The sequence below is a fragment of the Molossus molossus genome, unplaced genomic scaffold (assembly GCF_014108415.1).
Source record: "Molossus molossus isolate mMolMol1 unplaced genomic scaffold, mMolMol1.p scaffold_m16_p_15, whole genome shotgun sequence".
Classification (NCBI taxonomy): Eukaryota; Metazoa; Chordata; class Mammalia; order Chiroptera; family Molossidae; genus Molossus; species Molossus molossus.
In genome coordinates, this window is record NW_023425350.1 from 26,177,555 (window position 1) to 26,249,643 (window position 72,089).

General features: G+C 44.9%; 1 protein-coding gene across 1 annotated transcript; it reads left to right on the forward strand.

Annotated features, from left to right (window-relative positions):
- Positions 1-14,854: 14,854 nt before the first annotated feature.
- TMEM178A (transmembrane protein 178A) lies at positions 14,855-59,627 on the forward strand. The gene is made up of 4 exons (XM_036263191.1): positions 14,855-15,303; positions 45,157-45,270; positions 48,290-48,427; positions 58,658-59,627. The coding sequence occupies exons 1-4, from the start codon at positions 14,904-14,906 to the stop codon at positions 58,897-58,899; spliced, it is 894 nt and encodes a 297-aa protein (XP_036119084.1). The 5' UTR covers positions 14,855-14,903; the 3' UTR covers positions 58,900-59,627.
- The last annotated feature ends 12,462 nt before the right edge of the window (positions 59,628-72,089 follow it).

Here is a 72,089-nt window from a genome sequence, read left to right on the forward strand (position 1 = left end):
AAACCTCAATGGTGTCCTTGACACCTTTCACTTTTATGATGCTAAGAATATAAACATCCTTCAGTTTCTCCTTTTTTTTTTATTTTTCTTCTTGTTTTTGGCTGTTTCTCCATTAAGCATTCATGACCTCTCCACATTCCCCTACATTTATTAACTTAGCTCCTTTTATTTCGACTTGTTAACCCTGATGTCTTTTCTCCCTGCTGTACAGTAAATTGCTCCTCTGATCAATACTGCTCACTCAGTATGTACCTGCTTTATCAATAGCTCAGAAAACTTGTTTTTGTGTTGTTTTGTTTTATTGTCAGAGCCCATCTTCAGAGTCCAAAGACAATCTCTAGGGCCTTGATAACTTGGGTCCTGGCAATTAGGGCTACAGCTGCATATGCTTAATTCTGTTAAACATCAGGTGGAAATTCATCCGGACTGAATTCAAAGTGAAGTACAAAGGAAAAAAAAAATCATCTCAGCTCTTCGTTATAGGAAACAGCTCATGGTTCTGCGCAAATCTGAAGAGCTCACTGAAGGCATCTTTCCCGTGACTGTAACAGGCACAGTCATTTGCACTCAGGCTTCTCTGTGGCTTCCTGGAGCATCCACCACAATCGTTTCTATTCCTGGATGGCAGGTACGGCGCAGAGTAGCACCTGGGGCGCGGGAATGAGTGCTCAGCTGAAATAAATGCCCGAAGGGAAAGGAGCCTGGAGCTCAGGAGGATTGGCGCCACATTCGCGCGCCAGCTGTTAGGAATTTTAATTGTCATATCTTTTGGAATTCAGTAGACCCTTGGAACGTGATTAAAGAGGGAGCAGGGTGAGGGAGGAGGGGAAGTAGTGGTGAGCTGTGGGCTACCTGTCTGGGGAAGGAAGCAGTTTAACCACTGTATTTGTTTCCGATTGCTGTTGTAACAAATTACTACCACCTTAGGGACTTAAAACGAGACAGTTTATTATCTTACAGTTCAGGTCAGAAGTTCAAAATCAGTCTTCCCGGACTAAAGCCAAGGCATTGGCAGGGCTAAATTCCTTCCTAAAAGCTGTAGGGCAGAATCTGTTTCCTTGCCTTTTCCAGTTTCTAGAAGCTTCCTGTATTCCTTGGCTTACTTCATCCCACTTCAAAGCTAGCAACAATGCGTCTCTACTCACTTTTCCATTGTATAGCTCTTTCTGACTGTAGACAGGAAAGGTTCTCTGGTTTTAAGAATGCATGGGATTAGAGTGGACCCACTGGATAAACTAGACTACTCTCCTCATTTCAAAATTGTTAATTACGCCCTGGCCAGTTTGGCTCAGCGTCGGCCTGCGGTCCGGAGAGACCCGGGTTCGGTTCCCGCTAAGGGCACGTACTTCAGTTGCAGTTTGTCCCCGGCCCTGGTTGGTCGTGCGGGTGGCAGCCGCTCGATGTGTCCCTTCACGTCGATGTTTCTCTCTCTCTCTCCCTTCCTCTCTCTCCATCCCACTCTATCTGTACAAAAAATGGAAAAATATCCTCGGGTGAGGATAAAAAAAAAAAAATTGTTAATCACATCTGCAAAGTTCCTTTTGCCATGAAGGTAACATTTTTATCAGTCGAGGGAGGGGAGAGGGGAATTATTCAATCCTACCACAACCACAAATTTGATGTCCTCACTGTGATAGAAAATAGAAACTTCTACCTTTACATCTATCTTTTTTGTCTCTTTCAGATCTAATGGGTTAGACATAGATTTTTAAAAAATTCTTCTATTTGACATCAAATCAGTCTGTGACAAATGAAATTTTATTATAGGCTAACAATAATAACATTAATTCTTCGAATTATTAATTTGTTTTAGGGGTCACTTTGGTCTTTCCTTATCCATATCTCTTCTTCAAACATACATGACCTTTCTCTGCCTTCGAAAATGGATCTTTCTGACCTCTCTAGCTATAGAATGAGTCCCCTCTCTCCTTTGATTGCCAAACTTTTCAAAAAAATCAATCAACATGTTTTACCTCCCCACCCCCCACCCTGACTTTCTACTTATCCCTCAGGATGGAAGTTGGATGTGCTCTAATCTCTCTATTGACAGTGACCTGCTGAAGGCCTCAGGGCTCATGTCACTGAGGCCGCTTCTCTCTTCCGCTGGCAGTTGGATGTTCCTGCAATTCTCAACACATTGGCCTGGCCCGTCTCGAAACTCCCCATCTCTGGCTTGTGCGCTTTACTGATTCACTCACGACACGCTGCCAGACCAGGGGTCCAGCCTTGGCCTCTGCTCTTCTCTTCTATACCAGTTCTCGGACTTCTCAACATAGTCACCAAATCTACTTCCCAACCTATCTGGTGGACATTTTTTTTTTTTTTTTATCCTCTCTGAGGATATTGTTTCCATTTTTTTTGTTCAGGTAAAGTGGGAGGGAGAGAGAGAGAGAGAGAGAGAAACATCGACGTGAAAGGGACACATCGAGTGGCTGCCACCCGCATGACCAACCAGGGCCGGGGACAAACTGCAACCGAAGTACTTGCCCTTAGCAGGAACCGAACCCGGGCCTCTCCGGACCGCAGGCCGACACTCTAACCGCTGAGCCAAACCGGCCAGGGCTTTTTTTTTTTTTTTTCTGGTGGACATTTTTATACAGATATCCTTCTGTCCTCTCAAACTCAAATGTCCAGGGTTTAAATTTCCAAATTTGTTCTTCTGATTTATTTACCTTCTTGCTTATATACATTATTTATGCATTTTTGTCAAGCGATCCATCATTGTCTTAGTTATCTTGGCTTGAATCTCCAGCATCTGTGTCTGCCTCTTTTTTTTCCCCTTTAGTTGACCTACTCACTATTTTTATTCATATTGTTTCTGGCACCTCTTCCTTTGCTCCCAGTGACTCTTGTCAACTAGGCTTGGGTGATCTGAAGTTCTTCTCACCAATTACCTTATTACCACTGCTAGATTAATTCCTGATATCTCTTCTTCTATTATGTCATTCTTCTTTTCTTCATTGCTTAAGACACGTGTTGTTTAAGCTCTCTACAGTCTGAATCTAATCAATATTTCCAAATTTATCTTGAACTTTTCAATTTTTCAGAGAAATCCTCCACGTGAACATACCTTGTTCACTACTGTCTCTGGGTTCAGATGGTTTTCCATTCCTGAAATACTTACTTCCTCTCTACCAGTTTCCTCTCACAGATCTCTCAAAGCTCAAGTTCCAATTTCCCCATCAGTACTTTTTTTGTCATCTCTATTTATAAGATTTCTCCTTTCTTTGAACACATTAACATTTGCTGAACACATTATAGACCAGCAGAGAGTTTCTATAAGGTCCAATCATCCACCCACTATCTTCCTGAAATTGTCACAATGTCCTCAATTCTTTCCAGTTACTACAGAAACTGCATGCATCTACCTAAGACAACTTCTCCACCTGTCTACCAAAGCCCTCCCTCTTGCCCATTCACCAAAGACCTTCACCTTGCTAAATCCAATGCTTAAATTTTAATTTCTTGTCTTGCTTGACCAATCAGAAACTTTGAGACCTTAATGACTCTCTCTCCTATTTGAAACATGTTCTTCATTTGACTTCCAGGACTCTATACTCTCCTGTCTCTCTGGCCACTCCCCCTCAGTTTCTTTGGCTGGTTCCTACTCATCTCCTAGACCTCAACTTGTAGCAGTTTTCCAGGTTTCAGTCCTTGGCCCTTTTTTCTGTTAACACTTACTCCCTGAGTGACATCATCCAATCTCATGGATTAGAGTACCATCTATATGTGGATCCTGTTTGCTCTCATATTTATATCTTTAGTCTGAACCTCTCCCTTGCTCACTCAGTATCTCCACTCATGTAACCAAAACTCCAGTTCAGTTGCCTGCTGCCACAAAAATCAAACTCCTGAGACAGATGCTGGTGAAAAAGGAAAGTGGTTTATTCAAGTGCTGGTTACCTGAGGAGATGGGGACTCTTGTTACAAAGTCCATCTCAAAATCTCAGTACAGGAAGAGGTGTTTTTTTTTTGTTGTTGTTTGTTTGTTTTTATCCTCACCTGAGGACAGTTTTTGCCTTTATCTTTAGATAGAGCAGGAGGGAGAGGCAGGGGAGATTGAGAAACATCAATGTGAGAGAGACACATCGAATGGCTGCCACCCACACAACCCCAACTGGGGCCAGGGACAAACTGCAACTGAGGTATGTGCCTTTAGTGGGAACCAAACCTGGGACTCTCTGGTCCACAGGCTGACACTCTAACCACTGAGCCAAACTGGCCAGGGCAGGAAGAGGTTTTAATAAGGAGGGGGAGGCAAAGCAGAACAAAGAAATTAAGGGAAAGGGGTTAAAAAGTTCTCTACAGGCAGTCCAGCACAGTCTATTCCAATAAGAATCTTGAAACTGGTCAAGTGATGGTCTGGTTTGCATCATTCTGGTTCTACGTCATCCTGATTTTACAATTGAAGGTTAGCAAATCTTCTGGAATTGGAATGACTGAAGGTCAGAGTCTGTGCCTTCTGAAGTTAGTTCCTAGGATTCTTACACAAATATACTGTTTATAAGGTACATATTAGTTGCAGTCAGCATTTATAGAAACAATGTCAAAAGAATGGTGGGGTGAGTTACAATTTCCCACTGTTATTCTTAGATATCTAATAGGCATCTCAAACCAAGTGCACCACAAATTGAGCTCCTGTACTTTCATAGCCTTCCCCATGTCCACTGATGACACCTTCACCATATATTGTACACATCAGAAAATCTTGTTGGCTCTACTTTCAATATCTATCCAGAATCCAAACCACTCTTGTCACTCTACTGTTAACACCTGATCTCTGTCATCTCTCTATAAATTATGCAAATAACAGTAAGAGTGCATGTCCTGGAGTTCATACCTAGCAGGCTTCAATCCTGGCTCTGCTACTTCTTAAGAATGTAGCCTTGGCCCAGCCAGTGTGGCTCAGTGGATTGAGCATCATCCCATGGACTGAGAGGTCCCAGTTTGATTCCTGATCAGGGCACATGCCCAGGTTGTGGGCTCAATCCCTAGTAGGGAGCATGTAGGAGGTGATCAATCGATGTACTGATCTCACATCAATGTTTCTCTCTCTCTCTCTCTCTCTCTCTCTCTCTCTCTCTCCCTCTTCCTCCTTCTCTTTCTAAAATCAATACAAATATATTTTTAAAAAAGAGTATAGCCTTGTACAAGTTATTTACCCTCTCTGTGCCTCAGTTTCCTTATTCATAAAATAATAATAACAATACTACCACTACAATTGTTACAAGGATTACATGAGAAAAACATAATGTGTTTAGCAGAGTGCTTGGGAAATAGTATGTGATCAACAAATGTTAGCTACGTGCTATTATTCTATACAGCTATAAAAACTCCATGACAATAGGTGGAAAGTAGTAGGCAAGAAGATCAAGGAAATGTGGAAATGGCCATTCTCCTAAGCATAAGCCATCCATATCTTTCAATACCCAACCCCACACTGAACAAGGTTGCAGAATTATTGTTCTAACCCTCTCTGATCTGTGCCTACTGCTTAGCATGCTGCAATTTTGCACGGCTTTTATCTATAGATTTATAGAATAACACAGTTGATCCTTGAAGAACCTGGGGATTAAGAGCACCAACTTCTGTGCAGTAAAAAATTCACATATAACTTTTGACTCCTCCAAAAGTTAACTGAAGTCCCTGGTATCCACCAGGGATTGGTTCCAGGACCCCCCATGAATACCAAAATCCACAGATGCTCAAGTCTCTTATATAAAATAGCATAGAACAATGCATACAGTTGGCCCTCTTCATAAACAGACTCCTAACCATGGGTGGAAAATACAATTTTCAATCTGCACTTGATTGAATCTACAGATGCAAGAACCAGGGATACAGAGGGCCAACTGTATATTAATAGAAAGAATCCATGTATAAGTGGACCATGCAGTTCAAACTTGTATTGTTCAAGGGTCAACTGTAGTACAGCTAGTATTTCTTGGTCATGTATTACTTGCTATTATGACCTCTTTTTCCTTTGTCTTAGGAATAATTTATATAGCTCCTCTTCTCCAAACTTTCTTTCAAGTCCCAGAAAGCTCAGACAGTCTTTGTCTTGATCATGGCTAAATTCTGGGTTGGCCTCCCCACTTTAGGAGTCCATTTTGAGTTTGCTGTCATTGCTACAAATATATTTAAATGGGTGCTCTATAAACCCAGTTAAGCTCTTATTTTATTGACACAAAGAAACTGGGTTTCTTGGCAAAAGTGGTTGATATGAAATGGCAAAGGGTAAACTGCTGAGTGAGAATGGGAAAAGCTAGTAATGAAAACCATGCCCATAAAATTCAGGACAGAGAGACGCAAAGAGCTTTCAGAAAAGGAAATTGAGAAACTAAAGAATTCCCCTAAATATCCAGAAAGTAAACCCCTTGAAATGAGGATTAAACATCAATGTTTAAAACTTTGGGGATTTCTTTTGGCTAAATGCAAGGATTCTTAGGAGAAAATCCCCTTTTGTTTTGGCAGGATTCATAAGGGCACATGGTGACCTGGTTGGAAAACACTAAGAGACATCTCCCCCACTGCCAACCCCCTCCCTGACTTGCCACTCACAGAGTTTAAGGCTCTTGATCACATACAGATTGCAGACACCAGATAAATTAGGCAGATGGAACTCATACATCAAAGCTACCTACTTGGATTTCTATTTGGCCATTGATGCATTTCCTCTCTCTCTCTCTCTCTCTCTCTCTCTCTCTCTCTCTCATTTAATTAGCCTCATAAATCTGACCCTGACAAGGTCCTACCTCTCCATACCAATAATAGGAGGTGAGATGGTAATTTGTCCTCAGGCTTTCATTTACTTCTCCACTTGAGTGACCATCAATGCCACATGGCACCCATTCATTACAGGGGATCAGGTGCGGCTGTGGAGAGGTGTATGCCAAGTCCTGCCAAACTGGATACTCCTTCCAAAAGAACAGGATGGTTCTCTAAGCACCGTGCACATCAGATGATCACACTTCATAGTGCCTGCTGAAATCCTGGCATGCTGAAAGTTGTAAAGAACACAACACATTGCTATGTATTCTTCCTAGTGTCTGATTCATAGTAGCAGCTCTTCAGGTACTGGCGAATGATTACCTGGACTCAACTATTTTTCAAAAGGTTTATTCAAATCAAGAATCGAAGATAAAAACAGAGTTGTCCAAGGTGGAGTCCTTTCTCTCTGAGGTGGGGGACCTGTGTTGAATTCATCATTTCCAGGGACATCTGACTCAATCTTTGTCTCCTGGTCTTGACAATGGGAATCTGAAATGTTGACCCAGCCCATATTGAGCTGACTTCTGACTTCTAATAGCTGCATCTTGGATGAGTCTTTGGTCCTTTCTGGGTTTTTACCCTTTTCGCTCTGCCCTCCTAAGAGAGAGGCTATTTTTCTTCCCTCATGCAGATGCTATTCACACTTGTCTTAACCTCTCCTGTCCTCTCTCAGCTTCCCCCCTGCACGGGGAGGGGAAGGTCGAGGCACTCCTGATATTTCCCTAACATGATTTATACCCCACAAAAACGCAGTAGCTATGAGCAGGCATTTTCTGCAGAGGCTTTTCTATCTGGTCCACTTAAAGTCCTTGAGAAATGGAGATACCTTATCGTATGCTGACAGCTTATTTCAGCTATTCACAAAGCAGTGTTAAATCCCTTTTATGGGCTCATAACAGAATAGCCTATTGAGAGAGCATAATGGTTTCTCATACTTTTGAATGCCCACCATTCCACCAATGCTATAGATATTTTATGTTCTTAAGGGCCTTATGGTAGGCCTCCATGCTTTCGTTAGGGAACAGTTCTTGGGAGAATAATGTTCTGTACTGCACCTCAGATCATGGCTTGCAAATGTGAGCAGTCACCAGATATTGTTGGCAATGATAAATAACAATGACAACAGCTGCCATTTATATATGGAGCACTTATATGTCAGCCTTTACATTCACTATGTTGCTAAGTGCTCTATAGTCATGATGTTTGATTCTCACAGCAACCCTAAGAAGGATATTATTACTCTTATCCCCATTTCACAGATGAGGAAACAGAGGCTTGGAGAGGCTAAGTAAATCCCTTTCCCCCACAGTAAAGTTTGAACCAAACTCTATGACTCCATATCCCAGACTCTATGTTGTCCTGTCACTGTCATCATAGCATATCATTAGACTCCTCTGTCCTGGCTTTGCGTACATGAATTTTCTTGGTTTTCTTCTTAATTTCCTTCACAGTCTCCTCTGTGGCACCTCATCTTACGATTGAGTTCTATGCACTCAAATGCCTTACAGCCTGCCTTGACCTGAACCTCTTAGTTTTTCTAGCTACACTTTCCCCTAAGTAATCTCATGTAGTCCCATGAATTTAAATATCGACATACATACAACACCTTTATGTTGACATCTCTAAAATCTAAATCTTCATTCCAGACTGCTTTCTTTACTCTCAGTTTTATACATCCAGTTGAGATGTCCAAATGGCATCTCAAACTTAAGTCCAAAACAGGTTTTTTTATAACTTCCCTGTAAGTATGTTCCACATCTCAGTGCATGATACCACCATTCCAATAACTCGAAACCAGAAGTGTAGGACATGGTTCTTGATTTCTACTTTCCCTTATGTGGATTCACAGTAATTCTGTGATTTCGATCTCTACACACTTCTCTGTTTCTACTGCAGTCTCTTTACGATTAATACCCCTGTCTAGACTATTATAATAGCCTCCTGACTGGCTACCCTGCTTTCCACCCCCAGCCCCAATTCATTTTTCACATATTCTTCTGCGTGGCATTTGAAACATGAATCAGCTCGTTTCTCTCCCTTGCTTAAAACTCTTCAAAGATTTTCTTTTGACTGAAGTCCAAACTCCATAGAATGGCCTTCAAGACCATGTATGATCTGGCCATTAGTAACTCTGCAACCGAATCTCATACCACTTGCTGCCTCCTTCTCTACTCTACCTACGGTGGTCTCTTTTCAGTTCCCCAGTGGAACAAAGCTCTTTAATGTCTCAGGACCTTTGCACTGGATGTTTCCTCTGCCTGGAATATTCTTTCCCTGGCCCATAGGTGCTCAATAAATGTTAGTTGAACAAATGAGAAGAGTAGATTGCCTCTCCTACATGAATAATATAAATAATAAGTAACATGAAAAATTATGTCATTAATAAGTTATTCAGCCATTTGTATTTATGACATTTAAATTATATGGGCTTACTATAATTAGGCAATGGGTTTTCTAAAGCATGTTTGTAAGTTTACATGGATGGAGTAGGGAGAAGAGAGCAGGAATGGGTGTGGGAGGAAACAGTAATTAGCAAGTGATAATCATGACTCATTAATCCTGTCAGATAGATGTTAATATCCCTGTTTTTTAGCACTTAGGTGATTCGAGGAGGTTAGGTAACTGGCTAAGAGTGAGCTGGTAGGAAGCAGTGGGTCTGGAATTAATAGGTGGTCTGACTCCAGCGTCCATGTGTGGTCCCCAGGTCCTGGTGCCTTAAAGCAGACACGGCTGAGAGATGAGGTTTGAGGGTAAGAGAGAGGGGTCACACCTGGAAACTGGCTTTTTTACTCACATGGGAAGCATCACCATTTGCTGTGAGTTGGAGAGATTGGACATCTTAGTTATATCCAGTTCTGCCTTGGTTGTCAAACACAGCCTGCATGAGCGGAACCAGGCCCTAATTTCAAAACTGCGTATCCATACAACAGTTAAGGTGGGAATAGAGTTAGGTATGACAGTTAATAAGCCGCCATCTGCTAAAACATCACACTCTGAGTGGGACTTAACGTGGTTATGGGTTTCTTTGAATGTGTGTGTGTGTGTGTGTTTTTTCTTTCCTACCATATGTGCTTAAAGTCTCTAAAAAGGAAACAGCTTAATCCAGGAATGTGAAAAAGAACGGTGACATTCTGTAGTGTGTCAGTGAAATGAGAAACTTATCAAGCACCATCTATTTTGGGGGGTTTGTGGTATTTTATGGTTCCAGGCTTCTAGTTAGTGACAAAATGGCACTGCCAAGATGATTTCCACATGTGTGGGGTAGAGAAGAGCACCATGGTAGGTGCTACTTCTGAAAGTTACTTTTTGTTTTGCCCTGGACTAAGTTGACACACATACAAAATACCCTTTTTCCTCCAAGGTCTAACTAAACTAACGCCTAATCTGCTTGGTTTGGATGTATTCTTCCCAATGGATAGTAATCTCCCTGTCGCATTGTGTTTCCACCTCTGTGAGTGCACTCACCCCAGGTAATCCAATCCTCTTTCAGCCTCTTGCATTTCTCTTCCTTCTCCACTAACCCACAGTCCCTGAGGGCACAGGCCCTGGTTTTCTCATCTCCTCATAATCCGCTGGGACCTAGCACTTACATTAGAGGTGCTCAATATATGTTGTTGAATAAAAATAAAATTGTTTTAGGAAAACAAGTCAGAATGATGCCTTTAACACAAGATACCTCAATTGTTCACAGACATGACATATTGTAGATCCATAGCATAATGAATGCTCTCCTTACATTAAATGCTAAAAAAAATTACCGAGAAAAAGTGATCCCCCTTCATTCTGAAAGCCAGTGTGTGGTTTAGGTTAAACTGCATTGTGTAAATCCTGTGGAATCCAAATGTTTGAAATAAAGAAGGGTATTGCTTTTGGTCTTGGCACGAGGACAAAGGGTGAAAGCCTTTTAGAATATTTATGGTTAGTTTAGCATAGGTATGCCAATAAATCATTACCATAGCTCTGTGATAATCTGAGATCTCTCTCTCTCTCTCCCACCCCGTCTGCATGTGTATGTGTGTGTGTGTGTGTGTGTGTGTGTGTGTGTGTGTAGACCTTTTTATAGGGAAATATTTATTTAAAAACTTCCTGATTGTAAAGAGAGATACAATGAATGTCATAAAGCACCTATATATTATGGTAAGTGTGTTTAGAGCTGGCAAAGTATTTTTTTCTAAATATTTAAACATGGCCAGCACATCAGTTGTGATGTTAAAATGCTCTGGGAATGCTGACAGAAACAAAGAAGGACTCTGGAGTAATAAGGTAGACAACTCTCTCCAACCTAGAGAGGAGAGCTGGGAGGTGAGGGATTACACAATCAAAATAACATTTGAGGACGATGCATTTGGCAACAGTAGACAGGCTAACTGCAGGCAGGGTTGCTCCTGGAATGGTGGGGTCCAAGGAAGAAACTGTAATAATCCAGATGTAAGATGGGAGAGCACAGTGACAGCAAGTGGTAGAAAAGAGAAGAAAACTTGGCTATAAAAGACACGTCAAAGGAAAAGTCCTCATGACTTTGTGGATGTGATAGATAATTCTAAAATAGTGAGTCTGAGTAACTTGAATGATTTGTCAGTACAGAGAGAAGGAAGTGGGGAGGGCCAGCTGAACCATAGGGAAATATAAGAATTTACTTTTGGACATGTGGAGTTCAATCATACAGTGAGACACCCAGGTGGAAATTCTCTGCCACCATCCCTGTCATTTTAGGACACTGTTGTTTTCAGAGGGATGCATGGGGGATATCAGATCTGGAGACAGCCAAGAAATATTTAAGACAAGTGAAGAACACGCTAAATTTGAAAACGTGGAGGTCAGCGTACAGCCACAGCTGAGACATGCTACAGTGGTCTGGCTGGATATTTGATCTTGCAGCATGTTGACTCCCTGCCAGGCTAAATGCCCTCATCCATTGACTGTATTCTGGCTTAGACTTCTGCTTTTACTCATCTATGAGTATTTAGCTTGTAGTCAGGCATTAGAACATGACAGCTTTATAATTTTAAAAATGTAGAAAAAAATTCTTATTTTACAGTAGCCCGATCTATTGAAGCCTCCAAATTTGCTAGGTAGACATGTAAATCAAAGAGTTAATATTCTGACTGTAATGATAATATGCCTGATCTAATCCTCCTTGTAAAGTTTAATTTGTCCTTTGAGAACTAACCCCAAAGTTACTGTTTCTAAGTTGCCACTTGATTCCCTCAAACAGTTAGTTATTTTCATTGTCCGCATTCCCACAACACTTGGTTCTTATTTCTGCTGGAGCACATAGAACAGTCTATGCGTCTGTTGCCACTACACTGGGAACATCTTGAAGATGGGAACTATCTATTTATCTTTGTAGTCCCCACTCCCCTAACAGAGTGGGGGTTAGTGGATGGCATTACATTGTTGGAAATACCCAAATGAGAAATGTTAAGAACACGGATGGAGCAATGTGCAGTTGCCGTGACAAAGCCTGTGTACGCATCATATGTCACATCCCTGCTGATGGCGTTAATGCTGCACCAGCAGAGGCAGTGCGCTCATTACATGCTGCTCGCCCATATTTGTAATGTGTGACACTTTTTAATGAAATACTGTCAAGAGCAATTCATCATATAGTAACTTTTGGATTATATGCCGAGACTGGTCTTAAACATAGACATATCGAACTTCGAGGATAATGCTATTTTCTGAAGAGGGTATGATCCAAGGATTCTGGCTAGGAAAATGAGGCAGAACATTATGTTCTTTTAAGTTCATCACATGTGCCCGAAAAAGAGGTTTCCTTTTGTCTACTCCAGTTCAGGACAGGGTTGTTGTGTAAAGATAATCAGGTGACTCTGAAATGTGGTAGAATGAGGGGGTGGGGAACCTTTTTCTGCCAAGGGCCATTTGGATATTTATAACATCATTCGAGGGCCATACAAAATTATCAACTTAAAAATTAGACTGCTATATTTGGTCAGGCTGATTTGCTGAGGCGTGTGATGTTAGCTGGTATTGATTTCCTGGGCTTTATAGGGCTCAGGGTTGGACATTCCCCACCTCTGCAGTGTTTGAAAAGGGAGTAAAGACTTGCTAAGGGTTTGTAATCATCTTATCTCAAGAGGAATTTAAAAAATAAAAGGACACACAACTTCAGTGAATTTCAGATGTCAACTGTAGGCTCAAAGTTAAAAGTATTCTCTCTGCATATCCATAAAGATCTAGGATTTTACACATATTATAGAGTATAAATAAAATAAATCTTCTAAGTCTCATAATTTTTGTGTAAGTCCAGATAAGACGCCTTTGATGAGCTTAGCATTTCCTTTTAAGGGAAAACTTATAGGTGAGAGGAACACTAAAATTATAATTCTTTGTCTTCCTTAATTAGACTGGAGCTTACCATAGATCTTGCTGAAGCTGTGAGAAAATCCAAGCAATAATTCACATTGTCAGGTCAGCAGAAATGGGCACGAGGATCCGATATGACTGAAAGATTTGTTTAAGTGATCTATTTGTGAACTGAACAGCTCAGGAGTACAAGTCTTCCTTGGAAATATACCCTCTGAAGATACTGAGCACAAACAGCAATGAAAATATATCTGAGCAAGATTCTTATACCATCTTTACAGATGCCATTCCAGAGGAAATGTATAAATCACATTAATACCAATTGATGTGGGGCTCTAATTAATAAGTCCCATTAAATCATGGAGTAATGACATTTAGCATCTAATGAATGCCTCATAATCTCTTGATCATTAATATTTTATAGCAAAAGAGCATAAGAATTGGCATCCTTGGGCTCATGCAGCATGGTTTTCTGTCTGACATGGTCCCAAAGGCACTAAGTGACACAAGGGTATTGCACCTCTGTTGTAAGAATCACACATAAGCAATTAACCATTTCAGTACCTGGGGTCCTAACATTTCCTCATTTTAGAAAATGTGAATCTGCCTGCCATTCTCAGAATTAACATCTGTGACTACTGGCTACCCTGGAAGAACAGAAGGGAGCTGACGCGTTGACTTTGGTGTGTAGCGTTGCTTTGTTGTTGATCCTCCCAGCCCATGCAAGAAACTTGCACAGGAGAAAAATCATTACTTTGATTTATTACTGGGGCTTCCTTTATTCAGAGGCAGTAATCACCTCACAAAGCAGGTGCCATAGCAAGGGCTTATTGATCCTATGCCCTTCTAGAAATGCCAGGAGGATGCCACTCTGGCAGGAGAAGGAGATGGCCAACGGAAAAGGAGTCCGTCTCTGAGCAGGCTGAAGTGAAGTGGGAGCTACCCTCTGGCCATGGGTCTATCTTTCCAGTGACATCCAGTGTCTTTTTCAGAAGAAGGGCTGGAGCAGGAACATGCTCAGAGCTTGCAATGGGCACGTGAGAGGGGAAGAGGAGGGCATCAGAGAGCTGCCAAGGGCGGGAGAAGGGTCTTCAGCTCCAGATCAAGATTCCAAAGAGTTAACTACTACCACGCAGCCCGACCTGGATGGGATTTGCTTCGGGGCACAAAACGGGACACTGATCAAAATCAAGTTGGACAAGTGACAAGGCTGAGTCTGATGTTGGTGGATGTCTATGAACGTCGTTGGACCGGAGGCAGTGTGCTCAGCGAGTCCAGGGCAGGGACAGAAAGGGACACGGAGCCGAGAAGCAGAGAGACAAATGAGCGGGGACGAGAGGAAGAGTTGAAGAAAAGTAAGGGGAAAGTAGGGACAGGGTTAAGGGGAGAGAGGAGGATCAGAGAAAAGTGAGAGCGGCACGGAGCGCTTGAGAAGCGAAGGGGGATCGCTGGGGAGAAGGGCGAACGGTTCGATCTGGAGGAGGGGCGAGGGGCGAGGGGCGAGGGGCGCGAGCGCGGGTGGGGGCGCGGAGTGCGCCGAGGGGCTGGAGGAGGAGGGCAGGAAAGTGCGGTTGGTGGGGGCGGGGCGGGCGGGGGCCGGGTGCGGGCGGGGCGGGGCAGGAGGGCAGTGGGAAGGAGAGGTGAGCAGGAGAGGAAGCCGCGGGCGCCGCCGGGCGGGGAGGCCGCGGGAGGGAGGTGGGGGGCCGGTGGGGGAACGGGGAGGGAGCGAGGCGGAGAGCCGAGGCCAAGTGCATTGTGTCTGGCGGCGCCGCGAGAGCCCACCGGGGCTTGGCGGGCGGGAAGCCATGGAGCCGCGGGCGCTCATCACGGCGCTCAGCCTCGGCCTCAGCCTCTGCTCCCTGGGGCTGCTCGTCACGGCCATCTTCACCGACCACTGGTACGAGACCGACCCCCGGCGCCACAAGGAGAGCTGCGAGCGCAGCCGCGCCGGCGCCGACCCCCCGGACCAGAAGAACCGCCTGATGCCGCTGTCACACCTGCCGCTGCGGGACTTGCCCCCCCTGGGGCGCCGGCTGCTCCCGGGCGGCCCTGGGCGCGCGGACCCCGAGTCCTGGCGCTCGCTGCTGGGGCTCGGTGGGCTGGACGCTGAGTGCGGCCGGCCACTCTTCGCCACCTACTCGGGCCTCTGGAGGAAGTGCTACTTCCTGGGCATCGACCGGGATATCGACACCCTCATCCTGAAAGGTGAGCAGCAGGCGCGCCTGGCGCCCTGGGCGCCGCACGTGGAGCGCAGCCGGCGGCTCCCCAGGGGCGCGCCGGTCCCCGCGGCCACCTCCCCGCTGAGTCCCTGCACTCCGCTCCCCAGCACATTCTTTCATCCTTCCCCGCCTCCTCCTGTCTTTATCCTTCTCCCTTTCTTTTCCCCATTCCTCCTTTCTTCTCCCTCTCTCCCACTTCTTTCTTTCCATGACTCTCTTCTTTCCTCCTCATCCTGTTCGTCCTTTTCCCGTTCCCTTACTTCTGTGCTTTAGCCCCGGTCTTTCCCTGCCGCTCTCCTTGCTTTGTCTCCTTATTTCCCTCCCCTCCTCCTCTGCTGTCTTTGTACACCTGCCTCACTTGGAACGCCTGTGTCCATTCCCCTGAAGCTGCTCCCCACTGGGCTCCCAGTAGGCTCCTTCCCTCAAGTTGTGCTTTCCCTTTAGAAATGCCGTTGGAAGAAAAGTAGTGCAAACCTGGGAAGAGGGGGAGAGGGGCTTTTTCTTGTATTGAGCTGATGTTGGTAGCAGAAGGAACGGATGGTAGCTGGCTGGCTAACCGGGAGCTAAGGAGGCCTGGGGAAACTTCCTCCAAACCTAAGTGCATGGTTCTTATGAATTAGACCTCAGATGATACCCTCAGCGCCTTGGTGGAGGCAGCTGAACTGCACATCGGATATCTACTTTTTTCAGCCTTGGTGATGACACTGCACACCATGCTCAGTGTCTAGACACACCAGGGTGAGGAGAGGAGAGAACCTGCCCCAACCCTTGAAAGTAGAGCTTTCTGGATTTGCACATGGAATCTCTACATAACCACTCTCTTACTTTGGTGCTAGCTTGTAAGGCTGTTTCTGTTGTTTTGTAATTTGGCACTGAATTGTAGAGCATCAGTTTGCTCTTCTGAAATCTATGCAACACCTGGGCCCCATGCATGTGATCAGATAGTTTGATTTTTTAAAATAATCTCATTCATGTAAAAATATTCAATGGGACAATTCTATTGGGGAAGCTCCTTTCTAACTTTCAGAGCTCCACCCTTAATGTAAAATTTTTTGAGAAGCAAAAAATAAATCTTCTTTCTCTTGGACTAACAAAAAAAGAAGAAGTCTAAAATCAGTACATTTTAGTATTTAGTAGCCATTCAGGAACACAAATGAACAGATTTGTGTTGAATCCCAGTTTGGAATGGAATTGTTAGAAAGGAGGGGGTTAATAATATTTTGGCCTTCAGAATCTTGTTAGTTGGCATATTCTAAAATTCTCAAACGTGTTGACTTCCTCCTTCCTATGGCTAGCTCAGCTGGGGGCTGCCATCTGAAACCTGTCTATTCATAGGATTCCAAAGCTTTGGGGGGGGGGGGGAGGGTGGATCATACATAGTAACCTTCCTTTGGGAAGTGCACCTTTTTCATTACTCTCCTAACTTGCATCCAAATTTGAGTTCTCTTCATGAAGATGCTGCATAATTAATTCTGATAGTAGCATAGCACATGAACAAATTGTAAAAGCTAGATTTGGAGGCTCAGTTATGGAATGCTCATTTAGGCAAGGCAATTTAGAAAGCTAAGCAGTGTAGTCTGTCTTTTGAAATGACAGAGCTGCATTTCCTTACACTCTTTCTGTGCCTAGAATATTTGGTTGCATGTAAATTGGATATAGAGTAATGCCTGTAACATCAGGGCAGAGTCCAACCCAACCACAGGAGAGGGACACCTACAGGACACTGCACATTACCCCCCTCTGCAGGTTCCCCTGGCTAGCTGAGGTGCCTAGCTCCTGGTTAGTCCAGAATCAAATAACCCTAGAGACAGAAGGGACTTTAGAGGTCATTGAATCCAACCTCCCACTCATTGTTCAAATTCCCTTCTGCCATCTCTCTGACAAATGGTTGTCTAGCCTAGTACATCCATAAGGTAGAATTTGTATACTTTAAAATTTTGTTTTTTCTAGGTATGATTGTTTTAGATTAAAACAATGTCAGGTTTATAGTATTGATGGTGTTTAGCTAATCCTTTATGCAGAACACTAAAAAGTCCTGGTTTGTAATCAGAAGACATGGGCTCCATTGTTGGCCCTGCTGCCAAATTGCAGGATAGCCTCCAACAGGTGGCCAGATCTTCTTGGCCTTCAGTTTCTTGTTATAATATTAGGAAGGCTGTCTATTCTTCGGGGGAATTTTCTAGTTCTGAAATCTATCATCGTTGTAATAATAACAATGTAAATTTAGCTTCCTGGGAAGTTAATGAATTGACATTATTAAGACATGAGCTTGGAGAAAATGACAGACATCAGTGCATTATAGAATCATAATTTGTTATTTGGGAGATGGCCAAAAATGCCTCAAGTCCTTTCAACATTGCTACTAACCTACCTTGGGCTAGTTACCGAAGTCTTCTGGATCTCAGTCTCATCTGTGCAGTGAATGAATAAAATGAGCAGCGTTAAAATTCTATGAATAATTTGAGAAAGGAAAATACTGCTGACATTTTCCTTTCTCAAACAGATGATTTTGGCACCCATATTAGGTAAACATGATTACCTTTGTTTTGACATGTAACATTTGTGGCTGTGGTATGAATTTCTTAAATGAGTCATATATAATTAGAAATTGACATCACATTCAATTAAAAAATTGGATAGCTAGGGTCTCAAGTTCCATTCTTACTTTCTTCTCTGAATTACCTTGTTTATGAGTCTTAACATTTAGAAATTTTAGTAATAGGAAATGAAAAAAAGTAGCCTCAGATGGAGAGTGGGGAGGGGCGAGAAAGGGCTTCAAGAGCCACCTGATATATGTAGTGAGCTTTTGAGAGAAAAAGAGGTCAGCCTTTCCTCATTTGGACTTAGAGGGCAAAGCCAGGAGGTGGGTGACCATCACAGAGGAAAATGTAGAGCTGATAGTAAGGAAAATACTCTCACCATTGGTTGCGTTTCCTGCCACTGGAGGCAAGTATTTTTGAGAAATGGAGAGGAGATACAAACAGTCAATGTGGACAGTGAGAGACTAGTTGAGAAAGCAAATATGTAGGCTCTGTAGTCTTAATCTATTTAAGAGAAATCACATGTGCCAGAAAAGCATCGATCTTAGCGGGACAAGTAGTTGGGAAAAATAAGCAAATTCTGATTGTTAGCCTTTCATCATCATTCTTGTTCACTTCTAGCCCAGAGTGACCCTCGAAGGTTTAGATTGGACCTTCACCCAGGACCTTCAATGAGAATAGAAGTGAAGTTATTAATAAACCCATTGAGAACCAAGACTAGAGCCCTATGGTACTCTACTAGGCTGACTTTTAGTGCGAGGAAGCTTTGCTGGTCAAAGTAAGGAAGGTCTCTGATAAGTATGCAAAGGTATCCTCCACCTAGCAATAGAAGGGTAGAGAAGTTGAGGGAGCCTAATGGTAAGAACTTGAGAAAATGGACTTAAAGCATGGAGCCTCGGGCCCCTCAGTACTACTGGGGCTGTCAGGGGTTTGAAAGAAGACTTCATATGTAAAAGCCACAGAAAGGCAGAAAGGTAGGAAGGTGGTATGGATTGTATAAGGAGCTCAGGACATGACAGAAGGTGACCTAAAGTGAGGTTCTTTATTCCACACCACCTCCCTATCCTGGACATTGGCTTAACATTAAATTGTGGCCCTACCACCTGCTACCTTTATGTAATTCTCTGAGACTTAGTTAATCTGTACAATGGGACTGATAATATTTCATTCATTCATTCACTCAGTATATTTACTCAACAGATTATATATATATATATATATATATATATATATATATATATAGTGGTGTCAGGAATTGTTCTAGGCACAGAAGATACAGGAATGAACACAATGAATAAAAATGCCTGCCCTTATAGAGTTTATATCAAGTAGTGAAGTTATTTTATAGTGGATTATACAATAACTACTCTTAGTAGGTTATGGGGTGAGCACTTTGGGAAGGCTGCTAGCATTGGTAGGCAAATGACAGAAAATACAGTGCAAAATGGAGCACTGTACCCTTTGGGGGATGCTCAGCCATTCTGTTCCAAGTGTAATTCTTATGTTTAAAGTACTGGATAAACAGTAAAATAAGAGGACAGATGGAAAGAGGCTCAGTTGGAAACATTATACAATGCTTATTTCAGTTACTGAAAACATTGTTTTTAATAAATACACATTGATGAGACTAGTGAATACCTTATGTAGAACTTTGGAGAAATTAATTTTGAATAGAAATACATCATTGAAATTACATCAAACTGTTATATCCAACTGTTTTTGCTAGCCTTAACTTTACTTTTTTAATTAAAATTTTCTTTAAAACAATTAACATTTCTTTTCAAATATATGTACCTTGTTTATGTAATTCAAATTCTAATATTATACATTGCCTGCAATAAACAAAAGGAAAATTAATGCTGTAGTGTTTTGTTTTTATGAAATTTAAAATGATAGAATTTCAGAAATGTGAAGATTATAATTCTGTATGCCTAATGTGAACTTGTGTAAATCACTTGGGATTGAATTTTTGAAACTTGAAATAAAACATGTCCTTGTGGTTTCAGAAGCATTTTTCCTCTAATGAGATAAACACAGATATCAAAGACAGTGGGACATAAATACTTTGTCATTTTGCTCTCTGCAAGAAAGAGAAAGTAGGAATTCACTGGGTCTGCTCTCCACTCTGTTAATGATTTATCTGTTTCCTCTGTTGCTTATTTTCCATGAAATTAATAGTCTGGACAGGACCCACCAAGTTCTACCTGACACAGAAATAGATTGATGATTTTCTTCAGCTCATTTGTACACCAAAGAATCATTTGTATTGGAATAATTATCTTCCAAAAGCAGGTATATCTAGGAAAGCTGAGAAGCTAGCATTGTTTCTTCTTTCTGACTCCTTAGTTCACGTATTATTCTCTGACCTTCTCTTGAACCAGAAGAGGCTTCTGACAAAGGGATTCCTCAGTTTGGGGGGTCCTGGGAATATCATTAAGACTTCCTTTTTCTTTCTTTACTTCTTAAGGCAAGTGGTCTCCAAAATTACTTTGAAAATCACCCTGTATAATTTATATTTATTCATTTTTAAATCATGTTCATGGACTGTGCTAACAGAGATATCTTAAAACACAGACAAAAGCAAATTTTGAAAGGATGTGGTTATAATAGATAAAAATGGAAGTTGCACTATTTCAGCCCATGTAATTCCAAAGGATTGCTTGTGTATCCCCCCGGCATGTACATACTCCACTTTAAAGATGGCTTCTCTCGCTGCTTATTAGAAGGGTCAAGTTTCTCATTTGAGCAAAGGAAGGAGTGATTTTCCTACCATAGCTGAAACTGATAGAGGGTGTCCCAGTGCACTGTTACGTCACACGCATTCATCTTGCACAGGGGAGAGAAGAAGATGCATTTTATTTCTTTTTTTATTTTTTTATTTTTTTTTATCCTCACCCGAGGATATTTTTCCATTTTTTGTACAGATAGAATGGGAGGGAGAGAGAGAGAGAGAAACATCGACGTGAAGGGACACATTGAGTGGCTGCCACCCGCACGACCAACCAGGGCCGGGGACAAACTGCAACCGAAGTACGTGCCCTTAGCGGGAACCGAACCCGGGTCTCTCCAGACCGCAGGCCGACGCTCTAACCGCTGAGCCAAACTGGCCAGGGCTGCATTTTATTTCTGTATCATTTCTGACATTAGACACAGGAACCTTTTTCAGGTAAACAACTGCCAGCTCATACTACACAGCTCTTAATGATTAGATTTGTAGTTTTGTCCCACAGTGTTTTGAGGCTCACCATACCCAAGTGTGATTCTCTGTGTTTCAACACATTCTATTGCTACCAATCCTGAAGGTGATGTTGAGAAGAAATTAAATTCTTACTTGCTGTTCTGTGCTCAAAAAAGAGACTTGCTTCCATTCTTTCCATCTGAACACAAGAATTGTCTTGTAAAAGTAATTTATAAACACAAAAGTAAATGGTGCTTTAAGTGTTTTGTGATCAAAATTAGCAGAATCAGTGATATTGGTGTCCACCACGTTTCATGGATAACACTTAGCAATGGCCTTGAGGGGGAAAAAAGAAGAGTTTTTTTTACCATGTCACACAAAGTTCACATCCAATTATACCCAAGTTGCTGTGGATTTTTTTCCTTAGCTACTGATTTTTCTTCTTCAAACTCAAAAAGAGCCCTCAGACCGCATCAGGCAGAGGAAGGCCCATAATTGCAAGTGTTCTTGATTGCCACAGAAGACAAGCTTTATTGGGGGAGCATCTGGATGTTACATTTCATTGAGGGAATGACTGAGACTCCCAGTACCAGTGCGAAGTGGGAGACTGTGAGGAGTGGGGACATTGAAGGAATTTAGGCTGGTCATAGGGTTTTCCCAGTAGTTACCAAGAATGAACTCTCCTTAGTACACCTGCAGTATACCTCAGATTACTGATCTGTGACCTCTGCCAAGCAAGCCTTGACCTCGAGTGGGCTGGCTCCTTCTTCCCTGAGCCCACCTTTCCCTCAGGGAGCTTCCACTGCCCTTTGGTGCTCAATTGTGTGAATATCTGGGGCTCTTTCTCTTATTTTTTGCTGGTTAAAAAGAATAACAATAATCAGCGCTGGCCGGTTTGGCTCAGTGGTTAGAGTGTCGGCCTGCGGTCCTGAGAGACCCGGGTTCGGTTCCCGCTAAGGGCATGTACCTCAGTTGCAGTTTGTCCCCGGCCCTGGTTGGGTCGTGCGGGTGGCAGCCACTCGATGTGTCCCTTCACGTCGATGTTTCTCTCTCTCTCTTCCTCTCTCTGTCTCTTCCTCTCTCTCTCACTTCCTCTCCCTCTCTCTCCCTCCCACTCTATCTGAAAAAAAAAACGAAAAAATGTCCTCGGGTAAGGATTAAAAAAAAAAAAAGAGTAACAATAATAAAATTTGGTCATCTTACTCAGTTCCTACCCCCTTGCAAAAACAACAGGTGAAATGGGAAGGAAATAGTTGAAAACAACCGAACTGGAGGTTTGGCAAATAATATAAATAGCAAATATGCCTATTTTAGAGTAAAACGCTAGCCCACAATTTTGGAGACAACTCAGATAACATCATTTTAATCATGTAGACGTGCTTTAAGTTAAAATTGTTTTTTCTGCAGTTATTATTTTTTTTTAATCACACCATTGATATTATCTAAAGCCTTGCACCACTGGTTGTAAAGATTGTTATCAAAATAAAGGGATTTGTAAATAGAAAATGGTCTTTATCTTCAAAACCCGGTAAAATTCATGACAGTTTATTTATTTTTTCCGCTCTCTTATAGTGTTTCCCTGTGGTTAAAAGTGATTGCGGTGATTAATCTGTTTTATAGCAAGTTTTAACTAAAAGGAAGTGACTGAACTTGGAGAACGAGAGAGCCGGCATGAAGCTGACAGCCTTTGTTTGCTGCAGAGCAACGCAAACTGCATGCTGTACTCCATCTTTCTGTAACTCAGCCAGATAAGCTGATTGCAGACCAAACAACAATGTCATGGGGACACCCATCAGGGAATTCATTAGCAAGTGAAAAAAGTGGAACAGCGCAAACCATATTTTAGTTCCCATTATTTGAATTACTGAGGACACACTGAATTATTTTCTGTAACTTGCAGGATGTCCCCCAGTGTTTAGACTTTTTAATATTCTGTTCATTGGTATAAAAATCAATCAACGCATTCCTCCTCTAAGGATCTAAAGGAAGTAATGTGTTCCCTTTTGGTTCGCCAAGTTATTTGACACTGTGCAGGTAGAGAGCGAAGAGATTTCAGGAATACAAGTGTATAGGGAATTCCAGAAGGCTTGACTGTCCCTTTAGAGCAGGTCGCTCCACGGCAAATTAACACTGATGCTTCCATTTACCTTGCCAATAGGCACTGATTTGCAAACTGAGGGTCTGTAACATAGGGTAGGCAGGGTAGTGGGAGCTGGGTGTGGGAGGCTATCCTTGGCTTGGCTCTCTTTTGGCTACATTTTAAGGAATTTTTGTTTGGTGTAGGGGATGTGAGCATTTGCTTCACTCAACAATCAGCCAACCAATGTTACTACTGAGTATTGGAAAAGAAATGCTTTTGAAAATAAGAGGCTGCATAATGAAAAACATGGGTGCTCTGTCTGTCCTCTTTCTCTCATGGGGTTGTGCGTCCGCTAATCACACCCAGAGCAGTGAGGAAGGGGGCCTGAGTAGGTGGCAGAGGTTGTTGATTAATTTGAGTTTGAATGCCATGTCTTAAGTTCTCACAATTTTGAAAGATGCTTATGGTATACAGTTGTCATGGAATTTCAAGTATGTGCATCCTGATAAATGGTACTCAATGAAGTTATCCTGAAAAACAACAAATCACTAGTCATGTGACTGAAAAATTATGAAGCAGATCATCAGAGTGACAATTTGACACGGAAGATAAACTGTAGTGGAGAAGGAACCAAAAATATAATGGCCAATGGGAATAATTGAGTCTAAGCCAATGAGAGCTCAGTATTTGTTTTATGCTGTTGATATTTAAGGGTCACTTATCCCAGTTGATTTAATCCTTAGCATCTAACATATTGTAAGGAAACTTTTGTTTGGTGTTCAGACGATGGGGGTAGGCTTGGCTGGGTAGTTCAGTTGCGTAGAGCATTATCTCCATACGCTTAGGATATGGGTTCTATCCCTGGTCAGGGCACATACAAGAAACAACCAATGAATGCATAAAGAAGTAGAATAACAAATCAATGTCTGTCTGTCTGTCTCTCTCTCTCTCCCTTCCTCTCTCTAAAAAAAAAGACAGCTGGGGTACTGGTTGCAGGAACCTAAAACTAACAAGTACTAGCAAATAAAAGATAAACGGAACTGAAGAGTGACAGGAAAAACGACGATGACTGCTAACACGAATGTTTCTGAAAAATGCTATCTTTTTGTTCAGGTGCTTGAAACAAACAAAACAAAAGACACAAGGAAACTGTTTGCTATTCAGCAGGAAAAGATAAAATCCAGGCAGAAGAGGTCCACCAAAGAAGCATCAACTTCATGTTATATTTCTTTCATTTTTTTTTTCCTCAAGGGTTACCTTTTCTTTCTGAAAGAAACTCAAATTGGTAGGAGGAAAATGAGTAAGCACATTTAGAATAAAAGATTCATATAGTTGAACAGAATGTTGAGCAGTTATCTTTATCCGATTTTAATTTATAAAACAGAGTATCATTTGGCCCTTTAATCTTGTATTGAAGAGGTGTAGAGACGGCAGTCTGATTGGCAGTGTGGATGAGGACTTTATCCATATTGTGTATTTTTTAGGAGTGGGAGTTGTAAGGCGAGCTGATGGGTATTGTGAGCATGGGTGCTTCAGAACCCAGCGTCATCCCAGGTACCTTTGATTTGGAGAATTGGAAGCTATAGAACTAACTTATTACCTGTTAATCTTAGGATCCCAACATACCTGCTTTGGGAAAATTTTTTTTTAATGATAGGAGAAATCATAAAAGGTCACAGTTTTGTATGCCCTCCAAAGGTGACAGTTATTGAATTAACTGTGTCTGAGAGCCCCTGAGAGGCATTAAACAGAGTAGTTCCCTGTTTTCTAAACCACACGTACAGATGATTCTGCAGTAATATTTTGATTATGCCATGGGGGAAACTGCATGCTTCTTACTAATAGGCCCCAGATTTTCATTTGGTAAATTTGTGGCATGGGTGTTCTTTTAGAGCATGTTTTTATTTCTAAATTATCACAGAGTTCCTGTTTTAGCACTCTTCTGGTTCTATTTGCAGATTAAAATGGCAGACGTGTTTTCTGCACCCTCCCCCCACCACCGGGGCCAAGCATTCTACATATGTGTTTCCTGGAGTTGTTATTATTTCTGGAAAGGTCAGGTACAGCAGCATTTCTGATTAGGTAGAAACATTGTAATTTGGGTGGTGGGCCTAATTTTTTTAAATGCAATTAATAAAGTGCTTGATAAACATTTGTCTACTGGTGGGTGAGTTTATCAGTTAAGGATCTTTTAGTGCCAAATAACAGAAAACCCAAATAAAACTGGCCTAAGCTACAAGGAAAATGTATTCTCTCCCATAACAAGAAGTCTGGAGGAAGCCGGTCCCCAGACTGCTTCGCTTCAGTGCTGTTGGGCTTCGGTGGTTCTGACTTGGTGACTTGCCTTCAGGCTTGACCCGTCCTGCTCCCAGCGGTGCCATGAGTCGCTGCCTCACACAGCAACAGTTCCAAGGCTTGGAAGTCAGAGAGGCCATGCCCCTTTTTCTGTGAACCTTTTTTTTTTTTTTTTTACAATAAACGTACTTTCCCAGAAGTCTCTCAGCATATGTCCCCCAGGTCTCATTGGGCAGAATTATGTCATATGACCATTCCTAAACCAATCCCTGGCAAGTGGGATGGAATCATTATAATTCCCTCAGATCAATCAAGCTGTCCTCCTGGTGCTGGGGAAGGGCCCTACCTCCCCAGGAAGCCCTTGGCTGCCTGACACCTGAACAGAAAATGATTTCTGTTAGCCAAGGGAGCAGGGTGCTGCCATGGTGGGGTGGCCCACATGGCGGTTCTGTCCTACCTGTGGTGAATCCATAGGTAAAACAGGACCTAGATTTCCTGATAGCTGTTCCAGGTTTACTATGTTCTCCTGCCACATCCTGCCCTGTTATAGAGCAGGAAAAATATCTTTTCCCCTCTATCCTTCTAGGTTCCCTGGCTGGAACCCTATACGTTAGCCTGACGAAAGACAGATTAACAAGAGAAAAACAAGACATGTGTACATGGGAGCACTCAGAGATTAGTAACTCAAAGAGGTGGCTAAAGCTTGGGCTTATATAGCATCTTAACAAAAGACCAATACACATTTTTAGAGAAGTGACAAGACAAAGGAAAAGTCCTTCGAGTATCTAGGGCTGACGCATTGCAGGAGGGCAACTATATGAGGAAAACTAAGGGTAGATAAAGATGAATTTCAGCAATGTTTTTATGTGGATTCTTCTGGTACTGTCTCTGGGCTGCTATGGGTCCAGAGTTGTCTCCAATGATTGACTTCTATCTTTCCTGTTAGAGAAGGGAGGCGGGGCTTCTTTACAAATTCACGTCCTGCTTTTAGCCAAGTCAGGACTGGGGCAGAGAGCTTTTTGTATCTACTGCTTCTCAGTTGCCTTCAGGTCACAAAGTGGCCTGTTTGGGGTGGCTTATTCTGCTGTCCTTCATGGGCACGTGGAAGTTCCCTGAAAATCCTGTGCTGTCTTTTGTGACTCTTTAATTTCTAGTGACTCAGAGACTGCACAGTTGTTTCTAAGGAGGCCTATTTATAATTGTACTTTTCTATGTAAATAAAATTGTTCAAAATTGTGCATGTTAAGGGTATCAGTGTACTCTAAGATTTGACGGGGCAGTTACTGTGAATTTAGTACACGCCGATTTGGTGGGTTCAGGGTCTCAGTGCTTCCCAGCTGCCCAGCCTTGTGTCCCCACCACCCCCGTGGAAGTGCAGCGCGCTCCAGAGACAGCTCCATGGAGACCATTCTTCTGAACATGCCTCGCTCTGCCCCTACCCCAAGATCTGTTTGCCCCACAGTATGACTTTTATATTATAAAGATCTGTTCACGGCCTTGGTCGGTTTGGCTCAGCAGTTAGAGCGTCGGCCCACGGACCCAAGAGTCTTGGTTTGATTCTGGTCAAGGGCGTGTACCTCAGTTGCAGTTTGTCCCCGGCACTGGTTGGCTCATGCAGGGGACAACCAGTCAATGTGTCTTTCTTACATTCATGTTTCTCTCTCTCTCTCCCTTCCTCTCGCCTTCCCTCCCACTTTCTCTGAAGAAAAATGGAAAAATAGCCTTGGGTGATGATTAAAAATAAATAAATAAAAAGATCTGTTTATAAAGATCTGTGTGCCCCACAATATGGCTTGTTTTAAACTTTTTGTAGGAAAACAACAGTTTGAATACCATATTTCATTCCCCTCCCTTGACTGGTAACTAAGTGACCATGATTACAACTTCCAAGTGTACCTATACCCATAACAACTTTGAGAAAGAAAATCAACAGATCATTCTTTGCTACTGTCTGTGTCCTGATGTGTGGATCGAGGCACATATTCCAAATTTGAGAAACTACCCAATTCTAGTTTGAAGAAAAGCCACTTTGCTTGTGTCTGTATTGGACTTGAACAATACTCGGCATTTCTGTAAAGAATTGTTTGCTTTCGAAATGACAGACTGGAGGGCCGCCTGAGAGAGTGGTTGTTGAGCAGTATGTGACTCTGCGTTTGCAGCAGTGGGATGGAGAGAGGGCGTCAGGATGAACCCCGACATCTCAGCAGGAACGTTCAGGTTAGACCAGTCCAGAGCACCTCACGTTTCCTAATGGGACTGCTGTGCTCCTCTCATTTGAAAGTGAGAGGCCTGTTCATTAAAGCTTGATACCTCTTTAGAGCAGGATTATCAAAGCAAGACAACCATCTGAACTGCTGCAGATGGGCTGAGCAAGCAGGATTTTAGCACAGAAGCCTCAGAAGATGGTGTAGAGCACAATGTATGTGGGTGGACATATATTTGGGCCACCAGATTGCATACCAATCTGAAGGTTCAAACAGGAGAAAAAAAACACACAAGAGAAGAGGCAAGAAAGGAGAGGAAGGAGCAAATGAGCAGCTATTTGGTGGTTGTTTGGGGCACCATCTCTGTGGTACCTAATTTCTTTAACATCTATTAGGTACGTTTATCTTTCTAAAATATCATATCTTTCCTTTTATTACAAATCTATCTTATGATTTCCTCAATAAGTTAAACAAAAAATTACCAAATGATCCAGCAATTCCATCCCTAGGAATATACCTAGAAGAATTGAGAATAGATATCTCCATGAATGTTCACAGCATCACTCGTCACATTAGCCAAAAGGTGGATACAACCCAGATGTTCATCAACAGCTGAATGGATAAACCAAATGTGGTCTGTCTATATAATGGAACAGTATTCAGCCATAAAAAGTAGTGATGTGCTAGCACATGCTAGAACATGGATGGACCTTGAAAACATTATTCTACTAAGTGAAAGAAGCCGGACAGAAAAGACAATGTATTGTAAGATCCCATTTATAGAAATATCCAGAACAGGCCAATCCATAGAGACAGCAAACGGGGAGGGAAGAAGAATGGGAAGTGACTGCTTAATGGGTATAGGGGTTCCTTTTGCGTTGATAAAAGTGTTCTGAAAATAGACAGTGGGAATGGCTGCACAGCGTGCTAAATAAAATTGAATTGCACACTTTAAAATGGCTAAAAGGGTAAGGAAAAAAATCTCTAATGGTTTCCCACTGCCCACAGCTACAAGTCTAAACTTCTCAGAGGGTCATAAAATAGCTTCACTGTGTGGCTAGAGCTACCTTTCTGGTTAGATACTCCAGCCACTTCTCCGTGCCATCTAGGGTCAGGCTACACCAGCCCGTGTGCCATTCCCTCTAACACAGGCCCTTCACTCTCTGTGTTGTTATGTACCCTGTTTCCTCTGCCTAGAATACCAGCCCTGTCCATCTGGGCACTCTTCCTTGAAAGCTTAGTTCTATTGTTATTTTCTCTCTAAATTTCCTCGACTCTTTCCTTAGCTCCTTATTCCCTGCGAAATTAATTGCTTTATTACCTGGAACCCCAGTGTGCTGTACGTATACTTCTAGGACATTCTACATTGTATTGTGGTTTGTTTCCTTGTCCATTTCCCCTCCCTACCTTAGGGCCAGGGCCAGACGCCAGTATCTGACACGTAGCTATCTTTCTATGGAATGGCTGTTGAAAAAATTACATTGGATTGATTCAAATCACAGTCACATCCGGTCCATTTTCTTCTCACCCACTTCGGTTTTTGGTTCAGTTCAAGGGCAAAGAGAAGAGAGAATTATTCTCAGTTTTCAAAGACTAGGACATTAATAATTAATTCAAAGAGGACAAAGCACTTGGCATTTGAAAAAAGGCAGCAATAATATTAAAAGTAAAAAAAAAACAGTTATGGTATGCTTTTAGTTTTGAACTATTAAAAAAATCAGTGTAAAATTAACAGAGAGCTTCTTAATGGGAGATTTTCCTCATACAATGTGTTGGCGCCTTAACTAAAGGATTATGTTATTATTGAGGTTTTTCTTGTCTTCCTGCTTATCTCCTCCACAGGAAGTCCCTACCTCCAAGGAACTATTCCTTTGTCTCTGTTCTCTCCCCTGCCCTAGTAGGGTGGTTTCCAAATACTAGAAACTCAGTACCTAAGTGGTGTTTTGTCAAGTTCATTCTACTACGTCCATGTGCAGTTTTGGCATATGAAATGTTCTTTATTTGCAATCAAATTGCTGCAAGTCCAGCGACATACTTCCTTTGGCCAGAAAGCAGAATGGGATGAATTGCTGGAAGCCTCTGGGCGGCAGCCCTTCCCCCGGCTCTTCGCCGGTGGCTCTGCTGTGTCCACTGTTCCTGGGGAGGCCCTGGCGTGCTGAGAAGGCCCGGAGAGTCACACGGGGAGCCAGAGTGCTCTTCAGGCCCTTCAGGCAGAGCTGGCTCTCCAAGGGACCCGTGGCTTTCCTGGCGTTCTCAAGTGATCTCCCTCCCGGCAAGTTTATTTTGCAGTTTATTGAGGTGACAGAAGTCAGTAGATTTGGGGCATCTTCTTCCCTCCGTTAGTAACTAGCTGCGTGACCTTGAGCGAGTCACCTCACCTCTCCAGATCTTCATTTTCTCATTTGTAAATAGAGAGGTTGGATTCGTGTAACCTGTTGGGTCTCTGGCAGCATTAACCGGCTGTAATTATAGGATGCCCAGAAAACAGCAGCTTAATTAACTCAGCAAAGTGTAAGGAGAGAAAAAGGTCAGTTCTCTCTAGAAGCAGGTAAGCATTAGCACAATCCCGCTTTGAGAGTCCTTTCCCATTTTCAAATTGTTCACCCCCATGTCTCTCCTTTGCCCTTTTAAACGTGACATGCTCTCTTGTTGCTAATTTTCTTCTTCATTTCCTGAGGGTTTCAGAGGAGAGAGCAGGACTCCGCGTCATTCCAGGAATTCTCTTCTGTGGGAGCAACGTTTGCCATTTGGCCGGAAGGACTCAACTGTATATATTTTTTTCTCCTTAGATGATTTCACAGGGAATCCGAAATAATAAGTTATATCTGGTTTTAGGAACTGGAGTTAGAGTTTATAATAGAGGGCAAAAAGGAAAACCCTTTAGAAAATTGCATATAGTACATTTAAATTCTGCCTTACTTGCTCATTTTAAATTCCTTTGAAGAAGTTTTGAAAAGATCTTGATGAAAGAAAGAAATGATGTACTTTTGTTGTTGTCGTTACTACAGGAAAAAATTCTAAGTTTATTCCTTCTTTCCTTCATAGGAGCATTGTGTACTCATAATCTATGTGAAATAAACAAGAAGGCTACAATTACGTGTGGTGCTTCATTTTTTTCAAAAGGTTTAGAAAGGTGCTTCCTGAATTAATAATTCACTGCGAGTTATATTTGATCACTTTAAGTATTATGAATCTTGATTATTCATTTTGATTTCTGTTTTTCATTGAATGATATTGTAGGTGGCTTGCCACATAGTGTAATTGGCATACTAGTTAATTTCATTGAAAGCCCTATTAAAAAAATTGAACATGTTATGACTTTCTTGACCCCAAATTTCCTCCTTTATGTAGGGGAAAGGACATACCCAGGAACCCTGTTTAGTCATCCATGGTAACGACCATAATGGTAGACCTGTTGCTCAACTTCTGACGCTTGATAGGAGCAGTTGTTTTTACTCAATTCCTTCCACACGGAGCAGATTAGGTAGACAAGTTAGTCATCTGCATCAGCCCCATCAAGGTCACTGAGAGCAAGAGTGTGACTCTCAGAAGACAGACCGTACAGGTTCAAGGTATCACGTGTACCACCTCACCTTTGCCCGTCATAAGCATTTTGCTCATTTGGGAAACTTACTTCAAAGATTATCTAAGAGAAGGAAATAAATATGTTCAAAGAAGGTTAACTAACCTACGCTGAATAGTGATGGGGAAGCACGGGAGAGGCAACTCCAGGGAGAAAGAGAGGAGAGTCGTCGCATAATGGTGTTAACTGTGGCACTCAGCACGTGTCTTCCACTAACAAACCAGTTTCTACGAAGAGGAGAAGGAGCTGTGCTCCCTGACCAAGCGTATGTGGTGGAGGAGAATAACATTGGAACTGCTGGTAATTACCATTTGTGTACAGAGGGCCATGGGTCCACGTGGTAGGGTCGGGGGGCATGGGGAACCCTGGGCACCAGGAGCTTGGTCCTGTTCTTCCTTCTACAGATAGGAGCTTGCAAGTCATTCGAACCTCCCTAGGTCTCAGTTTCTCATTGTAAAACTGGAAGGACGTCATGATTTCTAAGTTTTCCAAATGACCACATTTATGATTTATTTAGAACAAAGGGTGAGTTTTCCAGGTAGCTAAAACCTACCCTTCTGGGTGTGAAAACTTGTCATTGCCTGAGGCCTTTCGAGTGTTCCTCTGTGTTCCAATCAGCACAGTATTGAGGAATATGCACTTCCTGTTTACCGAATAATGTAGAGTTTGAGACCATCTTTACTAGAGGAGAAAATGAGAGGTCAGGGTAAGGACTTAGCCTAAGGGACCATAGGAGAGCTCAGAACAGAGGGGTCACCGGGAGGGCAGATGGGTGGGTCAGTGACAGTGTCCAGATGATTGATAGGCATAGCCAGGTCTCATTTGCAGGGCATCCTCTCAGTCATCTGGTTCACAGCCTTGGCTGGCCGGCCACTCTCCTGCGACAGCCCATTACTACCCCCTTTAGAAAAAGCCAGCATGGGGATTGACTGTAGCCAGGTTGAATAAGAACCCATGGACGCTGAACTTCTAGTTAATTGTTCTCCTATTGATCCTCAGGGCTACTTGCAGTAGATGAAGAAAATGTAAATTGGTTATTCATTTTCTGTGTATTTACATGTAAATGCCACTTTATTGGCTTGCGAAATACAGTGTTGTCCATTTCAGCATGAATTTGGACACTGACTAATTTGCGCTTGTTTCATCCGCAAGCTTGGCAATTTTGGGAAGCCCGCCACCTCCTCCTTCCTCCCTCCCCTAGTCTCACCTCACCCATCCAACGAAGCCAGGAATGGCATTTTAGGCTATAAAAATATCACTGGGTTTCTCTCTCAGCTTTTCTGAAGTTTTAAAATAAATAAATAAAAATAAGCGTCACGTAGGCCAGCCTCCCGTGGGGCAATCTTTGCTGTGTTTTCTGGGTACACGTGGAAGAAAAGCCGTCAGGCCTTGTGCTGTCCTGAGACCACAGCGCCCCTGCCCAGGAAGGGACAGGAGCTCATCCTGGACAGGAGGGAGCCGCGACGCTCTAATATCTGGAGCTGTGGCTTCATCCGGGCTTGTGTTTATGCAGCTGTGGAGGGTGGTGGGAAGATGTGGGGAGATGATCAGTAAGTAAAGAAGCAGGGCTGTGTGTACTACCGCTTCGGGCACGGGAGTGAGATGTGCAGGGTATCCTGTCTCTGCACACAGTCAGCACGGGCGAGGGTGGCCAGGCCCAGTGTGGAAGCAACTCCTGCTTTCCTCCCTGCTCACGCTCTCCCCGCCTCACTTCTAGAAAAATACTGTCACCACTGAGCTCGGGATTCTGGAATTCCAGTCCCTGCAGCGGTGTTGCCTGCGGCGTGTTTATTCAAGGCTGAGGATTGACTTCTTTCTCATTGATCTAAGCTGATAATCATGCAGTCTGTTGGGCTGTCTCTAATTATTTTGGCTATCTTAATTATTGGATTGTGCAGGATCTGTTCTGTTCGAATAATTTCTCAGCACAGAGACTTGAGCCGGCTGAGGAGTGCATGCTCCCACCTAGTTCCTGTCTGCCCTGCCTCTGGCCCTTTGTGTCATGTGAAATGAATCATTTTGGCTTCCCTGTTTTTCATTTTCCTCTCCGTGAACACACAGAGAATGATATTTATCGTGTGGCCTGAGATTTAGGGTCACCAAATATCAGGCACTAGCAAGATGCAAATCGTCATTAGCAGTTCGATAGGGCCATCCGGGCTGACTTCACGTAGTTCGAATTTTCATTTTTTCCTAATTATCAACTTTCATAAACACATGCTCATTGTAGAAAATGCAGAAGACGGCAAAGAAGAAAACAAAACTCATCTATAACCCTGCAGCTTAGTTATATAACCCTGTTAAAAGTTTGATTTATTTTCATCCAGTCCTTATGCAAATATATACAAAAGCACCTCTTTGAGATCATATGATACATGCTGCCTTGTATCTAGGATTAAGCCGAAAGAACTTTCCAACTTGAATCATTTAATCACCTATAATATTTTAACTGTGGATGCATAGCCTTCCAGTTAACGAATCTGTCCAGCTCCCACCTCTCCTCACAGGCCCTTTTTGCCCGGCTGACAGCATCATCTGTCTAAAATGAACTTGATCATATCACTTCTCTGCTAAGCCCTGCTGTGGCTCCTGATAGCTCGCTGGAGAAGGCCTTGCAGCACAGAGGAAGGGCTCTTCCTCCTGGTCTCCCAGAGCTTTACTTCTTGTCGCTTTCCCGGAGACACCAACCCTCCTGCCTGGCAGTCCCTGTAAACACTCTTACTTCTATACCTTTGTTTTTGCTCTTCTTCTGTCTGGAATGCCTGCTCCTTCCCCAGCGCCACCCACCTCCTGCCCCTCCACCTGGCTGACTCGGACTCAGTTTTTGAGTTCACTCCAGGAGGCCTTTTCTGACGTCCCGTCATGGGAACCCGTCTCTCCCGCTGGTCTATCGTGGTCTGCTGGGATCTCCGTCACTTGAATGGCTTCTGGCCCTCTCCGACCTGTTCTCCACGCTGGGGCAAGAGTGAAGTGTTTTATGTTTGTTTGTTTGTTTTAAAACATCAATTCTGACCATGGCTTCTCTTCTTACAATCTGTGGTGACTTCCACTGAGGCTCATGATGGAGACCAAGACTCGGCCTGCCTCAGGCCCTCTGTGGTCTAGCCCTCGCTCGCCAACATCTTCCCTGCCTCCCCCGCATATTCAGTACCCAGACCTGCAGGCCCTTCCTCTTCCAAGCCCCGCACCTGCCCTTCCTGCTGCCCACAGGACAGTCCTGCATCCCAGGGGCCTCAGCCTTCTTGGACTGCCTCCCGTTCTGTGGTGTCCTTTGTGTCGGGGCTGTAATTTGACATCTACTAGTGCTATTATTTCAGTGACGCCACTGTCCTTCTCTAGACTCTAAACTCTCTGAGGACAGGGCCTGTGTTCGTTTTCATTCAGCTGGAGATGGAGTGGGATTGGGGGGAAATCACAAGGTCCAATAACGGAGGTTAGACAAGCCCTTCAGCAAATTGGGCTGGATAAGACCAGTTAGTTCAAGTTGGGGGATGCAGGAAGCATGGACGACGGGTGATCATGCATAAAGAGTGCCTGGTCTCTCATGATCCTTGGAGTGTCACATGAGATTAATATCACCAGCCCCACTGTACAGATTAACTAAGACTCAGAGAATTCCGTACAGGTTGCCATGGTTGGGCCGTGATTTAATATTGAGCCAACCTCCAGGACAGGGAGGTGAAGTGGAAGGAAAAACACGCTGGCCCAGGCTGTTTGTGAGGAAGCGGTGGCCCTCCTGGCATGTGGTTTGCAGAGCCCCACATGTTCGTTTGCGTGTCTCAGGATGTGTTTCGGCAGCTGGTTGGCTCACTGCGCGGCCAAGTGGTGCAGCCAGAAGCAGAGAGCACTGCAGAGGCCGATTCCATCTCTGCACGTTTGCGCTCCTGGTAATTAATGGTGCTCTCTGGGACCGTTTGCAGTGCTCTGCACAAGTGGGGACAGCTGCTGGCCGCGAGCCAGGGTCCCCAGAGGGCACTGTGCTAAGTCCCGAGCCGTCACCAGTGCTCAGACTTCAGAAAACTCAGGTACTTGCGCCCTGCCAGGCAATGGGGGTACCTTTCTGCTTCTAGTCCAGGGCTTTTTAATTCCCCCCGAGTCGGCCGAGGACTGTGGGATGCCCTGGCACATCGGAAATCTAGCCCCAGGCTTTGAAAACCAAACAAAGCAAAAACAAAAGTCTCTGGTAAAAGAGAAGAGTCCATAAAGGATGTTGCCAGAGAGCTTAAAAGAATTTCTTCAGAAGTTTCTTAAATTAGATTTTTTCTTTTAATTACCTAGTTATCCTTCAGAAACTTGGAACAGTCCCACTTCTTATCAACATATTCCTTGTCAATTATGCACAGGCTCAGGCTTATGGTGCCGAGGGTGATGCTTAAGTACAAGGCAGCTGGAAGTCTTTCCCCTTGGGTTGAGGGGAGCGATAAGAATGCTAATGTTATGTGCTGGGCTGAGCTGGTGGCCCAGGGCCGGGTGGGATGGGGAGCAGACGGGAGGCGACAACCAGAGGGGCACCTGGGGAAGGGCTGTTGCCCCACAAGGTGGATGGGGGCTGGGTGAACCTTTAATTATTTGTGATTCTGCTAAACTCTGCCTGCCCTCCGCTCTTGGTGCTGTATCCCCAAATAGCTGATTTAACTGATGCTTAGTAAAACTGCTTATTGGCACTTTTCCTTTTTTCTGCCCAGTTGTCTATGTCATTCATGCTGCTTAATTTAAAATTAGGGCTGGAAACATTTTGTGGGCATGTTCTGATGAGATGTGGTGGTGGTGGGGGGTGTGTGTGTGTGTGTGTGTACGCGTGTGCATGTGTGCATGACAAGATGCAATGCGGAAGGTAGTTCTGAGCTATATGCAAGTTATCTCGTCCTCTCCTTGCCCTCCAACAAGGACTGGTTAGCTAGATGTGATAGGCACAGGTGGTAAACAGAAAGAGAATTACAGCTCCCCCTCCTACTGTCATTGGAACTGGATCAGAAGTACATTATATTTCAGGCTCAAGCACCTGGTGGCTATTTTGACTGTTTGAACTATGTGGATAGTTGGGTGAGTTCTGGTCAGAGGAAGAATGGGGACTTCAGTTTAGAGTATGCAGTTGGGGGGGGGGGGCTCCTTCTCGACACATAGAGAGACACATAGAGAGATGCCCATCCGGAGACGGCAGCTCCATTTGGTCAAGGGCGAAGTTTTCCCTCCCTATCCTCACTCTGGGTGCTAACCACCCCCCACCCCTGCTGCCAACCTTCCATCGGGGCTCATATGTTGTCCAGGGCTCTGGGGTTACAGAGAGTTGGAATCACTCTCCCTGTGGCCCCTTCCCCCCTTCCACTCTTCCAGGACTTTCTTCTCTTTCCAGAGCCATTCCTCTGCCCCTTCTAGTTTTCCTTGGCCTTAGTCAGGGATGTAGGCACCCGAGAACCTTCTCAGCAGGAAGGAAACCTGCCTCCAGAGCTTTGGACAGTGCTTTTCCGGACTCTGTCTCTGCTTCCTGGTGGGTGGAGGGAGCGTGAGCACTGGAGAGTACAGATTCATCTCATCACAGAAGCAATGCCACAGGCTAATCCATGCCTGCCTGCGTTGTCCTTGTCCATTTAAGGGGGCTAATTAGGCATGACCAGAGAGTCATAGTGATCCTCAGCTGACAAAGTCTGCTAAGATAACTACGAACTGGTTTTTGGAAGCAGATGCAAATCAATACCAGTTCTGGCACCTGTCAGCCGTGGGACTTCGGGCGGATAATGTCACCCGTCTGCGCCTCAGTTTCCTTCTCTGTGAAACGAGGTGACAGCAGAGCCTGTCTCGTGGGGGAACCTGAGTCAAGCTCTCCGCACAGAGCCTGGCCTGTAGCTCGCCCTCAGTCAATTACCGTTACTGCTGAGATGACTCACGTGGTCTGTGCCCCGGTCCCACTGTTCGCGGAGAGGGAGGCCTGTCTGCCCCACGCACCCTGCAGAGAGGGGCGCGAGGAGGGCTCCGCACACTGCCGGAGAGGCTGTGTAATAAATAAGAGTGTGATTATCCTTTTCCTATAACTACCCTAACGCAATTCTGGTGGTCTCGAAAGTGTGCTTATCTGCTGCAGATTGCTGTCATGATTTAGCGGGGCCTGTGGTGCTGCGGAGGAACCGGAGCACGTGGGAAATAGTGATAAAGGCTGCCGAAGGCAGAGGGCCCTGCCCCGGACTCTGTCGCGGCTGCTGCAAAGGGCTTTGGGATTTGGCTTCCTCCTGCCCTAAGGTTCTCGCCCCTGGAAGGTGGTGTTGCCATCTCTGCTCTTGTTGGAGTGAGTCTTTGATCAGCCACAGTGGGGCGTTTCCTTCTTGTCTCTGGTACGTGCCAGGCCACCTACCCGTGAGCGGGTGGGCTGAAGAAGCTGAAGGAAATGAAGTGCAGACTTGTCAGTTTTGCTTGATGACTGCTTAGCCTTTATGGTGACTTACAAAGAGTCGAAAACGTTGTTTAAAATCACTTTATATTGTTTTTTAAAACTGATTTCCATAACCTATCAGAGCCCAGGAGCACAACTCGATCCATTATGGAGCCAGCTACAGAACAGGCTCTCTCTTTACATCCTGCGGCTGCTTACAGGGGCTCCTGGTTTCCATTTATCTTGATATTAGCTTGACGTGTCCCCTCACAAATCCAGCAGCCCATCTGGTGAGGGGACATGAGAACATTGTTCACAGTAGCAAATATGTTTAAATATTTCTCACAGTCTGAGCAGAGCTATTGCCCTTGCCTATATTTCCATTCATCAGCTCCACCAAACACTGCTTTCCTAGTCTCTGCGTACAGTAGTCATTAGTCAGTTCAGCTTGATGCAGCTTCATTTTCATAGGGGAAACAAACTTCTGAAAGCATAGCTCAATTAGAGGGATTCTATCAAGATACCTGGAAGGGGCCAACAGTGCATTGATTTTAAGGATAATTTGCTGGGAACACTGCCACCCTATTCTAAAATGGGCAGCCTTTCTCTGGCAAGTTGTTCTTTTTTGACTATTTGGGAAATTGTTAAAGCCATCAGTGTTTATAGGTCATCGTGTGGCAGGCGGGGGACCCCTTCCCCTCTCTCTCGCTTCCCCCCTCCCCATTTCAGAGTTACAGTTTTTTGTGTTTTTTTTCACTTTTGTGGGTTTTTTGTGTTTGTGGTGTCATATGCTAAATTCAGAAAGGAGGTCCTCTGTCTAAAAGGCACTTGCTAAATAAATGTTTGTTGAACAAAGGAATAGATGAATGAGTGAAAGAGAATAAATGATTGACTTTTGATGGCAAAAAGTAGTGATTGAGACTTGGTAACTTACGTCCTCCCAAATACTGGTGATGAGGATGAAATTACAAGTACAGTTGTCCCTTGAATGACACAGGTTTGAATTGCTCAGGTCCACTTACATGCAGATTTTTTCCCCCGATAAATACATTTGCCATCCACACATTTCCCATCCGAGAATTCAACCAACCTTGGGTCAAAACAGTATTTCCGCATTCCCAAGTGTGGTTTTCCAGCTGCAGGTGGAAGATACTGTTTCCCACTGGGTCCGAGGTTGTTTGAATCGGGGATGAGAAGAGCCTACTGTAGAGTCAACAGTTGTAGGAGAATTTTCAAATGGGAGGGGGGGTCTGAGCCCTGACCCCACCCACCGACACGTTGTTCAAAGGTCAACTGTACATTCACTCCTCTGACAATTCTGTGAGATTGTATTACCTTTATGTGACAGATGTGGAAACGGAAGCTCAGAGTGGTTGAGTTTCGTGCTCTAAGTTACACAGCTGGTTTCAAAGCCAGTACTCTAGTTTATACCCTTGATGCTGCCTCTTGTACACACATATTCAGTACAGAAGAAAACCACATTGCCAAGTTTCTCCCACTGTGTGAGGATAACACAGGCTTAACCTTTTGATTAAAGAAATTATATTCATTGATGGTCACACTCATTGAAAAAGTCATGCTGGAGAGAGGAGAAAGCTTAGACTTGCTTCCCACACTGACCAGATGCCTCCTGAATCCAGGAGATTAGAACTGCAGGTGTGTATTAACAATAGCTTTAGACCCATGTACGATTAAGACAGCTTTTGTTCAGACTGTATTGATCTCTCTGAGGTCAGCATGTTGTGACCAGAGCAAGAACAACCAACAGCCGCTGTGGGTCTGTCCCTGTAACTCGGTATCCCCTGTGGGAAGGAAATACCACAGTGTGTTGTGGTCGAGCATCCACGGAGTGGATGGCTGTATTGCGTTTCACATGGTCGGGGCTCAGGGAAAAAGGTGTGGGGTGGGATGTCTGTTCCTGCCTGTGTCTGCCGTCCACAGAAGGAATGACGTAATCTATTGGCATAATGATATCCCCTTTTCCACATTGGCAACTCTGAGATGGAGAAAAAAGAAAAGACACTGTTTTCATACCGTGGTTCTCCCGTATCCTGTTAGAGAGGGAAAGTGAAGGGAAGGAGGGAAAAACAATGGGGAGGGAGTCCTTGGCCAGGTGGCTCAGTTGGTTAGAGCATCGTCCCGATGCACCAAGGTTGCGGGTTCCACCTTCAGTCAAGGCACATATAAGAAACAACCAGTGGCTGCATAAACAAACAACAAATCAATGTGTTTTATTTCTGTCTGTCTCTCTCTCTCCCTTCTCTCTCTCTCTCTCAAAACAATAAAAAAATCAATCAATAAATAAAGAATGGGGAGGGAGAAGCTTAGAGTGCTCAGCTGGGCTGAAACCCCCCCTAAGCCCCATGAAATCACATCCTGTCCAATCACGAATACCCACCCCATCATGATGGTTCTGAGAAGCTGAGAATCTCTGGTTTTAAATATTTCATTACATTTCACTGTAGATTAAAAAATAACCACATTAAAGGACATTTAAAACTTAATCAGGGGACCCAGTGGTCATCCATTACCCTAAACGAATGAAAATTTCCACTTTTGTATACGATGGTGCCTATTTGAACACCACTATTTCTGGTTTCCTTCATTGCCAGTTAAATAAACAAACAAAAACTTCCTGTGATAATGTTTATTCTCACTGCAATAGGTTGAATCAGTCAGACTTGTCACTGAACCCTCTATCTTTGGCCTCTAGGGATCATGTGTTTATAGTTCAAGGAATTCACCTGAGTCTTGCCTTTAAGAAATAGTCCAGTTATCTGGGCTTGTTCAGGTGAATAAAGTGTCCATAGTAGTAATAGTAGGAGTAACAGTAATAATAATAGAAGCTAACACTAATAGTATTATAGGAGTGTCTCATTTAATCCTCCTACGAGACAGATGAACTCCATTGTCCATATATTACAGCCGAGCTAACCGATGCCCAGAAAGGTTAAGTAACACGCCAGGGGCACACAGCTGTGAGTGGTGAAATCAGATGGCAAATCCAGGCTGTCTTGCCCCAAAGAGGAGATCGAGTGAATGCAGATACTCAAGCTCCGCATCACCAAGAAGCTGGTTCTGCGCTAGTAAGAGGACAGTTATAGCAGGACACGGTAGTATATTGTGGAGACCATCTAAATGAAGAAGAACTTGCACACCTTTCAGGCACTTCTTATATCAAACATCCTTGCTTTCTGTTGCCTTTACTTTAATTGGACTCTTACTCACCGTCACCTGGAAATCTCTCCTTTCGCACAATAGCCACCAGCCACATGAGACTATTGAGCACTTGAAATGAGACTTGTCCAAAAGGAGATGTACTGTAAGTAGGAAATACACACTCAATTTCAAAGACCTGGTATGAAAAAAAAAGATATAAAGTATCTCAATAATTTTCAGAACATTTAGTGCATGTTAACTGAAAATGTCTGGAACTTAATCTCACTTGTTTTTTTTTTAGCGTGACATTTAGGATATCTAACGTTGTATGTGACCCGCACTATATTTCTACTGGACAGGGCCACCCTAGATGGTCTCATTTTGTGCTTCTGCCTTTTCAATTCTGGAAACTTGATGATAGGTTTGCCCTCCGGGGGCTTCACTTCGGTCATTTGAGGCTTTAAAAGTCAGTACTGAGCCGCTAAACTTATTGTACGTGGTTTATTTATTTAAGTGAGGCCTGTTCATACCCATGAAAGGAGGTGATGAGGAAAATATTTTCTTTTGTCTGCTTAGCACCTGATGGCTCTGAAATTAAATCTCCCTGACAAGAACACGGCAGCTGCTCTGCTCTGTGACCCCGTGATTGATCTTTCCTTTTAAACCGGGATGTGTGCAGACGGAGCTGGTGGGAAAAGCGTCCTTCACTCTTCTGCCCAGGGGTCAGTTCTGGAATTCCAAGTGGCCTTTGCAATGTTTAGGAAACAGTGCAGACTGTTCACTGACCCCTGCATCTGCTGGAGAACCCGAAGCCTGTTATGCTGCTGTTGGCAGCAACTGTGGCTGACTTGTCTCTCAACTGTCACGACCCCAGGAAAAGGTCACGGTCTCAATTCCTAAGGAACTTGGGACAGCCAAGGGGAGGCAGACTTTATGATCTACGAGGAAATGACGAAGACTGAGTAATCCAGAGCCAGACTGTGCGGCTCAGCCTCTAACATCAAAACCAAGCCAGGAAAGGGAGTGAGAAGGCTGTGGGCTTGGAGGACCAGGGTTTTAGGTGGTTCTAAGGTGTGGGTGTAGGTCGAGGAAGAAATGAGCACCACGTGGCCAGGGCATGAATCCGGGAGGTGTGGGGTAGCCCCTGGGGATTAGTCACAGGTCATTGGAAGTGAGGTGGGGGCAGGGATAGATGCTAGGTGCCTAGAGCCTGGGTCTGATTCTGCGGTCGGCCACAGCGTGTCCTTGAACAGGGGTGAGACGGAGCTGGACGATGAAAACCCAGGCTGACTGCCCACCGCACCACCAGAGACGTTCTCATCTTCTGTTTGCCTAAGAGTGGACGTTGGCACATCGGCACAGCATTAAACTACTTAATGAACCATCATGTCGTGCTTACACTGTTGCACTTTATTTTTAAATAAATACAGAATTCTAAAATAAATAATTACCTTATGGCAAGAAAACGATTTCCCACTTACAGTACTCAATTTAAAGAAACATGTTAAGTTAGCAGTACTGTAATAGGCAGGTGGATATAGTAAAATCCTAAAGGTTTTCCCGTGGCACATTAGATGGGTGACCGAGGCCCAGAGGCCGAGTCTTCGCAGGGCAGATGTCCCAGGCAGAGGCAGATGTCCCAGGCAGAGGCGCGCAGGGTGGGTCGGAGGGCGGAGCGAACCGTGGCGAGGAGGCCAGTTAGCCACCTTTCGGGAGTGAGAATGGAGAGGAAACACGAGAGCCATTGGCTGGGCCATTGTTCAGGCGGCTGTTGCATGTGTCTGCCTGGGTTCACCTGTGATGCCCGTTTTGGCTACAGACTCCTGGTGCGTGGCCATGGTTCTGAATATGGGGAGGTACCAAGAGATAACTCATGACTGAATGCGGACATTTACTGGTGCTGCCGGGACCACACCCTATATATTGAGTCCTTGAATTACCTCTTTCATTCCTCACAATAACCCCATAAACTATCTGCCATCATTCCCTGCTCTTTTACAGATGAGGGGACCGAGTCTCTGAGAGGTTAAGTAATTTGCCAAAAGTCACACAGCTGGGACTCAAATCCAAGTCTGCCTGACGGCAAGGCCTTAGCCACCACACATGCTGCCTCGTCGTTGATTGGCACTAATGACATTTTACAGCACGTTCTGCTGTTTCTCACATTTTCCCCTCGTTTCACCTAGAACATGGGTTTCTATGACCCAGCTTGGGATTTGATTCATCTCTCAGCACCAGAGACAACAGAAATCCCTCAGCCCATAAACCCCGTTCCTCACCTCTGTGCAGCATATTCATAGATCTTAGTCTATGGTTTATATCTTCATGAAAGTGGCTCTACTTGGCCCTTTAAGAAGCTCATTAATCACTAAATATAGACCACAACTCGTTCTCTGGAACCCTCTGCATGTTGCTTCCCCCCATTGTGTGATGCCATCTGGCGCTATGAGATCATGCTTTTTGTGTTCCTTTGCAGAGTCAGATTCACTGCTCTCTAAACCCGGAAAGCCAGTCAATTTCAAAGTTTGCAAGCATGGCTTTGAAAACATTTGAATCTAATGCCTCCTTGTGGATTTTCACAGTATCACTCTTTACCGTAACATTGCATGGGACTTCGGTCTTGACCGTCATCGATGTGCCTACGTCTACTCGTCTTTTTACCAAAAAGACCCGATTTGTCTTTGGAGAGCCATCAGGAGACTACAGGTCTCTTCCTGTGTGATTTGTGTGAGGTTTCAATGTGTCACCTGCACGTGTAGGACGCCAGATCTTGATAATACACTTTCCTCTTCTAACAGACTTTCTGCCGCGGCGGTGGAACGGGGGCGTGCGAACAAGGAGATACAACAGCGAACGCAGGCCTCTCACCTGCTGCTGATCTGTCCTCCACTCTCACTTTCTCTTCTAATTCTGCCCGAAGTCTCCAGTCATCAACAAGGGAGTGGAGCAGCAGGGTTGTAGGCCATTTTCTTGCAGACACAGCTCAGGAGCTCTGGGCTTACCACCAAACTCCCAGGCTTCGGGATCTCGGAGGATTGCTGGTTCCGCTGTCCAGGGCAGACCTTGTCACTCTCCCTACCTCCCTTCTCTCCTCACTTCAGGGGCCCTGCAGTTTACATTTAGCCTGGGAGCCTGGTGGGAAGGAGAGGTAATTTGGTGATATGTGTACTGTTCACTTCATTCCTGGCACCAGCCGGACTCCCCTGGGGAGGGGGAGAGCACTGGGCAGCCTGCTGCCCTCCCCTCTGCTACTCCCCCTGCCCACTGGAGTCCTGCCTGTTCCCAGCAAGGGGCAGAGGAGGAGATGGCCCTGGGGATGTTTGCAGTCATGTAGAGGGGCCCACACATTTCCCTACCCAGGAGTTCTTCCAGGGACAGCCCGGCCCCTCTGAGTCTAAGAGAACAGTTTCTCCCCAGTCCACACTCCATCTCCAGCATCAAGCATTATACTTACTGAAATTTCACAGATGAGAGATTTATTTGCATCAATAAGATTTTTTTAAAAAAAAACAAAAACAGCTGCCAGGATTAAAGGATTAACATTCACTCACTTAAAATTAATCTAATCAGATTGCATTTACTCAAACAACTGACCAAGATGATTTACAATGAAAGAAGGAAGTTTTATTGTGTTTAATATGAAGGGAGGGTAGATAATTTTATGGGATTCAAAAGACTTTAGGGCACTAATAGGCCTGTATCAATTTATGGAGTAAAAGTATGGGTTGGGAGGGAAGATAGGAGAAGGTACTAGATAAAGCAATGGGTACACTTACCCATTTCAAAATATTGTGCCTAGGGCTGGCCAGGCAACCAGGGGAGGGAGGGGATTTTTCAATACCACCCTTTCTGATAGGACCCAGAATTCAGGTTAGTGAAATTTGGATTAAGGAATTACAGCCGGCCTGGGGTTAAATAGGCTCTTGGGGGTTGTTTGGAGACCTAATCACCGCCTCAACCAGCATGTAGAAGGTTGTCTTTATGGAAAAATGTCTTCTGGTTTCCAAATAACACACTTCCTAATGAAGTTTTTGATGCAACCCATTTGAGAGTTAGAGATTGGATCAGATTCAGACCCATGTAATTTATCTGTGTTAACTTAATATTTCAAGCTGATTTCTCCCAACCATCTGTATACTTCCAGGCCACTGGTCCTTGAGGAGTTTTGCACTTAGTTAATACAAACTCCATGTTGCAACACGATCAGGGGAGTTTAGATCCTTATCAAATTTAGTACATTCAAGAATGAAATGCGATTTTAAAAATTATTTCATGTTTTAGGTTTTCACTGTTTTGCTGGCCTTTATTAGTGAGAATAATTAAGAGAGTCCTACCCCCTCTTCCATCCCACCCAGTTTGGGGCATATACTGGGCCTCGGGTCTCAGAGTTCCAGTGCAGATGCAGACTCCTAAACGACGTGTCTTCTTCCTTCAAGGTATTGCGCAGCGGTGCACAGCTATCAAGTACCACTTTTCCCAGCCAATCCGCTTACGGAACATTCCTTTCAATTTAACCAAGACAATACAGCAAGATGAATGGCACCTGCTCCGTGAGTATTTCTGGGAGAGGGTCCGAGAGGAAATGGTGTCTGTCTGAACAAAAGGCATTCCCACTAGCCTTGGCAGGTCTGGACTGAAAGATGCTGTGATGATCGACCACAGGCCTCCAGGCCCCATGTGGTCGGAGACTCAGAGAGTCATTTCACTGGGCCATCGTCGTCACAACTCGTTGACATGCTGACTGTGTGAAAACCAGGCACGAGTCTCTGTGAGCGCGTGCAGTGTGCGGGTCTGCCTCGGTGGCTTCCTGAGTCTGTCTTCAGCCAGTCATCGGGTACAACGACCCGCGGGTGGAAGGACGCGCTCTGCCACTTAGTAAACCAAGGTGTCACACCCGAGGCACGCCTATTTTTGTTTTGTTTATACAATAGTCAGTTTAGCTACTGTGTCTATCTCAGACCTTTTCTGCTAAAATCTTTTTATGACTGTATGTCATAATTTCTCAGAGGGCGTCTGGTACCTCTAACGTTCTGACAGCAGATGCTACCCTTTTCCATTGTCAGGAAAATGTTAAGAAGGATCACGCAGTGTGATGTTTAAGAGAACTGATGTTTACTTGAAAACTGTTGATTTATGCTGCCTGGTGTTAGAAAACTCAGGAAAGCAAAAACTAGACTGAATTATTTCAGTGTTTACCCTAATCAGAGGTTGACATTGTCATTTTCCAATGAAATAAGCAACAGAGACTTCGGTGATCTCGTTTGGTGAGCAAAACTACTGCAGAAAACCAAGCAGGGTCTCCTTTTCGAAATAAGTCAAGGCTATGTTTTGAATCTCAAACGCGTAAATGGAAGGTCTGTTGCAGTAGCTTAATATGTAAATATTATGATTGGCATATTTAGGACTGGGAAAGTCATTGGCTAAAATGTGGTTTATTTCTGCCCTGGCCAATTTGGCTCAGCGGTTGGAGTGTTGGCCTGCGGACCAGAGAGTCCTGGGTTCGGTTCCTGCTAGGGGCATGTCCCAAAAAAAAAAAAAAATGTGGTTTATTTCTTAATAGTATGACTTCCTGAAGGTTCTTTCTTGCTGGCCGATTTTAACGACCATCTCTTAGCAGATCTGAGTTCGAGTCTACCTAAGCCTTCTTCTGCCGTAATTCTTTAGGAGCACGTTGGGAATTCTTGAATCATCTGTCTGGAAAGCCATGTACTCACTGGTGTTAGATAAAACAAAAAAAGGCCATCACAGGATCCTGACAGAGAACCTCTTCTCTTTACTCTAACAGTTTGTCCTCTGTTTTTGCCCAGCAAGACAGTATTTGAGCGTTTCCTCTTAATCCTTTTTGAGGTTCTCATAGCGAGATGATTTTAGCAGTCTCATGCATGGCTCTTTCTAAGAAAATCACACGTAGTGATCTGTACCTTGTTTACTTGAGACCTGGTACTAATGTGAATTCCACGTGGATGATAGCTGAACCTTATGCCTTTGAATGGTCCTAGAAAATAAAACTTGAACCACAGGGAATTTAGGAGGTTGGAAGATAATAGTGGCTGAACTATTATTACATTTCTCTGCTCAGATGTCTTAAAACGTTTACCCTAAACATTACACTCAGCCCCTTAAAATGATCACTGCTCCTGGCCCCTCGCTCTGTGGTGTCTACACTTCTTTAGGCAGAAATGTCCTGCTTTAACTTAGATGCTCTGAGTTGGAAATGAATATTTTTCTTAAAGAGAAAGGGGCGGCTTATCCATGTGGGCCTAGGACTGGAAGGCCCCATGAACACCCCCTGTGGAGCACCCTGAGACGGCCAGTAGCCACGCGAACAGACCGAGCTGGTGGCTGCCCGGACACTGCCATCTTGGTCAAGCAGCCCACACATCAAGCAGTGGGGGTGCCCCTTGCCTTGACTCCATGTGTGCAAAGGTGTGCCCACACCTGCTGACTGGCCCCAACGGCTGCAGACCTACCTTTGGGACTTTTTTTTTTTTTTTTCAAAGAGGGGACATAGAAAGTTAGCTAACAATGTCAAAACTGGCTTTAGAAATGTTATTTATTGATTTTTTTTTTTTTTTTTAGAGAGAAAGAGAGGAAGAGGGAGAGAGATAGAAACATCAGTGTGAGAGAGAAACATCAATCGGCTGCTTCCTGCATGCTCCCTACTGGGGATCAAGCCCACAACTGGGGCATGTGCCCTGACTGGGAATCAAACCGGGACCTCTCAGGCTGTGGGACGATGCTCAATCCACTGAGCCACACCGGCCAGGCGGCTTTTTTAAAACTAAAAAGGAAGGACAATCAGTGCTGCTTTAGGGTGGAAGGGGGCCCAGGTACATGCCGTCAGTCCATCCCTTGTTTTTGCCCAGGAGACGGGGGAGGGGCTGTGTTTTTGTGATAGACCAAACCTGACCATTGCGTATACAGAGGGAATAGTCCCTCCTTAACCCGGGTCAGTGGGTGCTTGGGTTGTGCGGCCTATGTGTAAGGGGAGAGGGCGGTCAGGAGCAGATGTCTCATAAGTGCACTTTGGGCCCTGTTTCAGTCACCACAATTGCCTTCACTTTCTGAAATCCTTTTTGACAATAGGCAGGAATAGATACAATGAAAAAGAAAATAACTGGCATCCATGGTGCGCAGATGAAACCGTATTTCGCTATAGCTCACTTTTAAGGCTCTTTCTCCAAAGTCAGATTAACGGCAGCCACTGCAGTGGTGGTCACCTTCGCTTCTGTGGCTCTTTTAAAGATAAAGATAGTTTGCAAACCTAAGTTGCTCTCGGTTTACTAAGTAACTTGCTATCCAAGGTGACCCTGACGCTGTCCTCTGGTCTGTTCCCTTCTTGGTGTGGGCCTCTCCATGGACCCACAGGGGCCCAGGTACATGCTGCCTGACCGCTCGGTTGGTGACACCCCATCTGTCCTCTTAGGAAATACCGGAGAATAGAACGCCCTAAGCCTGTCCATGTAACTTAGTAATTTTCATAACATATTCAAAGCTCTTCATTCTCCAATTTTCAAGGGCTCTCCTTCTGCTTATTACGTTGGATGTCTATTTGTGTTTTGAGATTAGATTTGAGAAGAATCACTGCCGGCTTCCTGGGCATGGCCGTGGCCGTCCTGCTCTGTGGCTGCATCGTGGCCACGGTCAGTTTCTTCTGGGAGGAAAGCCTGACCCAGCACGTGGCTGGCCTCCTTTTCCTCATGACAGGTACGTGAACCCCGCAGGTGCCTCTCCCGGCAAAAGTGAAGGCTGCTCTGTGAGCAGCTGGCTTCACTTCGTTCTCTCCCCATTTCTTTTGTGTTCAGGTGTGAGAAAAGAGACCCAGAAGGTCATTAGGCTTTGGTGGGTGGTACAGCATTTGAAGAAACGACAGTGTTCAAAATGCATCCCCAGTATCTTCACGGGGGCCCGCTAGGAGGTTAGATGGAAATATCTTGGGTTCTATCTCCATTTGGAGTCAGCTCTGATTTTTCTTTCCCAGTTTTGCATACTGTACCCCAACCCTGGCCCGGACTGTTGGCAAACAAGGAGCCCCAAGGAGTGAGAGGGACATCGATCAGCACAGCCCATCCCCCCAGGCTGAAAGTCAACTCCAAGTACATCCTGTGGTGACAGTGTCATCGGGGTCATGTTTCCACACACAACATTCATTCACCTCACTCCACAGATGGTTTTGAGGACCCACACACTGCCCTAGGTGCGAGAAACACACCATGAACTAGGCAGACAAAATCCTCCTCCGTTTTTGCTGTGGGGAGACAACTACTTGTGAGAGTGATGAAAGCTACGAGGAAAATGAACAGGGTGGAACAGGGGACCCGGGGAAGGCCTTGCCCGCAGCCAGTGTTGAGTGGGCTGCGCTGAGGGCCAAGCCCGCAGGCAGGGAGGGGCTGGTCCATTCTGCGCCACAGAAAGAAGACGGGTGTGGCTGGGGGCAGGGAGGGGGGAGGGTATCACATGAGAAGCAGGCAGTGGCTTGGATTATAATCTGCGGGTGATGGAAGCCACCAGAAGGCTTTAAACACAGGGCTGACTGGATCTTAAAGCAGGAGATTGGAGGGAGGGGCTGGAGACATGACTAGGGCCTTTCTGATTAGCAGGTGAAGGACATCTTTGTCTAAGAAGGAGTCAGGAGCTGAGCTGGTGGCTAACACTGACTGCAGGGAAGAAATCTTTCCTTCTGTTCCTTCACAGAAAAATGAATGTATTCATGATTAGTGAATGCCAAATGAACAGTTTCATGAAGTATGCTCAGTAGCTATGTAGCCGTTTCGAATAAGCTTATTTCTACTAACCTGGAGTTCTGTTACCCAAGTGACCACGGCTGGGTTTTCTAGCATTTCTCACTGCAAGGGTCTCTGAAGCCTTGTTCACGGGGGCAGCAGCGCCCCCCTGTGGCTGACACCAGTATCTGTTTGCCTTGCAGAGCTGACAGGTAGGTGGTGCTTTGCTTTCCTGCTCAACCAATCAGCCTAAGGAACGCCCATCTGCCCCACTTCCCACCTGGCAGTAATTCGGGTCATCATGGTCAAGGTCCCGACAAAGCGTTCAGAAGCCACATGGCCTCTGAATAGTCGTGAGCAGAAAACCAACTTAGGTTTCCCAGATGTTGGTGAATACACAGCGGCTGCCAGGACCATGGCGCCGGGAGGCTGAATTCGAGTTCCTGAGGTTTGGGAGGAGGATTTGAACCCTCAAGACCAATCATGGGGTGCCTGCCTACGGGATTCATTTCAAATCCAGACTGTAGAATAGCTGGGCTAGAACAGCGAATAATTAGAGGCCCGTGCTGCCCAGAGGGTTCCTTTATGCCTCTGCTGGGGCTCAGCGGTAGTTAAACATCCTCCCCATTTTCTTCCCTCCCCTCATTAGTTGAGCCCCCATTTTCCTGACGCTTGTCCCCGTATACCTGAGAGAAATGCAAATTCACTCCCCACAACCCCAAACCCGGGGAAGGCCCACATCACATCTGCTGGTCAGGAAAATGAGAAGCTGTGGACAACAAAAGCCTCAGTAGTAGTCAGGCGTACCTCGTTTTATTGCCCTCCACTTTATTGCGCTTCACAGATGTTGCTTTCCTTACAACTCGAAGGCAAGACCCTCCACCAGCAAGAAGATTACGACTCGCTTTATTGTGACACTCACTTTATTGTAACACTCGCTTCACTGTGACACTCACTTTATTGCAGTGGTCTGGCACTAATCCGCAATATCTCCGAGGCACACCAGCAGTTTTTAAAGGACATTTTTAATATGGGTAATACATGAATAATTTAGGATGCGCTTAGCATATAAAACAACTGTTAGCAATAAAATAAATTTCAGGGCCATAAAAGCCAGGCCTAATGAATTTTCCTTGGGAGGCTGAGGGGCTGGTTTGGCATTAAATGAAGGAAGGGTAGGAGTTCAGCATTGGGTTGACTCGGAGGAGAGCCAGGGGCCAAGGGTCCTGAGCGGTTCACCTTGCCCGGCTCAGCCTTATTTCCAATCCACATGTGGGCTGCAACTTGAGGCCAGACTAGCTCAGGGGTCCTCAGGCTTTGTCATCAAAAGCTCCTATGCAATTGTTAAACACAAAACAATATCCTCAATAATAAAAACCCATAACAACCAAAAAAAATGCAAATAAAACCAAACTTACACACTTGAGATTGATGACCAGTCCTGAAGGACCGAGACAGCCAACATTGTTTTCCTTCTGGTGCTTTGGTTGCCCAAACAACATTTTTGGAATAAAGGAAGACTTCACTTATAGATCCCACCACCTGAAAAATTAGGTTGTTTAATTATTTTTCTTGACCATGTGTTTGCCTCATTCAAAAAAAAGAGAGAAAAAGAAAAGTGTCGCTACATTGTTCTTGACATGAGTTTTTAATAGCTGCATGTTCTTCAAAGGAGTGGGTATGCTGGATTGTATTCATCTGTCCCCTTACTGTGGAATTTAAGGAGGATTGTTTTATTTTTCTACTACAATGCCTCTTCATCGCCTTTGTAAACACGAGAAACTGCGTCAATCCACTGCAGGAGATAAATGGCTGTAGGAGGTTCACATGCAGTAGCAGGCGAGGAGAGCCATCAGGGTTAAAAGAAAGAATTGATTTTAATTAAGCTGAAGTGTCTCCAGCAGCCCTCGTCAGCATCACTCCCACAGATTTTTGATGCTAAACTTAGCCCCTTCTAATGTGCTGGCATCTTCATTTTCCACCTGAACCTATTAGCCAAACCTTCACTGAGGAACATCAGCGATGTGACAGTTCGGGATCTTCTCCTTCTGCCTTACTGCGTACAGACAGTTCGTGATTACCCACAAGCGGAGCCGCAGTGCTGCCGCCTGTCAGTTCTCATCGGGGAGCCAGGTTCTCGCCTCTTTCCTGCCCCCTCCTTTCTGGGGCCTCCCAAGGGGTCTCCAGAAGGACCAGGGCCAGGCCACATCCCCCAAGGGCTTCCAATGTAGCCCTGTGACTTCATGTCCTCCGAGGTTATCCCTGCGGTCACAGAGGCATCAGAGGACGGAGGGAGTAAGACACGTACCTTCCAGCTGTAAACTGCTGCCCATTCCTAGAACACACCGCTTGTAGGCCACTGTGAATGACTACTTCCATCAACATTAAATGATGCGTCCCATTAGATAGTCATCTAATTACCATAATAGTTTGTTATAAATATTTTAAAGGCTTAATTTGTTTTTTTTTGTTTTTTGTTTTTTTTTTTATCCTCACCCGAGGACATTTTTCCAATTTTTGTACAGATAGAGTGGGAGGGAGAGAGAGGTGGGGAGAGAGGGAGAGAGAGAGAAACATCGACGTGAAAGGGACACATCGAGTGGCTGCCACCCGCACGACCAACCAGGGCCGGGGACAAACTGCAACCGAGGTACGTGCCCTTAGCGGGAACCGAACCCGGGTCTCTCCGGACCGCAGGCCAACGCTCTAACCGCTGAGCCAAACCGGCCAGGGCGCTTAATTTGTTCAATACCAAAAAATTTAAGTTTTTTTCAATTACAGTTTATATTTAGTATTATTTTGTATTAGTTTCAGGTGTACAGCATAGTGGTTAGACAATCATACACTTTGCAAAGTGTTCCTCCCGATATTCCCAGTACCCACCTGGCACCATACACAGTTTTTACAATATTAGTGACTATATTCCCTATGCTGTACTTTACATCCCCATGACTATTTTCTAAGTACCAATTTGTACTTCTCAATCCCTTCACCTCTTTCACCCAGCTCCCCAATCCCCCGCCCCTTTGGGAACATCAGCCTCTTCTCTGCATCTATGAGTCTGTTTCAATTTCAGTGCCAACATTTTTAAATACAATTTTTGTGTCTTGTGGGGTTTTTATTATCTTTTAATATACTGGGAATTTCAAAAGTTGGATAAAGCTTGGTCCTCCCTTGAGGGGGTCTCACTGCCCACTGGGCCCATTCACCGGCACAGGCTGTGCCCTGATGGCCACTGCAGACAGCGACGGCAGACAGGGCAGAGACAGAGCCCAGGCCGCCCCAGCAAAGCTCAGGAACAGGTCACACCTCAGTTAGGCTAGTCACTGCTTTGCTTGAATGCATTTATAGATATAAATTTTAATATATATTTTAAGACTAATGCATTCAAATGAAAAAATAAAGATTTGGCTACAGTAGCCAAATTGAACAATCTAGGTTATCCAGTGATTATGACTTAAAACTACAGGTCCTTAATGCCCTATCTGAAACCCTTGAAGCCAGGTATATTTTAGAATCATGGTGTTCAAGTTTTCTTTTAGAAAGATAACATGGCGCATACATTATCTAATACCTTGAGCAAGGTCTGTAATCAAATACATTAACATGTCTACAGCAAAACATTCTAAGCTGGATCGATAAGGACTATAAATAGCCTTATGCCCCATCAGGTCAGGCTTTGCCTTTAAATGAGAGAGCTGCAATCTTTCAGGAAGAGTGGATGTCTCGAGGATTTAATAAAAGCAGATTGTGGATCTTTTATTTACTTTTACTTGTTGTAAAGCTCTGTCTGTCTCTATTACTCCTGCCCAGTCATTCAATCTGTGTGAAAAGTAGCATGAGGCATTTTTTTCTGGAATTGCAAAGAGACCGGAATGATGGGCAGGTCATCCCCTGAAAGAGTGGAAAATAAAAGTAAATGTTTATGCCTTTGGGCATTGCAGTTATGTTATTTATCAAGCAGGCTAACCAGGGTGAAGTAACTTCCACTTCTTTTAGCCTTTTAAGCACATCAAAGGAGGATGGTCCAAAGAATGGGCCCAGTTACCCTAATTACATCTTACCAGCTGGCCACAGGCACCATCAGATTTTAGGGAAAGAAATTAGGTTGATGATCTTGGAAGACAGCATACATTTTCTGTCTTGACCTGAAAATATCCCTTCCAGCATGATAATTTTGTGATATCATGGTATTTTCTAATTAAGATTATTGGCAGAAAACCTTTTAATATTTTATAAGAAAAGTAGCCACATACAGGGCTTTTCAGAACCAGTAATTATTCACCCTTTTGAAGATGCTACCAGCAATAGTCAGGACTGAGCTTGGGACTCAAGACCCTCCCTCCCTGGGTGGCACCAGCAGGCCTGAAAGGTATCAGTGGTGGCCACAGGTAAGTCCCAGCTGGTCAGGGGAGAGGGAAAAGGGAAGGAAAAGCCTGTGAGAAGAATGAGGAGAGATAACCTCTCTTCTCGTGGATTTTCAGGAGGTACCATTAGATTTGGAGCTTTTGAATGCAGGGGGTGGGACCTTATCTTCTCATGCCCTTGTCCCATACCTGGCATTACCTCGATTCCTACTGATAAAAATGCAGCATTTAAAATAATTTGCTATATCGTCAAGACCTACATGGGGCAGTCGGGATGAACTGGTTCTTAGGTTGGAAAAACTCAGTGTGGTGCAGAGCTAGGTTTTATTCAGCAGGTTTGGTTGACTCCACGCGCTCAGCTAAATTCGACTCTGTGTGGAACTCACAGGAATCTGGGAGGTCCCTGGTGCTTTTTCCCTGAGATGCACGCTGGAAAGTGTGTGGAAAGAACCCTTGGGATTCCTGATCACGTCAACCTGATACCAGTTATGGCTGTGACCAACACCCACTCGTTCGACTAAGCTACCTCTAAGATCAGAAGTGGGTCTGAGACACAGTAGATGCGTGATAAATAATTTTGAATAACTGATTAAATGGCATTTTAAATAGCAAAATCTTGCTTGGGCCTATAAAAGGGATAGAAATATACTTCACACGTGACGACGCACATGTGCACCCAATGTTATGGGCTGAATTGTGTGTCCTCAAAATTCATATGTTGAAGTTCTAACCCTGAGCACTTCAGAATGTGACTATATTTGGAGACAGGGTCTTTAAAAAGATAATTAAGTTAAAATGTGGTCATTAGGGTGGGCCCTAAATCCAGTATGACTGGGTTCCTAATAAGAGGACATTTGGACACAGTGACAGAGGAAGGACTGCGGAGGCACAGGGAGAAGACGGTCATCTACGTGCCAAGGAGAGAGGCCTCAGAAGGAACCAACCCTGCCCACACCTTGGTCTCAGATGTCTTTCCTCCAGGACAATTAGAGAATACATTTCTGTTGTTTTAGCCACCCTGTCTGTGGTACTATGGCTGCAAACTAATGCGCATGAGGACTGTAAGATGTACATATGGAACCAAAAAGGTCCATTTTCATACTGTGGAATTCCAAAGACTAACTATCCAGGTACAGCGAAGCTGTTTTAATCATTTAAACACTTTTTCTTGATGTCTTTGAAATTAGATGGTTTTATTTTTACCTTTTAAAAATATCTTGAATGGGTCAGGCCTCTTTTACAAAAGCTTTGGAACGTTGGACACGATGTTTTGTGTACTTGGTACATTTCCATGTAAGAGTCAGAAGCTGTCCTGCTCGGCCCACAGGTAATCCTGGGGCAGCTATTAGCAAACTTTTTAGAAATGGGAGCCTCTGGAGAGGAGGGACTCTTAGATATGCTCTTTTGCTGACCTTGGCTTTCCTCGCACTCAGAGCAACTTCAAGGACATCTTGGGAAGAGAAAAAGTGTCACTAAAAAGCAGCCTGTAGGGGCATTTGTGGAAAGGGGGCAGGGCAGACGGGGGCATATTTGTGGGCTCCTAGTAACTTTTTCTACCACTTTCAGCTGAGAAAAGGTCCCAGGAAATAAAGCAGTTTTCATCAAGGTTTGAGGAGTGCTCTAGTCCAAAAAGAAGTTAAATGGCACAGGCACACATGTAATATTTCATGATAAAATAAATGCAAATAAGTCATAAAAATAAGACGAGCAATCAGGTAAGACAAGATGAATCCAAGGATGAGCTTCATAGCAAAAAAGTGTGCCGTGAAGTCCCTGACTTTTGCTCGTGGCGAGGCACTGATTTAGTTTTTGGGAGTTTCAGCTTTCTGGCAACTCGGTCAAAGAAAGACATTTTACTAGTGACATCATTCACAGTGTCCGTGAAGGAAGCACAACGACTCGTGACACCGAGGGCCGAGAAAACCAGCCTCTCTTAAATCCGCAGGTTAGATGGTTTCATATAACCCTTTTCTGTTCAGTGAGAACTGGAGGTGTTATGCTCAACTTCATTTCACCAGAAGCAGTTTTATGGAGTTGGCAGGGGAGAGGTGTTAGTAAAATCAACACTGAGTATAAAATCAAAGGGAGCATATACAGAAAGAAAAATCTATGACAATCTATTTTTTATTTAGTTGCATATTCCCAGATTCACCAGGACGTTTTGGGACACTTTCTTGCTCTATGCCATATTTTGGAATTTGACACTGTAAGGGGCTTCAGTAACCAAGTCCCCCATTTTTTTCCTAGATGGAGAATCTAAGACTCAGCAAGGCTAGGTCATTTTAAGGTCGCACAGTGATTAGTAGTAGATCTGAGGACCAGAATATGCATTTCCTGCATCTCAGCCCAATGCATTTGGACATCAAAGGATGCTTAAAAGTCCAAGTTTGAACTCAAGCTTTCAGGGGTCATTAAAACCACGTTAGTTGTAAAAAGCCTTGCTTTTAAGCATTCAGCTGAGTGCAGACAGTTAAATGCAGAGCGGAGCTGCTTTTTCTACGAACAGGTCACTTTTCTATTATATATATTGTACCTGTTGACACTCCAAAGATCAATTTTTTTCCTAACTGCCTTATTGTTCTACTCCAGAATTCGTTAGAAGGACCTTGTTATATATAAACACTGTCTTTGTTTCGGTGCCAGGGAAAAGCATTCACGTAGATGTAAGAACATTTGCTCTTCATAAGATTTGAAAAGAGCAGAGGAGTATTTTTTCCTGACTGGTTCATTCTTTTATGAAAGAGTTATTTCTATGATATTTCTTTGGAGAACTCAAAGGGATGTGTTTGCTATTGTATTCTGGAGCAAGGACTTGGAAGACAAGATGTTATCCTTTGTAGAAAAGCAATCACTTTAGAGTATAAAAACAGAAGTAGGCAGAGCAGGAAATATCAAATTATCTCAGATCAAGCATCCTTTTAATGTAAAACATTTCGTTTCGAAGCGAACATTTGGAAAAGGATTCAGGCGCTGTGCTCGCACGTGATTTGTGTGGAGGTGGAATTCCAGCACTTACAAAATTGCATTCAGGTGATCTTTATATTTCTTCCCAGTTCTTCCCTGCTCTGAGTTTGGTTTTTGGTAGTTTTCTGTTCCCCAAAGCTCTGTTGAAAAAGGAGCAGTATCTTACTTTTAGCTTCGTCTCAGTTCCCAAGTCTGTGTCTCTGCTTCCTATGGATAGGCTGCACAGATCCGTAAGGCTACCAAACAATTTTCCAGCAAATAGGTGTGACTTCGACTGGACACAGGGATAAACCAGAGAACGAAGAACTATGTAGGACTCCGACCAGAATTGCACATTCCTGTACGTCACTGGGGCCGGATTCTGTTTTCATTACCCATCTTCGGCTCAGCAATGGCTCAATTCTGATCCCTGCCCACTCAGAAGTAGCATCCTTGGGGTCAACTGTAGGGGAATAGGAACATCTGCATCTTTGGAGCATCACTTGAATACTAAAAAGCCTGTGTTTTGGGGGTTCTTATCAGAGTCCCGATTTTAGTGGAAGGGCATTTATTTATTTATTTATTTTTTTAATGAATTTTTATTTATTTTTTTGTTACAGATATTTTACCTTTTTACCCCATTGGCACCCCCCACCCCACCCCCCTCCACCCTGTCCCCGGCTTAGTTGTCCATGTCCATTGGTCATGCATACATGCATATAAGTTCTGTGGTTTATCTCTTCCCACCCCCACCACCCCCCATCCCCCATCCCCTCTTCTGAGGGATGTCAGTCTGTGCCCTACTTCCATGTGTCTGGGTCTACTGTATTCCTCAGACTGTTATGTTCATTATATTCCGTATATAAGTGAGATCATGTGGTATTTGTCTTTTTCTGCTTGGCTTCTTTCACTTAGGATAATACTTTCCAGGTGGAAGGGCACTTATACATACTTGTGTTGGTATAAAGAGTCTGTCCATTTATATCACCCAAATTGCCTACATTCTGAGTGGTTGAGGTATAGGATCTCCTTAGCTATGTTTACACCATTTCCAACTTCCTGGATTTAATTTATATTATTTAAAAGCTTTTATCCATCCATTAAAAACACCACCACCCACACAATTTGTTGAGGTCCTAGAATGTGCCAGCTCTGTGGCTTAAAAATGATTTTAGCACTTGTAAAAATTAATTTAAAATATTATTTACAGGCAACAGGACAAATACTAATGCTAACAGTAATTGAAAAAGAAAACAGATTGCACCTGGCCGGTGTGGCTCAGTAGATGGAGCACTGTCCCGTGAACGGAGTTCCCGGTTCAATTCCTGGTCAGGGCACATGCCCAAGTTGTGAGCTTGATCCCCAGTAGGGGGCGTGCAGGAGGCAGCTGATCGATGTTTCTCTCGCACATTGATGCTTCTATCTCCCTCTCCCTCTAAAAATTCTATTAAAAAAGAAAGCAGATTTTGTGTGATTGCAGCTATATAAAAATGTGACAAACCAGATATAGAACAAAAAGAAATGAAGAATTCTATATTAGGTTTGAGTGGCTATAGAAGAGTTTTGTCCTTAAAGGTAATTATGATTTTTAAGTTGTTTTCAAACAAATATATATTTAAATATGCATATCATTCAAACAAGATAATTCTGAATAATTCAAGTTAGAATTTTCCCATGTTCTTCGCTTCTGTATCTCCAATGCCTCACCTACGGTCTGGCACATAAAGGTTTGGCCAATCTTCGTTGAATGAAGTAATTCAAATTTAAAAAGTATAGCTCCTTTATTAATTTGGACTAATTGCCTCATCGGTTGATCTGACTTTCACCGAAATGCCTGGCATTTACCTTGCATGTAGCAGGCGACACTGTAATGGATCATTCTGTTCTCTTTGTATTATTTATAGGGATATTTTGCACCATTTCCCTCTGCACTTACGCTGCCAGCATCTCCTATGATTTGAACCGCCTCCCGAAGCTAATTTACAGCCTGCCTGGCGATGTGGAACACGGCTACAGCTGGTCTATCTTTTGCGCCTGGTGCAGTTTAGGCTTCATTGTGGCAGCTGGAGGTCTCTGCATCGCTTACCCATTTATCAGCCGGACCAAGATCGCACAGCTCAAGTCTGGCAGGGACTCCACGGTATGACTGTCCACGCTCGCGTTCACTGCCCAGAGGCCCGTCCACAGTGTGGACGCCTCCTGAGGGGGACAGAACGGACTTTGCGTCAGGATCCCAAGCACAAAGCGGTCTTTTACATTCCAACCTGTGGCCTGCCAGCCCTTTCTGGATGACTGATACAAAATCATGCAAAACCTCCACACCTTTCGAAGGACGAGACTACTGTGGCTTGAAGTGCTTTAATGACTCTTTATGCTTTGACTGTGAGAAACACGGAGCAGTGCCATGGAACATTTCTAGGTTTAGAAAAAGAGGAGATGGCAATGGGAAAATTTGTATGATTGCCATTTATTTCAGAAAGATTGTATATAACAGTGACCTGAGAGTCATTTCTATTTGCAAAAGGGTTCATAACAAAGCAAGTATAATTTTCTTGTCACTGTCCCATGCTTGTTAAATTTTAATACAGCATCTTCAGATCTTGTCCTGATGGTGTCTCGTTGTGTCAGCCCCAAATGTTCATGTCTGTGGATGTTCCTCGTCACAGGAAGATTCCTCTTCTGTTGCCTTATTTATTTTTTAATTGAAGTCTCTTTTCCGTCTCTGTACTAGAATCAAAATCATAAGGAACAGATCGACCATGTACGAGCTAACCTGTGCCACTATGCAGTATTGTGGGAAGTCCTACCTGTCGTCCAGCCTCGGTCTCTTTATGTTAACTGGGTTTCTGCATTAAACAACCGCCGCCTTGTTAACTGGGTGTGTTTGCCTGTCTTTCAGCTGTGGCAACAGGTTTCGCAGCCATATGGACAGATAAGAACCTGGTTTTAATAAGGCTATAATTAAGCCTTACTAATTGTTTCATTTCGATTAGGCTGGTCGTTATTATTTATCTTTTGTATGTAGCAAAAGATACACTTGCTGTGGAAAAAAGATGTCATTTTCAAATTCCTTTCGAAACCTTACCATAGTATTTGAAATTTTCCTCTCTCTCTCTGTTCCTTTACCATCTGCCTGGTATTTAGCCAGTAATGAGGATACAAGGTCTCTGCTTTTCTACCTAGATCACCTAGGCCATAGGTTTCAGAATCATTTGCTCATCAGAATCATCTGCACCTGATTTCTTGAACTGCACCTGAGCTGGACCCCACGCTGGACCAGTTAACTCAGAATGTCTGCAGCTGGGCTTGGGCTTGCGTGTTACTGAGAAAACACCCAGATAATTCTGATGTGCAGCTGGGACAGAGAGCCCCTGCTCTGGGCCAGAGCTGCAGCTACTGCCTTGGCAGCTAACATTTATTTAGCTCTTACTGTGTGCCAGGAACTGGGCTGTGTTTGTTCCAGGTATAATTGCATCTCATCCTCTCCATCTCTGACTTAGGTACTATTATTTTATGTTCCTAATAAGGAAGTCGAGTTCAGACTTAGAATGCTTGCTTCATTTTCCCCCTCAGTCCTTTTCCTGTGTGTGGATATTGGAAGGACGCTTGAGTCCTTGCATTGTGTTTCCTTATCGTTAAACGGGAGGGTGGGCACCAGCTCACTTCCGAGCTTCCCCTCCTAACTCCACCACTGTCCTCTAGTCCATCGTTACGCAGCGCGCGAGGAAAATGCTCTTCAAAACGGGAGAAAGGCCATACCCAGAAGTAAGACTTCCAGATTCTCATTGCACAAAAGGTACACTTTTTCTTCCTTATAAAAACTGATTTTGTACTCAAAAGGATAATGATAACCCACCCTCCTCCCCTGACAAATAAAGCCTGATTTCCAAGTGACAGTGTCCATATAAGGTGACACGAGCGTTTTGGAAGAGGGTAGATGACCCCGGAGCCCGCCCGGGCTCTGGCCGAGGCCTGTGGTGTGCTGGCAAACTTCAGGCCTGTTGAATGAACCACCCCCGGATGAGATCAGAGATATACAGCAAGGGGCAATTATTTTTAGTTAGTACTCATGTGGGGAACTCTCAAAGCAGGAGAGCTTTTCTTTGAAGTCTTCTTTAAAGATCCCCATGGAAGATGTGGAGACTCTTGGACATTTATATTCCAACCACCCAAGCAGTGTCTGAGTGACCGACTTTTGAAGTTTCTGAGAAGCTTCCTAGGGGTCTGGCGTGAGCACGGAAGAAAGCCTTGGACTGACAGAAGGTTGAAGGGTTCACACACCAGAAAGATTTGCCCAGAAGGGGGAACGGTAGTGAGGATTCAGACGTGGGCTGGCAAGAACAGAGCCTCCCCGCCTCACAGCCAACGTGAGCGCAGAGCGAGGAGCCACGTGCCCGAGGTCCCTGGCTTTCTATTCACTGCCGGGAAGGGACACCACACGCTGCCCAAGTCCAGCGTTGGCCCCCAGTACTGGAGCTTCTCTTAGGGTTATTTTCTTAATTGGCTTGCGAAGGAAGACAATTGCAATGGCCCGGTGGTCCTGCGTGGGGCAGGTAATTGATTGAGACACTTTGTTTTTGCTCCTTCTGTTCTCTCTGCGCCTCTAGTTGCCTGCCTGCAGCCAGACTGATTTGTTCGCCTTGGGGTTTTCTGCAGGGCGGGGAGCAGAGGTAGCTGAGCTCACTGCGGGAGGATGCAGGGTCCCGGAGGGAGGACAGGCTAGAGGACTAACTGCGGGCTGGCGGAGCTCAAGGGCATCCCAGAGACTGGACAGAGAACAGAGCGGCCACCAAGTCATTAGCTAGGCCTCGTCCTCCCTGACCAATCAGCGAGGCAGGATAGGTAGATGTCAGGAGAATTCCTGACAAGTGGGAAAAGGGAAACTGAGACAGATGGTTAGACAAATAGGGCCAAATAATTGAGCCAATTTATAGCCAGCTGGTAAATTGCAAGATCTTATCTTCCCTAAAACAAGGACACCTGAGGGCATAATTGGCACCTCTCCCCTAACCAGAGAGTAAATAGCTTAAATCACCCTTGTCAGGGAGATAACAAAAACCCACTTAGAGCCAACCCAACCCCGGGATGAACAAGATAGGGGAAAGAATAACAAAAAAACCCAATTAGAACCAAACAAATCCAAGATAGATGCAAAGCTGACTGGAAAATGACCCTGGCTCCTCTATGCACCCATTTTGGTACATCAACATATAATTAAAAAACACACCTGGGCCCCAGGCAGCGTGGCCCTGTGGTTAGAGCACTGGCTGTACACTGGAAGGTCACAGGTTCAATTCCCAGTCAAGGGCACGTTTCGGTTCGATCCCCAGCTCTGGTCAGGGCTGATGCAGGAAGCAACCAATCAATGTGTCTCTCTCACATGGATGTTTCTCTCTACCCCTCCTCCCTTCCCTTCCACTCTCTCTGGAAAAAAAAAAAATCAATGGAAAAACTATCCTTGGGTGGGGATTAATAATACCAACAAACCACCTGGAATTACTCTGCTAAAGTATTCTGAAGTAAAAGCCCTCAGGACAAAAGATGCCAGTGTGGGCTCTCTCTGGAGCATGCCCACACCATTTCTTTCTGGGACATGAACTTTCTCCTAAACTGTGTCCCCACGAGACGTGCAACCAGGGAGCAATGGGCAGTGGCAGCTCGTCCCAGGCAGACCCCCTGACTCTGTCTTCAAGGCCCCTTTTCTCTGATGTTTCTGGAGAGCAAAGCAGCCTCGCCTAGGCTCTCCTGTTGCCTCTATCCCAAGCCCCTCCCTGTTTCACTGTCCCCTGCTTTAATAAACGTCAGCTGGACATTGCCTGCACTTATGTTGTGAGATCTTTCCCGCAGAGTCACGGACCCACACACTACAGGCCGGCCTGTGGCAGACCCGTGCCTGGCTTGGGCCCTTCTGGTGACATCAGGACCTCAGAGAGGATGGCTCTGTGGGGCATCAGGGATACTGGGGCCCTTGATACGATGGTTCTCATGCCCCGACCATGAACAGCAGAACCAATGGCCTAGGAGGACGGTGCCATGGAATAAAGGGTTTCTCAGTGATCGCCAATTTGACCCTTGGAAGGCCCAGGGACATTGGCACAACTGTGTGTGTGTGTCCTGAAAAACAATTGAGGACACATTTCCCCAGTCCTGCAAGATAGAGCTTTGAATAGAAAGTGGATTTACAGAACTCCTGGGATTGTAAACTAAGAACCATGTCCATCTGCCATATATAGACAACATTTACCAAAAAAAAGGATGCTTTGCAATAGGCCCCAGAGACCCCTTCTTTTAACAGTGTTGTTCTTGGTTTGTTGGCAACGTTAGAACCAGTGCGGCCCCTCCCAGGGAAGCCTACACCCTCTTCCTTCGGAGCACCATGGACCTTTGATAGTCCAAAGTCCAGGATGTGGCGAACTGACATAGAATGTCTTTTCTCTAAGAAAGTTGTTATATCGCTCAACAAATATTCGCTGAGTGCCTACCATGTGCCTGTAGGCACTTGGGAAGCATCACAAAAGCAAAACAGGCAAGGGTTCCCGCCCTTGCGAAGCTTAGTCTAATAAAACGCACTCAAGTGCAAGTAAAAAGTTAGACACTATTTCAAGCCCTAAATGTTTTCATGAATCCAGGATTACAGTTATTTGATATCGTTATTAAAATAAGTTTCTGTTGAATTACATTTGCACTGGCTGTACATTTTACTTTATGTCATTCTTATTTGAATTTATCCTCAGCAACATGTAAAGTACATTAACTTTTTTTTTTTTTTTTGCTTCTTAAAGACTTCCCATTTAAAACTTAAATCTGAGAATGACAAAGGTATACTGCACAGGTGAGCCTCTGTTACCTGAGCTAAAGATGAAGAGGAACTTGGGATCCTGGAGACTCAGGAGGCCACAAGGTCGAGGCCAGGGCATGAGGGACGCTAGTGCTGCCTGGTCACTGCCTCCCGGCTTTGCTCAGGCTGTCTCTGCTGAGTCACCCCTTCTCTGCCTGGTTCATGCTGACTTTCTCTAGTGACTCAGCTTCAGCAACACTCTGGATGCCTGCTTTGAACAAGCTACACTGCTTTAACTCCTGCCCATCCTCATCACCTGTTCACCCCTAACTGGATCAAAGACCCTTGTAAGGTGGAAACTCTGTCTTGTTCATACTTTGTCTCTAGAGCTTAGCCCTGGAAAACAGTAGGTGCTCATACATCTCTGTGGAACAAATGCATAAATTCAGAGTCACAAGGATAGACTCTCATCTTCCCTGGACAGAACTCACTCCCTTAGCTCCGATTTTAGGGAGCCTATAAAAAAATATACAGTAGTAAAATCGGCTAAATGGAATGAGAATATAGCTTGGTAAGCAAGTAAGCTTCATTATAATAATTAAAGGGGCTATTAACCCAAACTGACCCAGATTTAACTTGAAATGTGTTATGAACAAAGCACCGTGGAACATTTATTTGATGGCTCAAACAGCGTTACGTTAGTAACCCCAGTATGGTTTCACACCTCAGCTGAAGGCGTCCCCATTTATGTTCAGGGATGTTTTAAATCTCTAATTGGAATTCTGAAAAGATTGTTTCAAAAATGACTTCCTTTAAATGCAAAAAGCTATGCTGACCAAGAACCATTTAAATGAATTGTTTGAATTTCTGCAGGCTCCTCTCCTTTGACCAGAAAGAAAGGATGTTCTCCTTGCTGCAGGGCAATTGCCAATTTTCCAAGATGCCCAGGACACCCCTCTGTATACCGGGAACCCCGCTAGCCAATGCGTTTCCTCTCTATGCAACCTGTGTTTTGCCAGCCTTCAAAGAAAGATTTCTAATTGTTCTTAAACCTATTAGACTATGTCTTCTTGAAGCTTCCACAGTGGAAAACAAATTGGTTGGCTATAAAATGAGATAATCTTCTGTTTTTATTGCCTATGTTTTCCCCATCGGCATGTAAGTATTGTAAAATTCTTCCTGCTATACGTAAGGCCTTGGGCTATTCATGGGTGACCTGGAGTGCTCTCCCAGGGTCTCTCTGCAGACCCACACCGACACCAAGAGAGACCCTGGGGCTGGGGGGGGGGGGGCAGGGAGCAGGGGAGTTTGCCAAGCGCGGCTGAGCCTTGCTGACCGCTGTAAGGAAGCCAGGTTTCGTTCTGGTAGTGGAAAGAAGTGGCCATGTTTAAAGAAGGACGATGACGCGATCTGATTTCCACTTTAAGAATGTCAGCGTCACATTGGATAGAGAATGGAACGGAAGAAGCCAAGAATGAAGACGAAGAAGCCAGACAGGAGGAGGGTGTTACAGAAATCCAGGCAACACCACTGTGGCCTGGACCGAGAAGCTGGAGGAAGCTGCAGAGAGGTGGGCAGAGATATTTTCTAGATGGAATTGACAAGACCTGCTGGTAAATTAGGTGGGGGAGTGGCGGGCAGGGCAGAGGCATCACTAGGAATGACAGCCAAGCAAGTTTTAGAGTTTGGTTCTATACTAAGACAATTATGGCTCTTGTATAAAAGAGAGGATAAAATAACTTGGGGAAAAAAAGAAAAAAAAATCAATTTCATGGTAAATCCAGTGTCACAGAGGATGACACCCTTTACTGAGTGGAGCCCAGGACGGAAGAGCTGGAGTTGAGGACATGGTCCAGTGACCCTGATGCTCCTTTTCTCTCATTTTTCCAACTGCCAGCCTCGCCCTCTTTGGTTTCTAGCTGTTCTCCAGAAGCTGCCTCTGCCAGGGGTGGCAAGTAGGATCCAGTCTGAAGGTGAACTTGGTCAGTTACTGGTGACTGGGGAGGTCTCAGTCCAGGCAGGGGGAAAGACGTAGTGATTGTGCGTGAATGGAAGATGCAGGTGTCACACACTGGCCACCCCGGCTTAAATCCCAGTGGACGGACGACTGGCCTGCGTTCATTAAGCCCTAGTCATGTCTTTGGGTTGGCATTGTGAACATTCACAAAATGCTCAGACCACTTGCCTTATGATCTGCTCATCTTAAGTGGCCGGGACCTGGGTGATGTCCCCAAAGTGAGTGTGGGTTGTGAGGAGGCAGGAACTGTACCCTCGGGCTCTTTAGGAAATGTTCTAAATCTGCACAGGAACTCAGAGGTAAGTTCCCTCACTACCTGCATAGCTGTGGCGTGCCATCCTCTGGGAATTCTGGGGTGCACGAGGCCTGCTCTAGCAGGGGTTCATGGGGCTCTGCTAGATTCTGACGAGAAGGGCTGGGACTCGAGCACCCTGTAGGTCTCTCACAAACACAACCAGATGTCTAGCTCAGGACCTTTAGTCCTTGAATCATAAATCACCTTTTATTTCTATCCGCAAGGCTTTGCCTGTCAGTCAAGTTGACTGTGATGATCACACAAATACTTGCCTTAGAAACTTGGCCATGCCTGAACTAAACTGCACTCAGCTGCGGCTTCAGAAGGCTTCAAAACTCAGTCCTCACAGGTACCTGACATCGCATCACACCTGCGGCAGCTGTTAACCATAAGAACGCAAAAGGAATCCAGGGACCTGCATTCATTGCTACAGTCTTTTCATTCCTCCCTGAGCCTCGGTTCTCCATGTTAGTTCTAGACTCTACTGGCTCAAAGCAAACACCACTGTCCTCTGTCTTTTAAAGCACTTGATTCTAAGAGGATAGTGGTAGAGTCCTGTTCCTGTCCATTCCTAGGTCTCTGTCATTCTTGTAAAGGTTAGATACCAATACGTGGAAAATAAAGCTCCGATTCTCAAGTTCTCTCCGGTTCTGTCCCTTGGCATCGATGAGAAGCCAACGAGACAGACTCGGCGTTTCCTCCGTGACTATTCCACGCTGTGCTCTTTACACGCGCCCTGCTTTATAGACGGAGAACGAAGGCGCATAGAGGTTAAATAACCTTCTCGAAGGTACCGAGTGGCAGAGCCAATGTTTGGGTTCTGGCCTGTTCACTCCAACATCGTTACTCTTTGCACGCACTCCGCTCTCTCGGGTAAAAGATATGGATCACTTACCCGAGACCCAGGAAAAATACCAGCAGTGCATTTTAAAACAATATCTGAGCTTAGTTCTCAAAATTTTATCCATCTAGATAGCTTCACATTCCTCTTCGTTTTTCATGGTTCCCCTTGGAAGTTACTGCTCTGCAGTTTTTAATCGAGCTGCTGTGTTTGTAAACCCGCCCTTTGGACTTGCGTGAAGAATGTCAGCCCTGTTTTTATAAGCACAGAACCTCTCATGTGACTGACCTTCAGAAGACCCTGTACTCTGCAGTAGCCTAAAGGTATGACAGCAATTTTAATTAACTTCTTGGCACTCCCCCTTGAGAGCATTTTAAGGAATTCCCATGGCACCAGGGCTGCTCAAAGATTAATATTTAAGTGGGTAGGTCCTCCTTACTTTGTCTTGTGAGAGCATTCCCGATGGCTTTTAAGAAAATTATTAAATGAAAGCAATTATTCAAAAGAGGAGGCTAGGTAACTTTGTGGGTAGAGAGGGCGTGAGAACCCAGAGACGAGTGAATTTTAGTCCTTGTTTCGTGACTGTCTCGATGTGTAGCCGTGAAAGTCAGTCATCTCGTCCTGACCTCTGGAGATGACCAGGAGCCGGTGTGTGCTCCAGGGGTGCTGGCAATCACCCTCCATTTAAGAAGCCCACGAAATACTTTGAGCACCTCTATAAACTTTTATCTTCTTTCTCCACATTGAACGTGAACTAATTAAAAAAAATACAGCATGTGAATTACATACATAATGTAAAAAGCCATGTGGTGTTGAGTCAATGCAAGGGCATCGTCCCCGTTTTGTTATTACACATCTAGGAAAGTATTTCACTTTATATTTTCTCTTTGAACGGTGGGTTGCTATGTGTGACTTAAGAACAAAACCAAACCAAACCTCAAGACAGGGAGGTATCTGAAGGTTCTGACTGCCATCCCTGTTGACAGTGGGGGACACTGAGACGAAGCTTAACCGAGGTCTCTCAGCCCGTCTCTGGCCAGGTGTCTAACTCCCTGGCCAAAGAGCTAACTAGGGTTTGAGGTCGCTGTAACCGAGTGTCCGCCTTCCTGCCAACGCATGGACGGAGCACCAGCCCCTGCTCGATATGCCTCTGCGGTGACTACAGTCAGTCACTGTCACGCCAATGTGTTTGTCACGTGAGATGGACTCGGGCATTGAACTAAACCAACTGTGAAAGGTGAACTGGGGGAGAGCAAACGTGATTAATGCAGCATTGGTTTAAAGAATGAGCCAGTTCTTAAAGAATTTTCCAAATAACAGGTTAAAGGGTGTTCACAGGAGCGGGGAATGGTTTTCAAGAGAACTGAAGTGGAGGGTGAGCTGGAGAGACAGGGGCTCAGGGCACAAAGCCTCGTGGCGCCACGTGGGACGGGACTTGTGGACTCTCTCATCACAAACTTGTCCAAAAAACCCCACGCCAAATAGTTCCTGCAGGAAGCCAGGCGAGTGCCGGCTGCAGTGGGTTAAGATGAAACTTGGTACAGTTTCATTAGCTTTTAAAGCACCCGGCCTGTGGATCTGCGATACGCCTACAAAACCAGAAGGGCGTCGCGGGGAAGGTCTGTGACGGCTGAGCAGTTGCTTCTGTGCTGCGGGATCCCACGCGTTCCAGTGCCACAGAGGAAGAAATACTCCTTCAGGGAGTCACAGTTGAACGTGTTTTCTTTGTTCCTTTGTGACACTGGACTGCATCAATTTGGTCAAAAGGAGAGGGAACTCGGTCCCGGGTTCCGGGACTCTGCCTCTGCTCACTTGGTTGGCAGGTGACCATGAGAAGTAACCTGCACACAGTCACTTGTTTATCTGACGCATACAGAGTGCCTAGAATATGCCAGAGACTGACTGCAGTGCAGGGGCAGTCAGCAAACCAACAAAGCTCTTCCCCTCGAGAGCTATCACCGTAATGCAGAGAGACAGACGAGCAAACGTTTGTGGTGGCAACAGATGCTATACAGAGAAAGGGGACCACTAGGCGAACAGGTGTGAAGGGGGAGGGGCTGGTCCAGTTAGAGAGGGAGGCCAGGGATGGCCTCCCTAATATGGGGACATTTGAGCGACAGCCTGAGTAATGCAGGTATGTGGACAAATGTCCAAGGCGGGGGGACAGCAAGGACTCAGGCCTGAGATGGGATTGAGCTCTGCATCTTCCAGAGTCAGCAAAGGGGCAGAACGGAAGGGAGAGGGTCAGTGATGAAATTAGAGGGGGAATCAAGGGACAGATCAAGACTTTGAGTTTTATTCTGAGTAACATGGAAAGTTATGCGAGGGTTTTGAGCAGGAGACTGATATCCTTACAGAAAAACAATGACTAGAATCCTCTGGCCCAGTGAATTACTTTCCCTGGTTCCCACGCTAATAGCCAGAGTCAGGACGGCACGTGGGCTCCCTGACAGAACACAGGGTTAATGAGCTCGGCCTTCCAAGGGCAGGAGTCACAAAAGGGCAGCTAGAGGGATGGCCACGAAACAGTAGAAATAAAGTGGGAGAGACGGGAGCAGGTAGGGAGGGGGCCCAGAGTAATTGCTCTCATGGTCACACCCTCGAGAAGGCAGTTCTGCCGGAGGAACTTGGAAACTGATGATATTAAAAGACTGTGGCACACAGACGGCAACATCATATTTCCTCCTCCTGATTCTCTTGAATGCACCCGTCTCGTTCAAAGCTCAGCTCTTCGTGTACCGAGTCAAGTTCTCAGTTGTTTCTTTTTATTTTATTTTTTGTACGTGCCCTTAGCGGGAACCGAACCTGGGACTCTCTGGTCTGCAGGCTGACGCTCCAACCGCTGAGCAAAACTGGCCAGGGCTCTCAGTTGTTTCTTGAAACTCCCAACCGGTCCCTTACTTTTTACTCCCAAATATTTTCCTGGGCTCTGTTTGTCTTTCTCTGTCAAGCTTTTATGGAGAGGGGTTTCCATTTCCAGAGGTCGGAAATGACCCTTTCTCTCGTAGCCTCGGACGTGTGGCTGGCTCCCTCCATCCCTGCTTTCCTCTTTCTAGAGAGCTGGCTCAGCAGCGTCCCCCGCAGGCCGGCTTAGCAGGGGCATCCCCGGAGCCTGACGCATAGCAGCACCCAGCAGATGCTTCATCGCTGAATGAATGGAGGAGTCAATGAATGAGTGAAATCAGTGTCAGAATTGAAAAGGCTACAAACGCTAGAGGAAAATAATGTTTGTATAATATGCATAAAATACTCACCTGAGGTTTCTCGGTTACCAGGATCTCTTTCTGAACACCTTGCATCTCACCTAATTTTAGCCCAAAGGCTTTCTTGCAAAGCTCCCTGAACAATTATATTTATCTAGTATCTAAATGAGGGGTTAAAATCAATGGATTTAGAATCCCTGATTAGACTTAGCGCTCTAGGTGGTGAGGAAAGTAGACAGGTGTCTCCCGACAGCTGTCTCTCGCGTGACTTTCTTCATGTCCCTTTGGGTCACCGTCCTCAGGCCTGCAGTCACTGGTTTACTTCTAACAGGAACCGATTTAATTTGGTTTGAGAAATATTAATTGTTCTCGTGTGCCGCAGGAAAAAAAATAGTAGAAAATACTCCAACTGTAAGGTATCCTTACATTTTGGAAAATGGTCCAAAAGCCTTTTTGTCTTATGCACTTGATATGAAAGCCATTCCAGCAGAAACTGAAACTGTGGCTTAGCTCAGATCCCTACGATCATTAGAACCACTGGCCCATGATCTCCACCTCTGCCGTTCGAGTCAATGGAGAAACGTGTTCTTTCCCACCTGCCGCCTGCTGCCTCTTGGTCACGTGCTCAAAGGTGTCCAGCCCTGGACGTGTTTTTTCCCTCCTGAAGATGTAAATGAGGCTTAGACACAGAATGAAAAGAAAACGGTATTGTTTAAAGGCTTTGCGAGGCCAAAGCATTAAAAGCACTTTGGAGGGGACAGCAAAGAATGTAAAATTGAAACCTGGGAAATAAGGCGAAGGGAAATGCAACGCGGGGGGCGTCGTCGATAATGAGAGGCCCGCACGCCAGGAGTGTGCTGCATGGCCCAGGGCTGGGGGACAGGGTGCCCGCTACCGTCGGAATCCCTCCAGGTCATTTAGGAAAAAGGGGTTTATTAAAAAATATGTTATGCTCAAGGGGGTCCGACAATTAGTGTGAACACCATCCAAACCCTATGACAGGACTGCGGCCCAGTGACCCACTGCAGCCTCCACTGGGCACCCACACCACGGCTCGCACCACAAATGTTGGGCCCTGAATGCTGCCCTCTGTCCCTGCTGACCCGAGGCCAGGTGCTTCAACTGTCACCCTTCCAGAAAGTGGGTTCCATTATGGCACCTGCTTAATTAGAGTTGATCTGGTAACAGGTGATAGGGTGACAGGGACCCCTCCCACTTTCACTCCTTGACCCTTTATTCTGTCTCTGGGAGGAAGAGCGCCATCTATCGGTCACTGGTTCGTAGCACACCTGGCATCCTGTCGGGAGGCGTCTCGCCCCCTCAAGGAATTCTCTCTGCTGGCACAGTGTGGAGTGTTTCATGGGCTGCTCCACCATGCCACAGGCCTCTGTTCCCGGTGAGGGGGTACATGGTGAGACTAGAAACCCCACGAGCATAGGCCTATCTGTTGTCTCACTCATGTCACTGTGGGTGACTCTGGTGAGAAGCATTGATGTGTGGAAATAAATGATAGTGAACAAGGCAGTTTGGTGAGCCCATGAAAGATGCTGCTGGCCTGGAGAGCCCACATCCAGAAAGAGCAGTTCTTCCAGCGAGGACAAGGTACTGCTCTCTCCACAGGGGAGGGTCCATTCCTGTGCTGAAAATTAACCAGCCTTGGTGAGAAGTCCTTATTGGGCCAATGCATCATCTCTGTCCTGAAACCACGGCCACTTTGTTCACGAGGCCACTGAGCAAGGGCGGCTGGCGGAAGGGAGAGGGAAAGGCACAGGGCAGGCAACCTTCTGCTGACATACTTAGACCTGCTCACGGTGGGGACGCTTCGCTGTTCTGGTGGGACACACGTGTTCTCCCATACTGGGGCCTGTCCGAGATGTCCACCCACGTTCCTCTTCCTCACATCCTTTCACGGTGCCCAGGACATGGTGGACACCTGCCTCTCGGTGCACAGGGTGGCCCTCTCTCCATGCTGCTCCCCGGGGAGATGCCATTGCCCCACTGTCGCTCGGCCCGAGGGAGATGGGAATGCCCCAGCAGTCAGACTCCAGCAAACCTTGTAGAGCCACCTGTAAACCAGAGCTGGCTCTTCACCTCCTTGGCGAACGGCACACTGGGAACTCCCCGTGGGACAGAGGTCGTGAGGGAGGGTAGCACCGAGGCAGGCAGGAGGCACATCACTGGGTACGGTGCAGACTGCTCCAG

Bases quoted from the DNA above. Each gene is read 5' to 3' on its own strand.
- TMEM178A (XM_036263191.1), top strand. From the start codon at position 14,904: ATGGAGCCGCGGGCGCTCATCACGGCGCTCAGCCTCGGCCTCAGCCTC. The intron at 45,271-48,289 runs GTGAGTATTTCT...TTTTGAGATTAG, and splicing joins AGATGAATGGCACCTGCTCC to ATTTGAGAAGAATCACTGCC. The intron at 48,428-58,657 runs GTACGTGAACCC...TATTATTTATAG, and splicing joins CCTCCTTTTCCTCATGACAG to GGATATTTTGCACCATTTCC.